At 40.0% G+C, this 60,291-nt stretch overlaps 1 protein-coding gene and 1 long non-coding RNA gene across 2 annotated transcripts in view; both read left to right on the forward strand.

The window, feature by feature from the left end:
* The window catches only part of LOC127679792 (uncharacterized), a 2,116-nt gene extending 2,061 nt beyond the window's left edge, over positions 1 to 55 (forward strand). Inside the window, exon 3 of the long non-coding RNA XR_007976905.1 lies at positions 1 to 55. This exon is cut by the window's left edge and continues 399 nt beyond it. This is a non-coding gene — a long non-coding RNA (uncharacterized LOC127679792).
* Positions 56 to 11,653: 11,598 nt separating this feature from the next.
* On the forward strand, positions 11,654 to 42,248 carry Vcpip1 (valosin containing protein interacting protein 1). Its single transcript, XM_052175975.1, has 3 exons — positions 11,654 to 14,628; positions 25,642 to 25,728; positions 37,242 to 42,248. The coding sequence occupies exons 1-3, from the start codon at positions 11,922 to 11,924 to the stop codon at positions 38,111 to 38,113; spliced, it is 3,666 nt and encodes a 1,221-aa protein (XP_052031935.1). The 5' UTR covers positions 11,654 to 11,921; the 3' UTR covers positions 38,114 to 42,248.
* The last annotated feature ends 18,043 nt before the right edge of the window (positions 42,249 to 60,291 follow it).

Consider the following 60,291-nt stretch of genomic DNA (forward strand, 5'->3'; position numbering starts at 1 on the left):
GTAGTAGACCTTATTGTTGTTAGTTTTATGACCTGTTACTGTGTTGTATAAGAAAATGCTCACATTTTTTTTAAAAAAAATGAAAGATGTTTTTAAAAAAATTATATGTATGTATGTATGTATGTATGATGTATGTATGCATGTATGTATGATGTATGTATGCATCTGTTTGTGTGTGTGTGCAGGAAAGTTGCAGGTGCACCAGGGACCAGAAGAGGGCATTGAGTCCCCTGGAGACGGAATTAAAAGTGGTTCTGCGCTGCCAGATGTAGGTTCTAGGAACCAAACTCAACTCCACTGAAAAAGCAGTAGGTGTCGTTAACTACTGAGCTACCACTAAAGCCCCAGAAAAATCTTAGAAATGAATGATTTATATGCCAAAGAACAAAATTTCATGATATTTTGAAGGTGTTCTGACATAGTTGAGCACAGGAAGAAGACAAGGACAGGCAGATGAAAACATGAGCACACTGATGTTCGTTTCAGAATCAAAACGGTTAAGACAGTTTTCTCCTTTTGAGATAGGATCTTGCTTCATAACCCAGGCTGGCTTCCTTCCCTGGCTCTCCAGGTCCTGGGATACCCCACGTGCCTCACCACACCTGACTTACAAAGGTTGTCACTTGCCAACAGCGACTTTCTAAAGTTGTCCTGAATCGCATGCCTGTTTCTATCCAGCCAAGGTCATTCTCCTTCTACCAGCTACAGCTCTACTTAAAAACGCACACCCCAAGCCGGGTGTGGTGGCGCACGACTGTAATCCCAGCACTTCGGAGGCAGAGGCAGGTGGATTTCTGAGTTCGAGGCCAGCCTGGTCTACAGAGTGAGTTCCAGGATAGCCAGGGCTACACAGAGAAACCCTGTCTCGAAAAACAAAAACAAAAACAAAAAAACAAAAACAAAAAAACAAAAACAAAAACAACCCCCCCCTACACCCCTGTAGCCGGAGGCCATGCCGGAGGCCATGCGGATGTCTGTGGTCTGTGCTCCCATCGACTGTAAAGGACAAGGAAGCTACCTTTGCAGGGTTATCGAATGCAGACTCACAGTTGAGAAAGAGACATAGAAGGCTTCTGTGACAAGCCTTAGCTGGCTTCCAGAAGTAACAGCCTAACAATTTGATAGGGGTGCTGAAGTGTAGTTCTCCCCAGTTGAAGGTTTCTGGTGGCAGGGGTGAAGGAGGGTACAGGGTCAGAAGGACTCAGTTACCTTCTTTTTCTTTTTTTCCACCTTGTGCACCTAACTGAATCCATAGTGTGGACATATCTATAAAGGTAACTTTTGCATATGTGTAGTGTAAAGGATCAAGGCCTCAGCAGATGTGGACATTGGAGTATGGGGCAGGACTAGAATCCAGAATGTGTAGCCTTTGAGAAAAGGCTTAAAAGACTGCTACAGAGGTGGTGGAGACAAGAAGGATGCAGGTGATGAGCATAGGATGCTGAAGATCAGGAAGCTGATATTTGCCAGTGAAGGCATAGGCCTGGGCTCCAATCACACCATCCAACATCGTCCTGTTCTTGACCTTCGCAGAGTAGGCATAAAAGGCAGCAGCTGTTCAAGAACAGTGAGTTGAATGGGGACCAGACTACCTGGTCTGGGGCAGAGGTCAGGAACAGAGACCTTTCTGGGCGTGTTGATCATGGTGGTTTTCACAACGGCTGAGTTGTGGGGTCCCTCCAGCTCAGTCACCCCTTGCTCCATTTTGATTGTCTCATAGCTTACAGGAAGTCTGGCACTGATGGCCGAGGGAGCTTAGGAACTGGGCTTAAGGTATTGACTCTGGAACAAAGAACTCAGTAGTCTTTAAGTGCTGGCCACTGGGGGTTTCAGCATGTTCCAGTGAGTATAGGGGCACCGCAAATTGTATTTCCTCTTTGATCAGAGTTATGATGTGAAATTCTCAAATAACTAAAAATAGTATGTTGAAAAACAAAACACAAACCTTTTGTCTTAGTCTCTGCTTAAAATCCTTCCAAGTATTCCAGTTCCTGAAATGTAACCAGAAGTTCCTGTGGGAGCTGGCTGTCTGCTACCTTCCTCCCTCAGTCTAGCCTTGCTGGCTTCTTTCAGATCTTCAGGGCCAAGGCCTGATAAGGCCCCTGACCTTCCCTGAGGTGGTCATGGGACACAATTCATTGTTTTCCCTGCTCTACATCCAGCTACTTTCATTGGCAATTTTTGTAACTTGTTCTTTTGTTTCATGCCTGTTTTTTTTCCACTTCTGAAAACTCCGTGTGTATTCTACTTACTAAAGTACAGGTAACAGCATTTCTTTTTATGGATTCACTAAGAAACATGTTTCTCTTAGCTTCAATACTGTGTCACAGACATACACTTGAAGTGTAAGCTTTAAAGTGCTAAGAAGAGGGAATTTGGTGAATGCTATTTAAAAGATGCTCAAACTTTAGAAGAAACGGGGCTGAGGAAAAATAAGAGGCATTTGAATGAAGTATCAGAGGACAGTAAGTGGAAATTAGGCTCCTAGGTGAATTGTTAGTAACAGGAACACCAGGCAGCCACAGTGGTTCTCTGTGTTCCTGAATTCATTAATTTCCAGATCTGTGATGTCCCATCTTCTCAGTCAGTGCTTGACCTGCAGCTGAGTTCTCTGGAGTGCAGGGAAGAAGCACAGCCACTCACTAATGGGCTGAGTCAGGGGACAGGAAGCTGATGAGGGGCATGGGGTGCTCCCATGCAGCCAGGAAGCCAGAGTTGAAGGAGACATGCAAAAGTCACTGCACAAATAGGGACAGCTGAACACCATGTTCTGAAAACAAGAATAGGCAAACACAAAATTCTAGTAAGAGAGTTAACAAATTGGAGTCTATAAACTTAGGTAGAATTGCATCATAATATTTATTTTCAAAACTCAATACTATATAGCATTTATGGAGAGAGCACTAGAACTCATTTAAAGAATTAGAGAGTAACATTGATTTCCAGGTTCTGCGGAACATTTGGAAAAAAACGCCACACATTGGACCACAAAGCAAGCATCAATCTCCACCAGCAAGTCAATACTGACAAGTCTAATAAAGGGAGCCCAGAGGACGGAAGCGCAGAAGAGAGCACTCCTTGACAAGGGAAAATAAATACAGGATGAGGAAGATGAGTGAGGAGGGGAGAGAAGGAGGGAGGGAAGGAGAGAGGAAAAGAGAGAGAGAGAAAGCAGAATTGAGGGACATTCCTCAGAAGTAACTGGTACTGTAAGAATGTCAGAATTGTGGTACACACACACACACACACACACTAAGCACTTGGAGAACAAGAGAATTGCCAATCCAAGGCCAACTAGAGCTACACAGTGAACCTGCCTCAGAACTACCAGCATCACAAGGTCAATAGTCAGAGAAGATAAAGGCTGAAGAGCTGACTGCTCAGAATAAAGAAGATTATAGACACTGTACTGGCTGGTTCTGTGTGTCAACTTGACACAGGCTGGAGTTACCACAGAGAAAGGAGCTTCAGTTGGGGAAGTGCCTCCATGAGATCCAACTGTGAGGCATTTTCTCAATTAGTGATCAAGGGGGAGGGCCCCTTGTGGGTGGTGCCATCCCTGGGCTGGGATTCTTGGGTTCTATGAGAGCAAGCTGAGCAAGCCAGGGGAAGCAAGCCAGTAAGAAACATTCCTCCATGGCCTCTGCATCAGCTCCTGCTTCCTGACCTGTTTGAGTTCCAGTCCTGACTTCCTTTAGTGATGAACAGCAATGCAGAAGTGTAAGCTCAATAAACTCTTTCCTCCCCAACTCGCTTCTTGGTCATGAGGTTTGTGCAGGAATAGAAGCCCTGACTAAGACAGACACGTATCAGACGGCAATGCCTGACCCAGGATTTTCTGTAGCCATGAAATATGTTATTAGAACAATTGGTGAGTTTGCAGATTAGTCTTTCATAAACATTGGTTTCCTGGATTTTAAAAATTGGTCTACGGTTATAGAGAAAATGCCCTTGTTTTAAATAAGGACTGGGGTCCTAGGGGATAGGAATCCATTATGCCTGTAAGTAAAGTAGTTCAGAAAAGATCTGTACATGTAGTACAGAGACGAAGACAAAATAAACAGGGCAAACACTAACTCCAGGGAAACCATAGTGGGCAAAAGAAGATTTTTCATTATATTCTTTTAATTTTTTTCTTTTCTTTTTTTTTTTTTAAATTCCGAGACAGGGTTTCTCTGTGTAGCCCTGGATATCCTGGAACTCACTCTGTAGGCCAGGCTGGCCTCGAACTCAGAAATCCACCTGCCTCTGCCTCCCAAGTGCTGGGACTAAAGCCTCGTGCCACCACTACCTGGCTTCAATTTTTCTTTAGAAAATTTAACAGGCTTATATGTATGTACATGTGTGTGCGTGTGCGTGTGCGTGTGCGTGTGCGTGTGTGTGTGTGTGTGTGTGTGTGTGCGTGCGTGTGCATGTGCGTGCGTGCCTGTGTATCTACCACAGCATACCTATGGAGGCCAGAGAACTACTTCCTGGAGTCTCTTGTCTCCTTCTACCTGGTTTCCTAGGCAGAGTCTGTCTCGTGGCTGCTGTCCTGGGCTTTGTATCCAGGCTAGCTGGCCTGGGGCTTTGGTCCCTCCCTCCCACCAGGTGCAGGAGAGCTAGGGTTACAGATACGCCATCTTTTTTGACAAAGATTCTGAGGACTGAACCACGTCATCAGGCTTGTTCAGAGAGAACCTATCCTCACTGAATCAGTTCTTTGGCTCTTCTTTCAACTTTTCTAAAACTTTGAAATGGATTAAAAAAATGTATGCGTCAAAAAATTTAAAGTTACTATATTCAAAGGTCTCAATTTTGGATAAGTAGGTATTTCATCATCCCCTTTATGTTTTAAATATTTTACAATTTGAAAGAAAAAATTTAATCTAGCCATTAAATCTAGCCTTTGTTCTTAAAAGGACTGCCCCGAGTCAGAATTGCTGAGCTGTTACTCACTGCCGAGAAGGTCACCTGTGCATAGGACAAAGTGCTCTCTGGGCTGCATTCCTCCGGCTTTAAGCACACAGGATGTGCTGGAAGTGACCTGTCCAGTTCAGCAGCTCAGGCCTGGCGTCTTATCTGTAAGGAGCAAGGGCTCTGTTTTTCTCTTTATGTTACAGGACACAGAGGTGATAAACGCTTTAAAAAGAAAACCCTTTAAACCTTGTTTTCTCCTTCAGCTTCTGTGCCTTTGCCAGTGCAGTCAACACTCATATATTACACTGTAACTGAAACACTGTACTGATATAGACAGGTTATCAAAATAACTAAGGGGCCCTCCAACTGGCTTAGCAGGTAAGCACACCTGCCCAGCAACCTGCCAACCTGAGTCTAACCTCCAGACCTGGGTTGGCAAGACAGAACCAGCTCTTGAAAGTTGTCCTCTGACTTTTACAAGTGCACTGTGGTATAAACTTGCCTACACCATGACACACACACACACACACACACACACACTTTACATACACACATTGAATAAACAAAGACACCGTGAGCTCTTACTCCAAATCTATAACCCAGAATAAGGGCCTGGAAAGTGGAACCCAAAACCCAAAGTGGAAGTCCAAAAGAAGTCAACCTGTTCCATATTACACACCTAGTGACCAATAACGCCCAGGCTTGCCCTCTCTGACTGGCTCCAGGCAGAATTCACACACTGGATGCCTCTGGGATGAGCAACGCTGGATCGAGGAGTAAGTGAAATGCTCTGAACTACTCAAGGTCTGAGCAGAGACCTCAAATCATCTGCGGAAGGTTCTACCCATGAGTTACTTTTTTTTGGATTTGGTTTTTTTGAGACAGGGTTTCTCTGTGTTGCCCTGGCTGTCCTGGAACTCACTCTGTAGTCCAGGCTGACCTCGAACTCAGAAATCCGCCTGCCTCTGCCTCCCAGAGTGCTGGGATTACAGGCGTGCACCACCACCGCCCGGCTGAGTTACTTTTACTTCTGGAGATTCTGGGATTAGAAGGCCAGCGTACTTGGTCTTTACAGACATAGTCTTCCTAAATCTTCTGGCAGAAGATGTCTAAAAAGCCCTTTAACCAGAATTATGACTATGTACTACTGTTTCCTATCTGATTACTATTTTGTTATCTCCTGGTCAGGAAACTTTTAGTATTTGCCATGAGTCCTAGAAAGTGATCTAATGAGTCACTCTACTCTTTGATAAGTAACCTCCCTGGTTGCAGTTTTTTTTGTCTGTATACAAAGGAATAAAAGCCTATCATTCCAGCACTAGAGACACAGAGGTAGGAAAACCTGGCCAGCCTCAGCCATATAAGGAGTTCAAGGCCATCCTGGTCTATGTGACACTTTGTCTCAAAACAACAAAAATGGTGCCTCTTTTAATCTTACCACTCAGGAGGCAGAGGCAGGCAAATATCTGAGTTTGAGGCCATCCTGGTCTTCAGAGTGCGTTCCAGGACAGCCAGTGCTACGTAGAGAAAGCCTGTCTTGAAAAACCAAACCAAGCCAGGTGGTGGTGGCACACACCTGTAATCCCAGCACTCTGGGAGGCAGAGGCAGGCGGATTTCTGAATTCGAGGCCAGCCTGGTCTGCAGAGTGAGTTCCAGGACAGCCAGGGCTACACAGAGAAACCCTGTCTCGGGGAAAAAAAATGTTTCTGTGAAAAACCAAATCCAAAAAACCCCAAAAAAAACCCAAAACAAAACAAAACAAAAAAACAACCAACCAAACAAAAAAACCTAACCGAAATTAAACCAATCACCAGAAACCTCAAATCAAGCCAATTCAAAGAGCAACAGGCACACAAATACAAACAAACAAAACCCCTAACTTACACAGATCAGTGGGGAAAGCATACAGGTTTATGGTTCACAGTGAGTGCTCAGAAGTGATTTTCTTCTCCCACCTCTGCACACATAATGATCATATGATCATATGATGATCCACTCTCAGCACATGGTGACTCTATTCTAAGCATTATCCAGGATCTCCCTAGATGCAACCTCCTCCTCATAAGGAGCACCTTTATTTTATAAGTTTATAAGTGAAGATATGGAGACACGGGCAGGACAAACACGTTTACTGGTTCAAACAGGCACGAAATGACAGAGCCACGACTCATTCTAGGCAGCTGGGCTCAGAACCAGCATTTGTAATTACCACATGTGGATCTAATTCTTCAGTCAGGCAACCCTCCACACTTGCTCTATATATCCTTCTGGTCCTTCTCCCAAAACAAGAAAATATCTGTGAAGGTAGATTCATGAAGGGGAAGGAATAGCCAAACACAGTCATTTTTATTTTATTTTTTAATTATTTATTTATTTATTTATTTATTTATTTTGATTTGTTTTTTTTTTTTTTTTTTTCAAGACAGGGTTTCTCTGTGTAGCCCTGGCTGTCCTGGAACTCAAAAATCCGCCTGCCTCTGTCTCCTAGAGTGCTGGGATTACAGACATGTGCCACCACCGCCCAGCTAAAGAGAACTTTTTAAAGGCTACAGATAAAAGCGGAACCCATGACAAGTGCGCCGTCTGTACTTGGTTTTCCAAATGTGTGCTTCTGATATCGTTCAAAGTGGTTCAATTGCTAAAGCCAGGGAAAACGCTACTTATCAATTGTGCCAAGAGATGGCTTGGGAAACCAATACCATGATTACCTCAACCTTTCATCAATCCAAGATCACCATACAATATATTCTGTAAACAATGCAAATCCAGCAGATGTATCTGTAGAACATGGTTCAGTATCTTAAGCCCAAAGCATACCTTTGTGTATTTTTCCTGGTTGGATTTGTGTGTGTGTGTGTGTGTGTGTGTAAAAGTCCATCATGAACCGGGGGCACTTGGGCTGGGGCAGTAGTGGCGCACACCTGTAATCCCAGCACTCTGGGAGGCAGAGGTAGGTGAATTTCTGAGTTCAAGGCCAGCCTGGTCTACAGAGTGAGTTCCAGGACAGCAGGAGCTACACAGAGAAACCCTGTCTCGAAAAAACAAAACAAAACAAAAAAAGTCCATCATGACAAGGGGCAGCATGGCTGTAAATGGGCAGAGCTGCAGGAGCAGGGATCTGAGAGATTACATCTTCAGCCATTAACACATAGCAGAGAGAACAAACTGTGTGTGGCAGGTAGCTATAAACTTTCAAAACCTGCCCCCAGTGACTTACTTGCGCTAGCAAGGCTGCACCACCAGCTGGGGACCCAGTGCTCCACTATCTAAACTTACTGGGGACATTTCATTCAAACCACCACACTGATGCAGTCTGACTTGAAGACAAAACCTTCCCTTCAGCCTGATGCTGCTAAGCTGCACAGGACTCATGGTGTGCATGCCGAGCACCCTTGGGTTGGAAAGCACAGTTCGCTGTGAAGGAAGTGCTGGTGTCCCTGCGTTGTAATTTTCTTGACTGAGGCTCCATTTGAAGGACTTTCTGACATGACCCATTGAGACTCAGTTCTGATGTTGTCAATACACAAATTCCACATTAACTTGCTGCTTGCCAAAATACACAAGCCCTGGAAGATTGCCTTGGATTTAATTTTTGTTATATCATCATTTTGATATATTCACATGTTAGAAAAATATAAAATGATTTACATTAGTAACAAAGAGTCCTAAAAATGTATTTTGAATTATACTCTTGCTCTTATCTATTAACATATCTCTTATGTATGGATACAAAAAAGTGTACAGTACATTTTGTTATGATTTTAATTATCACAGAATTAGAACAAGTTATACTGTTTAAGGAACAGAGCTAATGGAAGAGAAGGAAAAAGGAAGGGAAGAGGAGGGAGGAGGAGACCTCCAAGAAGGAGACCAAGACCTTCGAGAAAAATGCAAGGTTATTACTAGAATTACGCTGCAGCTGTTAAGTGACCTCGTAATCTTTATTTTCCTTCCTAACAAAAGTATTCATCATGTACTATGCAAAGGGGGAGACAGAGTGTGGGGAAGATGAAAAGAAACACACGTGCAGTCACAAGCAGCCCTGGGGCATTGGTTACTCAGACTTACTATTTAAATTAATATTAATTTAAACTGTAAAACGTTAGGCTTATGTCCATGAAGATTCAGCGTCAAGCCAGGCACGATGGTGCATGCCTTTAATCCCAGCAACTGGGAGGCAGAGGCAGACAGAGCTCATGAGTTCTGTGCCAGACTTGTCCACATAGGGAATTCCAAGTCAGTTATGATTATAGAGTGACAGCCTATCTTGGGAGGGAAGGAGATGCAACTTCAGCCATATGTTGGATCTATAATCCCAACACCTACAAGATGGTGGTAGAAAGACTGAGTTTGAGGCCAGCCTGAGCTAGAGGTCAAGAATGATAGCCTGTGCTACACAGAGAAACCCTGTCTAGCAAAACAAAATAAGACAAAAACAAAACAAAAAACCTCCTCTGTGCAGGGCGGTGGTGGCACACACCTGTAATCCCAGCACTTGGGAGGCAGAGGCAGGCAGATTTCTGAGTTTGAGGCCAGCCTGGTCTACAGAGTGAGTTCCAGGACAGCCAGGGCTATACAGAGAAACCCTGTCTTGGAAAAAAAAAAAAATCCAAAAACAAAACAAAACAAAAAACAAAAACCTCTGTGCCTATGGCTCAGGCATAGTAACTGTTAACAGACAATGTTACCTTTCTTTTAGACTTTTATTTTATTTTATTTTATTTTATTTTGATTTTTCGAGGCAGGGTTTCTCTGTGTAGCCCTGGCTGTCCTGGAACTCAGTCTGTAGACCAGGCTGGCCTCGAACTCAGAAATCCGCCTGCCTCTGCCTCCCAGAGTGCTGGGATTAAAGGCGCGCGCCACCACAGCCCTGCTAGACTTATTTTTTAAGACTTATTTTATTCGATGACAAGCAATTTCCTTAATACTTAAAAAAGAAGACAGGTTGGTGGCAAACATCTTTTGTCCCATCACTCAGGAGACAGAGGCAGACGGATCTCTGTGGATCTATTTAGTGAGTTCTACACAAACAAAAAAAGGACAAACATAATAACAGGATGCTTTTTTTAAATGTGTTCTCACAAGTTGTCCAGCAGTAATTCTCAAACTGTGACCTTCCCATCATTAACCTCACCAGCCAGACACCCTGCTCAAAATGTAAATTCCCAGGCTGCTCCCAGACTCCAGACTTCTTGCTGGAGTGCTGCCTTTGATTCTGATGGTTGCTTCAGTCTGGAATTACTGTGGACTTAACCCCTCTCACCTCTATACAGGATAAATACTACTCATCTTGCCCAAAATGCTCTACAACTCTAGTTTACTAAGTTCTCATCTACTCTTGAATATACTTTCTCCATGAAGGTTTTTTGTTTTGTTCTGACAAGTTCCTGCCCCATAGCCTAGGTTGGCCTCCTGCTGGATGTCTCTCCATGCATCAGCTTTCCAGGCCACTAACGGTCTTTTGAAAATAGCATCTAGCTAGGCTGTGGTGGTGCTCGCCTTTAACCCCAGCACTTGGGAGGCAGAGGAAGGCTGATTTCTGAGTTCGAGGCCACCCTCGTCTACAGCCAGAGATACACAGAGAAACCCTGTCTCGAAAAACCAACCAACCAAACAAACAAACAAAAAGAAAATAGCATCTGCTGTTCCAGTTACTGAATGATACAGAAAAACAAATATTTTCTTGATCTAAGAAGGTTATCTGACACAAGGTGTTTTAAAATTTTTAACTTTTTAGGGAAGTGCTTGCTGTTCACTGTTCAAACACATAGATATTAAAAAATAATAATTTAAATTTCTTCTGGCCCAACCAAAACAGCCAGATTTTGCCACTGGACACCAGCTGTTGTTCACTTCTTGTTAATTTTCTCTCAAATTATAGCAGTAGAGTACATGATTATAACTACGAATAAGGTAGAACTCAGTTACGGTACTTGCTAGCTAAATGGTAATTTTAAAGGAATGATATCGTATTTGAAAAATTACTTTAAAAAAAATGTGGCCTTGTAGAAAACTCCCTCTTTAGCAGGGCGACGGTGGCGCACGCCTTTAATCCCAGCACTTGGGAGGCAGAGGCAGGCGGATTTCTGAGTGTGAGGTCAGCCTGGTCTACAGAGTAAGTTCCAGGACATCCAGGGCTACACAGAGAAACCCTGTCTCGAAAAAAAAGAGAGAGAGAGAGAGAGAGAGAGAGAGAGAGAGAGAGAGAGAGAGAGAGAGAGAGAGAGAGAGAGAAGAGAGAAGAGAGAAGAGAGAGAAAAGAAAGGAAACTCCCGCTTCCATTTTCTTAGGACCTTTAACCCGGACTAAATAATTGGATTCCACTTCCTGGCAGTGGTGGTGGACTTTAGACCCTTTTCCACACCAATCCTTTTCACTTTGTCTTCCCAAAGCACACTCCTTTATGCGCAAGGGGAAAGTGCAGCGGGACACTACCCACAGTATCCTAAGAAATATGATTTCTCTGACTCTTTCTCCTGGGCCATAGCATGGGGGACAAACTACAAAAGAGATCCAGTTAAAAATACAACTACCGACAAGCCCCGCGAGTCATCGACTTCCTTTCTGCCCCCCCTCCCGAGTGCCTTCCTGTTCCTCCTCTCCGCGTGCGTCGAGTCGCTTTGCATCATGGTATTTGAAGTTCTTTCTGGACGGAAGCGCCTAACACTCCTTCGCGAGAGAGGAGCCGGAAGACTCCCGTTCCCAGAGGGCAGAGCGGAAGCTACGCCTGCGCAGTCTCAGTGAGGGCGTGTATGTCTGTGTCTGAGGGAGAGAGCGAGAGTGAGTGAGTGTGAGTGCGGGGTGGGGTGGTGGCCGTTACGTTCGGGGCAACGGCTAAGGCAGTGGAGAAGTGAGAAGAGAAACAACGTCCGGCGCTTCCGCCTTCGCCTAGGAGGAGGAGGAACTGGTAGGGAAAGGAAAGCCATTCGCCCCGGGCCTGGACTAGACCTCGTCGGGCCGGCGGAGGTCTGGCTATGCGCCTTTGAGGGTCGCTTGGGACGCAGAGCGAGAGCCGAGAGCGATGTCTCAGCCGCCGCCTCCTCCTCCTCTGCCGCCGCCGCCGCCTCCCCCCGAGGCCCCGCAGACTTCGTCGTCTCTGGCGGCGGCGGCCGCTCCGGGGGGCCTTTCGAGGCGAAGGGACCGGAGAATCCTTTCCGGGAGCTGCCCGGATCCCAAGTGCCAGGCGCGCCTCTTCTTCCCGGCCTCGGGTTCTGTCAGCATCGAGTGTACCGAGTGCGGGCAGCGGCACGAGCAGCAACAGCTGCTGGGAGTGGAGGAGGTGACCGACCCGGACGTCGTGCTGCACAATCTGCTGCGGAACGCGCTCCTCGGCGTCACGGGGGCTCCCAAGAAGAACACGGAACTGGTAAAGGTGATGGGCCTCTCCAACTACCACTGCAAATTATTGTCGCCCATATTGGCACGCTATGGAATGGACAAACAAACGGGCCGGGCCAAGCTCCTCCGGGACATGAACCAAGGCGAACTGTTCGATTGCGCGTTACTCGGTGACCGGGCCTTCCTCATCGAACCAGAGCACGTCAACACGGTGGGCTACGGCAAGGACCGCTCCGGAAGCCTCCTGTATTTGCATGACACCCTCGAGGATATCAAACGGGCCAATAAAAGTCAAGAATGCCTCATTCCAGTGCATGTGGATGGGGATGGACACTGCCTCGTGCACGCTGTGTCCAGGGCGCTGGTAGGCCGAGAGCTCTTCTGGCATGCCCTGAGGGAGAATCTTAAGCAGCACTTTCAGCAGCACCTAGCCCGATATCAAGCCCTGTTCCATGACTTCATTGATGCTGCCGAGTGGGAGGACATTATCAATGAATGTGACCCTCTGTTCGTGCCACCTGAAGGTGTCCCCTTAGGCCTGAGGAATATCCACATATTCGGCCTTGCCAATGTGTTACATCGTCCCATAATTCTTTTGGATTCCCTCAGCGGCATGAGAAGCTCTGGTGATTATTCAGCCACCTTTCTACCTGGGCTCATACCTGCAGAGAAATGCACTGGGAGAGATGGTCATCTGAACAAGCCAATCTGTATTGCGTGGAGTAGCTCTGGTAGAAACCATTATATCCCCTTGGTAGGCATAAAGGGGGCTGCCCTGCCCAAACTCCCCATGAATTTGCTACCTAAAGCATGGGGTGTGCCTCAGGACCTTATTAAAAAGTACATCAAGCTTGAGGAGGATGGTGGCTGTGTTATTGGAGGAGACAGAAGTTTGCAGGATAAGTACTTACTTAGGCTGGTTGCTGCTATGGAAGAAGTCTTTATGGACAAACATGGTATCCATCCAAGTTTGGTTGCTGATGTACATCAGTATTTCTACAGAAGGACTGGGGTGATAGGAGTTCAGCCTGAGGAAGTTACAGCAGCTGCTAAGAAAGCAGTAATGGATAATCGCCTTCACAAGTGTTTGCTCTGTGGTGCCCTTTCTGAACTTCATGTTCCTCCTGAGTGGTTGGCTCCAGGAGGGAAACTGTATAACCTGGCAAAAAGTACTCATGGGCAGCTGAGGCCTGACAAAAATTACAGCTTTCCCTTAAACAATTTGGTTTGTTCATATGATCCAGTGAAAGATGTTCTGCTACCGGACTATGGATTGAGTAATCTAACAGCTTGTAATTGGTGCCATGGCTCATCTGTGCGAAGAGTCAGAGGAGATGGCTCTATTGTGTATTTGGATGGAGACAGAACTAATTCTAGGTCGACTGGTGGCAAGTGTGGTTGTGGATTCAAACACTTTTGGGAAGGTAAAGAATATGACAATCTTCCAGAAGCTTTTCCTATCACTTTGGAGTGGGGAGGAAGAGTAGTCAGAGAAACAGTATATTGGTTCCAGTATGAAAGTGATCCATCTTTGAATAGTAATGTTTATGATGTTGCAATGAAACTTGTTACCAAGCACTTTCCAGGTGAATTTGGGAGTGAGATCCTAGTTCAGAAAGTTGTCCACACTATATTGCATCAGACTGCAAAAAAGAATCCTGATGATTACACTCCTGTAAATATAGATGGTGCTCATGCTCAGAGAGTTGGAGATATGCAAGGCCAAGAATTGGAGTCTCAGCTACCAACTAAAATTATTCTTACTGGACAGAAAACAAAAACTTTGCACAAGGAAGAATTAAACATGAGTAAAACTGAAAGAACTATTCAACAGAACATCACAGAACAAGCTTCTGTGATGCAGAAACGGAAAACAGAGAAATTAAAACAAGAGCAAAAGGGGCAGCCCAGAACTGTTTCTCCAAGTACTATTCGTGATGGGCCTTCATCTGCACCTGCCACCCCCACCAAGGCTCCCTACTCACCTACCACTTCTAAGGAGAAGAAGATTCGAATAACAACTAATGATGGACGGCAGTCCATGGTTACCCTTAAGCCTTCAACAACCTTTTTTGAACTTCAGGAAAGTATTGCCAGAGAGTTCAACATTCCTCCGTATTTACAGTGTATTCGATATGGCTTTCCTCCTAAAGAGCTAATGCCACCCCAGGCAGGAATGGAAAAGGAGCCAGTTCCTTTACAGCACGGTGACAGAATTACAATAGAGATCTTAAAGGGAAAAGCAGAAGGTGGTCCATCCACTGCTGCACACTCAGCCCACACTGTGAAACAAGAAGAGATTGCTGTTACTGGTAAACTGTCGTCCAAGGAACTTCAGGAGCAAGCTGACAAAGAAATGTACTCCTTGTGTCTTTTAGCAACGTTAATGGGTAAGAGCAATTGAACTCAGATGGTATATTTTAATTGTGAGTATAAAATACTGAGTTTGTTGTGGAGAGGGGGAAAAAACCTGTTGTTAACATAAATACTTAATTTTATACGTAGGAGAAAATTATATTTCTTAGTGTTTGGTAGTAGATACTAATATGATTATTGAGTGAATTAGAACAGCATGAAACTACAGAATGAAAGTAGTTACTCATCTGCTTCCAGATGATTAAATATATATTATTTCAAAATTTGTTTAAAAAAACCAAATGTATTTATAGTTAACCCCCTTTTTCTCCCTGACTGAGCTCCATCTTGATCTTTTTCATTTATTTTTAATTTCATTTTCCTGTCTGTCATGTGATTTCAGGACTTCCTGTTTGATGAATTGCAGTTTCTGGTGTTTATAGTCTCACTGCACTCCCACATACTAGCCTACCTCCTCCATTTCCTGTTCTTCCTTCATTAAGTTTTTCTTATGTGTATGCTCGGTTTTGTGTTTAATTTTATGGCTCAGTGACTCTGCCATAATTGCAATGAATGCCATAATTGCAATGAATAGCTCCGTAAGAAACAAACAAGAGAGATGGCAATGGGGTTAGGAATTTCTTTTTGATAATTTAGTATAAATTGAAGGAAAATATATTATTAGCTAAATATGGTAATTTCAGCCTTTAGATGATTTGGGATCCTGCCTAGTGGTACACTTTTTACATTATTTGCTTAACCTTTGTCATTAAGTCGGTGTTAATATGCTTTATGCAAGTTTTCAAATTTGAAGTAAAATTTAAAAGATTAGTTGTTAGATGAGACTTAATTTTGCTGAGATTAGAACTTTTAGCTAGAAAAGTGCTGGCTTTTGATTCTGTTTTCTCAGACTACTAAATAGTAGTGAATTGGGCCTTGGTCTACTATAATGATTTGTTATTACTGGCTTATTAAGTTGGGAGCCTTCTAGTTCATGGGAGATATAAAAATGGCACAAACTTTCTACTTGATATTGTCCATTTTGGTTTGGTAGGCATAAAAACTGAATTGGAGAAACCAGCCTAGGTATTTCACATATTTCTGAGACATTGTGGTTTCATAGAGACTTTGTGGAATAGAGGAATGGCTGTATGATGTTGGGAATCAGAAGACACAATTTGACTCTTGGCTCTAATACTTAGTGATTTCAGGAAAACTATTAACTCCCCAATAATTCAATTACTTCTATACAAGAGATCACTTGTAGTTGATATGAACATAGGTAAAGTATTCCCAGGACTCTGAAAATAACATCCTCACAAAATGGGCAAAATTAGGTATATACAGAAAACATTTTAAGACTGGCAGTTTCCCAAGTTAAAACAGGATGATAATGTCTGTCTTAAGAGAGGATAAATTTGAACATTTATGTGGTGAATATCTCCTATTGACTTTGTATATCCAGTAACTAGTGTCCAACGAATAGTAAGCAGTTTGAAGGGTTTTGTTTTTAATTGAATTTAACATGTCTAAAGAAAGACTGTATCTGCAGAAATGGAATGGATTGTCAGCATTCAACATTGAAGAAGAGTCTGAAAAGCAGATGCTTATACACTGTTGTAACAAAGGAGAAATATATCACCTGGGGTCCATGATAATTCTGGTAACTAGAAAGGTAATCTTTAGGGCTGGAAAGATGGCTCAGCAGTTAAGAGCACTGATTGCTCTTCCGAAGGTCCTGAGTTCCAAATCCCAGCAACCACATGGTGGCTCACAACCATCTGTAGTGAGATTTGACCTCTTCTGGTGTGTCTGAAGACAGCTACAGTGTACTTACATATAATAATAAATCTTTTGTTTTTAAGCAATTTTTGCTGAGGGCTAGGAATATTTTTTGAGTCTTGGTTTTGACCTCTCTGCAGAACACCCTCTTTACCTGATTCCGTAGAGCATTTACTTTTACCCTTCAATTAGCTACATTTGATTTAAAAGATTAGTTGTTAGACTAATGAGTGAGAGTATAGGTAAGGATTCCATTTACCCCATTGTAGATGAATACATTGACATGGGTCACCTTATATAAATCAGTAGTCTTAAGTATTTGCTTAGTATTGTAATATATTCTGTAATGAAAGTTAATAAAAAAAAAAACCAGCTTATAATTACTTTTTTTTTTTTTTTTTTTGGTTTTTCAAGACAGTTTCTATGTGTAGCCCTGGCTGTCCTGGAACTCACTCTGTAGGCCAGGCTGGCCTCGAACTCAGAAATCTACCTGCCTCTGCCTCCCAAGTGCTGGGATTAAAGGCCTGAGCCACCATTGCCCTCCTGTAATTACTTTTCAAAAAATACTGATTTAAGCTACCTGCATCTAATTCTAGGAACTAGTTTAGACTAGAATGAGTTCCCCAAGATGCCACCTTCTATTCTGATCCTTTGCCTCTTCACCTTTAATATTTACATAGCCGTCCATAAGCCATGAGCTTTTTTTATATATATTTATTACCAACACAAAATTTAAGTATAAAGGTGTATTTTGCTAATTTAAAGTAGTAGCATTTGAGAAATTTCTGCTTTAAGAAATAACACAAACCTGGTATGGTGGTGCATACACCTATGCTAGCACTCCAAACACTTGAAAACCTATGGTGTAAGGATCATGAGCTTGTCTTGAGCCTAGATTACATTAGCAACCCTCTGTCTCCAGTGATGACAGCCATCAAAAAGAAAAAGAAAAAAAGGGGGCTGGAGAGATGGCTCAGCGGGTGAGAGCACTGACTGCTCTTCCAAAGGTCATGAGTTCGAATCCCAGCATCCACATGGTGGCTCACAACCATCCATAAAGAGATCTGACACCTACAGTGTACTTACATATAATAAATAAATAAATATTAAAAAAAAAAAAGAAAGAAAGAAAAAAAATTATCAAAACCCAAAACAAGCAAAGTACTAAGACTGGCTGCTTTGGTCTCTGATGTAGAAGAGTGTATTATGTATTATGTAGAAGGTACTCTTTAAAAGTAATGCCGCTGGGGGTGGTGGCGTACGCCTTTAATCCCAGCACTTGGGAGGCAGAGGCAGGCGGATTTCTAGACCAACCTGGTCTGCAAAGTGAGTTCAGGACAGCCAGGGCTACACAGAGAAACCCTGTCTCAGGAAAAAAAAAGTAATGTGTTTGTAAAAACATTAGTTTTGAAATAGTTACATACATATGACCATATATTGTAACTTGGTGTTTAGATTGGTGATGCTAAAAAATAATAGGAGTTATTTGGAAATTTGTAAATTTCAAAATGCAGAAATTAGCTGCTTGAAAATCAAGCTTTACAATACTTATTTACCTTCTCACTTATATTTAGTTTTGAATATATCCTCTCAAGTGTGATCAACTTTTGCTTACTATTCTCAGTAGATCCTCTTTATTTTAATATCCTATTCATTTTCCTTATAGCACCCATTACAAGCTTGTTGGTTTAATTATTTATTTGCCCCTTCCCCACTAGAAGAGGGAAAATTTGAAATTTGAAATCTACAAACATAGAAAAGTTAACTTGTTTTAATGGATGCCTTATCACCTAATGTAGTCCTGTCACATTTCATGCTACCAGGCAAATGCATACTGAGTAATGAACACAAATTAGTTCATCAGAACGAATGTATGCTGTGAGCCTGAGACTTTGTCAGATGAATGGTGACATAGTTCCTGCCTTCTGTGAACTTATGTGTTAGCTATTTATCTATTGCAATGCTAAAACACTTTGACCAGGGCCACTTGTGGGTCCAGAGGAGTAAGAGAGTACATCACCATCATAGCAGGGAAATGTGGCAATATGCAGGTGTGGCATCTGTTTCAGTAAGCTGAGAGCTCACATCTTAAAAATGGCAGCAGGAAGCAAAGAGCTTACCGTGAATGGCACAGGGAGGCTTTGAAATGACAGACTGACTCCAGCAAGCCCATACCTCCTAAATCTACCCTAACATTGCCACCAACTCAAAACCAAACAATCAAATTCTGGAGACTGTGGTGGTGGTGGTGGGAGGAGCATTTCTCATTTAGATCATCACAACTTGCTTCCAAGGGTCTCTGCTGAGGAAGTCTTCTGATTTTATAGCTTTTATCAAAACACAACCAACCTTCTTTTCTTTTTCTGTCTTTTTTTTTTTTGAGACAAGGTTTCTCTGTCCTGGAACTCAGTCTGTAGACCAGGCTGGCCTCGAACTCAGAAATCCTCCTGCCTCTGCCTCCAAAGTGCTGGGATCAAAGGTGTGCGCCACCACCACCCGGCTCAACCTTCTTTTATATAGACACAAAAAATGATAGACCTCAAATATATCAGTTACAACATTTTAGAAAAATGTCTTATTTGATTACACTGATATCTCTCTCTCTCTCTCTCAAACACACACACACACACACACACACACAGAGAGAGAGAGAGAGAGAGAGAGAGAGAGAGAGAGATTGCATGCATGTCTTTGTGAAATGTGCTGATTTGTAGTGCCCAGAGATGTGTTTTTCCTTTTTTTCAGGCTGGTTTTGTTTTTTAGCTAATGGTTTCAGATGGCTTAAATTTATCATGCTGGGGAGGGTGTGATAGAGCACAGTTTATATAATGGAGGTCATGGGGTGGAGAAAAGAGCTGTTATGAGCTTTTATTTGTTTTCGTGGTACTAGGATTGATTAGGACCGTACCTTCTTTTGTTTTTAAGTACAATATTCATGAATAGATTTTGTATTATATCAACAAAATAATATATCAGTCATCTCAGTATGGGACATTCATGGAAATAGTCACAGTTGCTTTGAAACATATAATGGTAATATATTGCACATGTACTTTCAATACATTTTATCCAGACCATTGGAGTTTATTTAGTTTTTTCGGACTGCCATCTTCATTACTTATATAGTGTTTAACTCAACACCCAACTATGACTTTGCAAAATATATTAGTACAATTCCTTGTAGATCACTTATTTTGTATTTTATTATATGATAACTATGGTAGATATGATCTACCATAAGAATTTGGCTCATTTCTTTTTTTCTTACTATTTTCCTATTATCATAGCATTATTGGGAGGCAAAGATAGGTTTTGTTTTTTTGTTTGGTTGGTTTTTTTGTTTTTTTTTTTTTTGTTTTTTTTTTTGTTTTTTTTTGGATTTGGTTTTTTCGAGACAGGGTTTCTCTGTATAGCCCTGGCTGTCCTGGAACTCACTCTGTAGACCAGGCTAACCTTGAACTCAGAAATTCGCCTGCCTCTGCCTCCCAGAGTGCTGGGATTACAGGCGTGCGCCACCACCGCCCAGCTAAAGATAGGTTTTGAAAACAAAATTTGACTGTAGTTATCTTAGTTCGCTACCAACTTTTGAAAAATGGAGAAGTTTATTGGATTTTATTACACTGTTTTTCTTCCTGAAAGGACTGTGGCTTTTTACTATATACTTTTAAAATATAGGGCCTATTTGGATCAACCTCCAGCATCCAAAACTCTCATAACATTTATGATTTCTTTTGTACTTACTGGTGAAGGTGGTACTGGTGGTTGAATCTAAGATCTCATGCATGCTTAGCAAACTCGTTTCTACTTACTAAGCCCATCATAATACCTCAGGATTTTCCAAAATCACATTTGGAAGTCAGGTGTTTATTTTTTTTTCTTTTAGGTGATGTTGGATCTCTATATTTTTATTCGCTCTTTATATTTTTCTTCAAATGCTAGGTGAAAAGTTTGAAATCTAGATCATGCTTATACATTTATTTATGGTGGTATTCCTTATGTACCATTGAATGGTTTTACTTATTTATATGTGGTACATCTGTAGTGAGAATAGTCATAAAGTTGAATATGATGTTGGTAGTATATATTATAGGTAATTTATGTAATTATACTTTGGAGATTAAATTAATCACGTTCTGAAATATATGAAATATTTTACTTACTTTTATTTTCTTCCAAAGAATTTCCTTTATATATATAAAGTAACGTGGTAGCTTTTTGTTTTGTTTTTGCTTTTTTTTTCTTTCTTTCTTTTTTGTTTTTTGTTTTTGTTGTTGTTTTTTTTCCGAGACAGGGTTTCTTTGTATAATAGCCCTGGCTGTCCTGGAACTCACTCTGTATACCAGGCAGGCCTCGAACTCAGAAATCTGCCTGCCTCTGCCTCCCAGAGTGCTGGGATTACAGGCGTGTACCACCACCGCCCGGCTGCTTTTTGTTTTTTGAGACAGGGTTTCTCTGGGTAGCTCTGGCTGTCCTGGTACTCACGGACTAGCTTTGTAGACCAGGCTGACTTCAAATTCAAAGAGATCCACCTGCTTTTGTCTGGGATTAAAGGTGCACACCACCACACTCCACCTTGAAACAGAGTTTTTAATGTAAATTTAATATAAATTTACATTTAATGTAAATGTAAAATTAAAAAATCGCTTGTTTTTTTTAAAGATTTTTTATTTATTATAAATATATATGACAAGTATATTGAACCAGAAGAGGGCATCAGATCCTGTTACAGGTGGTTGTGAGCCACCATGTGGTTGCTGGGAATTGAACTCAGGACCTCTGGAAGAGTAGTCAGTGCTCTTAACTGCTGAGCCATCTCTCCAGCCCTAAAAATCGCTTCTGAAATAGGAAGAAAAACAAAACAAAACAGACAAAGTAGAAGAAAATCATCTTTAGTACTTCTGCTATGTATATCTCTGTTTAGAGGGGAGAACTGAAGGCTCTAGGAAGGATTCCAGAAGAAGACAGTGAAAAGAGATGTGGTGCATTTTCTATCTTCACACATAGTACATCAAATAGAAATGTTTTACTGTTGTACTATGAAAAACAGGTGACTATGAAGTAAAACTAGTTGAGACACTATCGTAGAATACTGTGTTGATATAATGGAGGCTTCACCATGATATTCTTCTTTTCTTAAGAGTTTGTCCTAAAGAGATGGAGCCACTTTTTGTTTTTGCAGAGTTTGATTTATTAGTCTTGAAAACAGGTGGTGCTGTTTTACAGATATTCAGTTATGTTACTTTCATTTTTTTTATTCTTTTTTTACATGCATGTTTATACCACTTGTTTGCCTAGTGCTCCCCAAAGCCAAAAGAAAGTGTCAGATCTCCTGAAACAGCTGATTGTAAGTTGCCAAGTAGGTGTTGAGAATTGAACCCAGGTCCTGTAGAAGAAAGAGAAGCAGGTGCTCTTAACTGATGTTTTTTCTCTAGCCAGAAAAAAAACTCATTTGTGGTACTCATTCTATGTACTTATTCAACTAGTATCAAGAATGCAGTTGTTCAGTGCTGTGCTAGGTCCTGGGAATAGAAAGTCTAGTGAACCACTGATCTTTCCCTGAATCTGAATTAGCCAGCAGTATAATAGCAGCCTTGGTATTTCTGTAAATATTGACATCAAAGTATTACTCAACCACTCATATGAATTGTAGAGGAACTGACACTTAAATTGAATTTTAAACTTTATTTTTATTGTACTTACTTAGTTTGTGTGTGTGTGTGTGTGTGTGTGTTTTCACATACCTGTGCACATGCTCCACAGAACATTTGTGGAAGTCAGAGGACAACTTGAGGGAGTTGGTTCTCCTCCCATCATGAAGGTCCAGGGATTGAATTTGGGTCGTCAAGCTTGGCAGTAAGCGTGTGCCTTTACCTGTTGAGCAATTATTGAATTTTATATTTATTCTTTAAACTGCCTTTTAAGGCATAGGTAACAATTACTGGCCTTAGGACACTGGAATCGTTTGTGTTGCATCATAAAAATTAAGGCTGAGGGAATGGGGCTTGGGGCTTGATTATGGTTCATGCCTATAATTCTAGCACTCAGGAGGTGGAAGAAGAGGAAGGATGATTGAGAGTTCTAAGCTAGTCTCAGCTACCTGGTGAGACCCCGTCTCACAACAGCAAAACAAAAAGTCAAGGTGTGGTGTGAGGTTGGTAGAGAAGGACTAGCTCTTGTATTATATCAAAAAGGATCTTGGACTTTTATCTATGTGCTTTCCTTCCCCCCCCCCCCTTTCTTTTTTGGACATTGTCCTGTAGCTTACACTGGCCATAGGACTCCTTGTGGAGCTGAGGATTTCTTTTGGACTGCTTTGCTTCAGTATGGGAGATTTAACTCTACATGAACAAGGGAATTGTTGGGGAAGACAAGACTCAGGGAAAACCAGTAGAGTGGGGGCAGTAGTCTAGGCAGGAGACAGATAGTAATAATACATGGAGAAGGTGCCATGGAGAGCTTTATGTGATTGTGGTGGACTTGTACAAAGATTCTGATCTCTAGTTCCCTATCTTACAAAGATAACTTTATTAGAGGTATTTATATACCAAAGGAAATAATTTCTCTTTTCTATAGCCAGTTAATATCTTGCATATTTATAAAGCAGGACTGTGAAGCCATCATGTTTGTTTTAACATGATTTGAGTTCTAGTAAATGTTTTTTTTTTTCTAGTAAATGTTTAATTTTAGGGTTATGTATAAACTTTGGATTGGTGTGAAGATTTATACCCTATCTTGCCACTTATTAGTTGTATGATCTTGAGAGAATTAAACATTGTTCTGAGCTTTGTTTGCTTGTAAATGAAATAGAGAACTTAGTTGTGACAGTAGAAGAAGCTGTTAAAGGTACCTTCTCTGCTCAAAGATAGGCGAATAATAGCAGCTTAGATGGTATACTTCCTTTAACCACAGAGTGATGATGTAGTTATTACCCTTTCTGGGGAAAAATTAGTTCTTGAGAGATAGTGAAAAAGCTTTACCCTTAATGAATAAAATTAAACACAAATACATAACGTAAACAAAATAGTATAGTAGAGTATCTGCTATTCATATTTTATGGGGAGTATGGCTGATTTGGAAAATAATGTCTGAAGACTCTTTATGGGGAGATGATGAAAGCAAAGAGATCCATGATCTGCTTAAAGAGGACATGGTCAGGAGTGTCAAGTGCTAAGAAATGTGATATTTTCTCATACTCTCACTTTGGCACCTATTCAGATTCTTACCCCCAAAAGCCAAAACAACAAAAATCCCCAAACCCTGCTATTCTTACTTTTTGATGTTTTGCAAATAAATAATATCCATGAATATTTTAGAAAAACTGTGACTATTTAGGATAAGAATGACCATAACTAAATGAAAGGTTATCACCATAGAAACAAATTTTCTAGATAAAATTTGGTCAGTGTAGCTGTTATTAGTGTAGGACTTGTTAATTTATTTGTACTTGGGGGATTTGATATTTTAAATCAAACTTTTTTCCAGGTCTTCATTTAAATATAGCCATTTTGGTAATAGAACTGTATTATTAAAAAGTGTTTGTGTAACTGAATGTTTTGGTTAAATGAAGGTTCATGTGCCAAGGCTCTTAAAATTTTATATTTTAAATTGGTTCACTAAAGATAACTTGGCGGGTGGGGGTGGGCAGTGGTGGTGCTCGCCTGTAATCCCAGCACTCTGGGAGGCAGAGGCGGGCAGATTTCTGAGTTAGAGGCCAGCCTGGTCTACAGAGTGAGTTCCAGGACAGCCAGGGCTACACAGAGCAACACTGTCTCCAAAAAACCAAATCCAGAACTTCCCCCCAGCCACCCCCCCCAAAAAAATTTGGGGGATGGGGCTGGAGAGATGACTCAGCAGTTGAGAGCACTGACTGCTCTTCCAGAGGTCCTGAGTTTGGTTCCCAGCAACCACATGGTGGCTCACAGCTATCTGTGGTGGTATCTGATGCCCTCTTCTGGTGTACCTGAGGAGAGCAATGGTGTACTCATATACATAAAATAAATAGACAAATCTTTTTTTTTTTTTTTTTTTTTTTTTGATTTGGTTTTTTTTTTTCCGAGGCTGGGTTTCTCTGTGTAGCCCTGGCTGTCCTGGAACTCACTCTGTAGACCAGGCTGGCCTTGAACTCAGAAATCCGCCTGCCTCTGTCTCCCAGAGTGCTGGGATTACAGGCGTGAGCCACCACCGCCCTGAAACAAATCTTTGAAGTAAAAGAGAAAAAAAAAGATAACTTTAGCTGAGTGTTACATAGTTTCATATTCCTCTTTATGGTATGGGAAAGGTTGCAGACATATGATTAATTAGCATCAGTATTTCCATACAAGATTTAGGTCCAGCAGTATAAATTTTCTAGTAGGAAAGACAAAAATTAGCTCATTATTGCTATGTGTTCTTATTTTCTGTAATGTAATATGATGATGAAAATAATGAAGGTATAAAGCAGCACATCAACATAGTTCTCTTCTTCCATTCTGCTGCTTTCAAATGCTTTTTTCCCTTCTGTTGGTAGGGGTTGAACTCTGAGCTTTGGGCAACAAAAGACAATATTAATTACTTATGTTTAATCTGTTTATTTTTCTCCCTGACTGTTTTTTTTCTTTTTATTCACTTTTAACACACATGTACACAATACAACTTTATATTCTCGTTAGAGTGAGTATCTTTCATAATCTTTTCTGTTCCTAACCAGTGTTTACCAGCAAGTTTCCCTTGAGGTACTTTGAAACTTAAAATGTATTTTATTTAATATGCTCAGTACTGATTTGTGCAGTTTTAAGGATATTTTTGTTAGCTCCTATATTTAAAAATTGAGAGAACTTGCTGGGCAGTGGTGGAGCATGCCTTTAATCCCAGCACTTGCGAGGCAGGGGCAGGCGGATTTCTGAGTTCGAGGCCAGCCTGGACTACAGAGTGAGTTCCAGGAGAGCCAGGGCTACACAGAGAAACTCTGTCTCAAAAAACAACAACAAAAACAAAACAAAAAAATTGAAGGAACTTATTAAAAATTTAGATTTTTATGGTGTCCTGAACATGAGCCTTCAAACATTGGGCTAGGCTCCTGTGTAACAGCAGTTGGCAGTAGCTCTCACCTTTACGTGGTCCTTGACATGGTCCATCCATTTTCTGGAATGCCACTGTATATCTCATCTGTGTCACACTCATTCTGGATCTCGGCCCTGCAATCTCTGTTTTAGGCTAACCTGTGTCAGCATAGTCAGGGATGACATTCTTGTGTTTGAGCTCACACTTTGTCTGCTTTTGTCTTTCAGGAGAAGACGTGTGGTCTTACGCAAAGGGACTTCCTCACATGTTCCAGCAGGGTGGCGTATTCTACAATATTATGAAGAAAACTATGGGTATAGTTACATTCTGCTTTTATTCTTGGATAATGTTTCCATCTAAGCTATTTTAAACTTGAGAACACTCAAATAGGGGCCCAGTGAGACGGCTCAGAGGGTAGAGGAACATGCTGACAAGCTTGATAGCCTGATCTCCATCCCTGGGACCTACATGGTGGAGGAGAAAACCAGTTTCTGCAGTTGTCCTCTGACCTCCACATGTGCACCATAGCACATGTATACCCATGCACGCACACACATACATACACACAAAATAAGTAAAATGTAATAATATTATAAAAGGACAGTCATGATATTTTATTAAAACTGCTGACAGTTGGGCATGGTGCCACATGCCTATAGTCAAAGTTGGGGTGTTGATGCTGGAGAACCTCTAGAGCCTAGGAGTCCCCACCCAGTCTGGGCAACATAATGAGATCCCACCACTACCACCTTTTTGCTTTTAAATCTAGTTTCTTTGTTATACTTTTTCCCCCATACTATCTTTATTGGTTATTTGGGAATTTTACACCATGATCACATTCCCCAGTCCTCCCAGATCTCCCCTTCCCCAACCCTTGTGGCCTTACCCCCTCAAAAGAAAGAAGGAAAAAAATCCAGTTTGTGTTGACCATGTACTTATCAAAGCATGATCAAACTCCCAGTGGCCAGCCCCTTAAAGAAAACTGAGTCCCTCCCTACCCACACTCTTGTCAGAAGCCATAGTTGTGGAGAGCTATACTTCAGCATTCTTTATCACAATTTTTAAGATTTCTCGTCAATAGTTTTCTGTCTAAGCTGTTACTTTTTGGGGGAAGTAGCGGTGGGGTGGGAGTAGTGGTTGTCATAGAAGCCTTCCATGTCCCTCTGAGTCTGCAGTCATGGATACTACTGCCTAAGTATCTTCCTTGCTCTGACTTTAAAGTCAGAAGGAGTACCAGTGATGGACTTCTACCTAGTTTCTTCTACGTAGGTTCTTGCAATAGCATGGACCATGGACATCCACATGGGATGCCCCTTTTTCTTTTTCTTTTTTTGGTTTTTGGTTTTTTTTCAAGACAGGGTTTCTCTGTGTAGCCCTGGCTGTCCTGAACTCACTTTGTAGACCAGGCTGGCCTCAAACTCAGAAATCCACCTGCCTCTGCCTCCCAAGTGCTGGGATTAAAGGTGTGAGCCACCACTGCCCGGCTGATGACCCTGTTTCTTAAAGATTTATTTTATTTTAAATTATGTGTATACATATGTGTGTACATGAGTGCAGGTGCTCCAGACACCAGAAGAAGGTGTTGGATTCTCTTGAGCTGGAAGGACTTTGAGCTGTCCAACCCTGCTAGAACTGAACTTGAGTCCTCTGCAAGAGCACTTCATGTTCTTAACCACTGAGCCATCTCCAGTCCAAAAGATTCTCTCCCCCGCCCCCCATGTTTTTTTTTTTAAAGTGTGTGCATGTTTTCTTTCCTTTTTTTTCCCCCTGCTTTAGTGTTAGGGTTTGAACCAAAGGCTTCACTCATGTTAGGCAGGTACTCTACTACTGAGTTACATCCCCAGCCTTGTGTATAAGTGTGTATGTGAGTGTGTGTGTTTGCATACGTATGTATGTACACACGTACTTACATACATATAAATGTGTATATGTGTGAAAGCCAGAACAGAGTCTCAGGTGTCATCATTCCTCATGTGCTACCCACAGGTTTTTTTGTTTGTTTATTTGTTTTTTAGGAAAGGCCTCTTTCTGGCCTGGAACTTTCCAAGTAGGCTAGGTTAGCTGGCTAGTAAGCCCCAGAGATCCACTTCATCTGTCTCTTTGGCATTGGTATATTAAGCGTATGCCACTTTTTTCCCAACATATGTTCTGGGGATTGTACTCAGGATTTCAGGCTCACAGCAAGCACTTTACTGATAGATCTATTCTCTCCCATCCTGTGTGTCTGTGTGTCTGTGTGTATTTATTTATTTATTTAAATACATTTTTTGTTGTTTACCAATCTGCCTTGTTATTATCTTGATGTGGTCAGCTATGTTTTCTGCAGTGTAATTAATACATTTTTATATTGCTTTCTTGCTTCTATTTTGGTCCTTGATGAAAGTATACAGGCTATGAAATTAGAGGCAGAACTAATTACACTGTTTATGACTCCCAGAAGCAGATTATACAGTATTTTTATTGTTTTGTTTTAGTGGTGACTTACTGCTTTTTAGGTTTTTGGAAACAGCTTGTTTTATATTTAACTTCTTTGTTTATAAAGATAAATACACTTGTATATAAGTATACAGTTATACTTATAGGATTTTAAGATCTTGGGAGAGAAGTTTGGCAGCACATATATTTGGACCTCCTGTTTTTACAGAGAAGTAATATGAGTACTTTTAGCTTCAGAGTTATCATTCTGGTTTAGCTTATTATTTCACCTACCTAGCTTTATAGACATTAAATACAAAATTTTGTTGTGTACACTTACTCTTCGAACTTTTTTCCTTCAAAACAACAAATCCCAACTAGGCTGCTGTAGAAATGTTCAGACATAGAAAGTAGCAAGGGTGTATGAGTCTATGTAGCCACACTTACCAGTGTAGTTCAACTTTCTTCTCAACTGGACTGTTCAAGCTATTCTCAGACAGACAGCTTCAGAACTAAATCCTTTTAGTGTGTATATAAAATGTGAAATACTTTAATTTCACCAAATATTGGATCAGTGTTTAAATTTCAAACAAATATTTTCTTTCAGGGAACCAAAGAATATCTTTTTTTTTTTTTAAAGGATTGTTATTTCAATGTCTTAATTTTATTGCTATTGTGGTGTGTGTGTGTGTGTGTGTGTGTGTGTGTGAGTGAGAGAGATGTTGGTTCTTTTGTGATCAGGAGTCAATTCTTTGCTTTCACATTGGGTCCTGGCATTGAGCTCTGGGTGTCAGGATTGTTTGTTAAGCACTTTTCAACACTCAGTCATCATGGCAGCCCAGAGGCAGGTTCAGACTAACTATCATATATCCAGAATATTTGGAACAAGAAACATTTTGGATTTTGGGGGACTTAGGGACACTTTGCATATACATTGTGATCTATTTTGTTGATGGAACTCAAGACAAAAATTCATTTGTGTGTCCTACCTGCCTTAAACACATCACCTGCAGATAATCTCATATAATCTCCTTAAGTAATTTTGTAGTAACATGAAATAATTTTTAAGTCACATGAAGCTAGTTTCATAGCATGGAATTTTCTACTAGTGGCATTATTTTGTGCTGAAGAAAGCTTCAGATTTCAGTTGTTGGATTAGAGGGGCTCAGAACCTGTATATTCTTTGATACACTGTATATGGATTTTGAGAAACATGCAGTCATGTATCAACCCCAGTAAAAATATAGAATATCTTTTATCAGTCCAGATTTTTAGCTAACATCCATTTCCCAGTCCCCATACTCTGGCAAGCACTGATTTGCTTACTGAGTTCATTTATTTTCCTTTTTCATATTGTTGTATTAGGGTGACTTTTTGTGCATGGTTTCTTTTGCTTAGAATAGGTGTTGGTAAATTAGCCTGAGGGACATACATGTCACATCTGTTGCTTGTGAGATTTTGGTGGCATACTACCTATTGCTGCTTTTGCAGTACAGCACTAGAATTGAATAGTATTAGAGCCCTTACTATAATCAAAGTATCATAACAGTGTCCTTTAGGGAGAAAAGCCTTTTTCTGTTTTGTTTTTAATTATATAAAGGATTTTTATTTTTGCATATGGAAGTCAAATGTCTGTGGCCTATGGTCTGGTAAATAGCCTTCTTGCTAGTTAAGACCTGAGGCAGTATAGGACATAACATGGCAAGAAGCAGGGATAATGAATGTGTCTTACTCTGTTTTAGTGTATATTGGCAGGTATTAGTAGTTGATTTCATTTTCATTGCTGAATAATATTTCATTGATTAAATGCATCACATTAAAAATTAATAGGGGCTGGAGAGATGACTCAGCTATTGATTAGGAGTGGTTTTTGCTCTTGCAGGGTCAAAGTTTAGTTTCCAGCGCTGACTTTGACAGTCCATAGTCCTATAACTCCAGCTCCAGGGAAGCTGTTGCCATTTTTTGGCCTCCATAGGCACCGTTATACATGGAGCATAAGGTCACAGACACACACACAAACACACACACACACACACACCCTTATACATGGAACATAAGGTCACAGACACACACACATACACACACACACACACACCCTTATACATGGAACATAAGGTCACAGACACACACACATACACACACACACCCTTATACATGGAACATAAGGTCACACACACACACACACACACACACACACACGTGTTTAAAAAAGATCTCAACCAAAAGACATTTGACCTGTTTGATTTTTAGCTACTATGAATCTAGCCCAGTAAACATTTATCATATATGTACAGGTTTTTGTATTCATGTAAGCTTTTCTCTTTTCCCTCCCTCCCTCCCTCCCTCCCTTCCTCCCTCCCTTCCTTATTATTATCAATATCATTGTTATTATTTTGAGATAGGGTTTCTGTAGCTGTCCTGAACTGGCACTATAGACTGGGCTGGCCTTGAACTGAGATCTGTCTGCCTCTGTCTCTCCAGTGCTGGTATTAAAGGCATGGGCCAGTACACCTGGCTTCATGTAAGTTCTTATTTGTTTGTTTGTTTGTTTGTTTGTTTGTTTATTTATTTATTTAGTTAGTTTTTCAAGACAGGGTTTCTCTGTGTAGCCCTGGCTGTCCTGGAACTCACTCTGTAGACCAGGCTGGCCTTGAACTCAGAAATCCGCCTGCCTCTGCCTCCCAAGTGCTGGGATTAAAGGCGTGTGCCACCACTACACCTGGCTTCATGTAAGTTTTTCATTTTACCTTGATAAATACTTAAATGAACATATGGTAAGTATATATCTTTCTAAGACTTATATGACTAGGAAAATGGCTTAATTGGTGTCAAGTGCTTGCCTACATAAGTGTGAGGCTCTGAGTCCAGATCCCCAGCACTCATGTATGAAGCAGGCATGGCTGCATGTGCCCGTATCCTAGCAGAGACAAAGGTAGTATTCCTGCAGCCGGCTGCTCAGCTGGTCTTACCAAATCAGTGAGCTGGGCATGAGAGGAAGATAATCAGTGCTGACCTCTTCCGCATGCACACACATATGTACACACTCAGCTTCCATGAACCGTGTACCTCTCTCTCTCTCTCTCTCTCTCTCTCTCTCTCTCTCACACACACACACACACACACACACACACACACACACACACACACACACACACGCAAATACTCTCCCTCATAGAAACTTCCATATCATTTTCCAAAGTGATTAGACCATTTTAAATTTTCTGTTTTAAATTTGTGTTGGCATTTGGTAGTGTCACTTGTATGTACAGGTACATGTGTGTGTGTTTGGGTATGTGTTTATGTATGTATGCATGTGGAGGCTAGAGGACAACTACTTCAAATGTTGTTCCTCAAGAGTTGCCCACGTTGAAATTTTTTTTTAATTTTGTTTATTTGATGTATGAGTGCATTGTGCTGTCCCCAGACACCAGTAGAGGGCAGCGGTTCCCATTACAGATGGTTGTGAACTCAGGACCTCTGAAGAGCAGCAGTCAGTGCTCTTGACCACTGAGCCATCTCTCCAGCCCCGCCCACATTGATTTTTAAGATAGGGTCTTTCACTAGCCTAGAGTTTATTGAATAGGCTAGGCTAGCTGGCCTGTGAGTCTGAAGGATCCTTCTGTCTCGGCTGCCCTAATGCTGGGATTACAAGAGCATACCACCATTCCTGCCTCTTTTACATGGGTTGGTTCTGAGGCTCAGACCAGTTTTTGTATGTATATATATATATGAGATATATTGAGATAGGGGTTTTCTATATAATAGCCCTGGCTCTTGGATTTGGCTTGTAGACCAGACTGGCCTTGAACCTCACAGAGATCCACCTACTTTTGCCTCCCGAACACTGGGATTAAAGGTGTGTGCCACAATGCCCAGCTTAATTGTAAAATTATTATTTTAAATTATGCGTATGTGTATGAGTCTGTAGATGAGTATAGATGCTTTAGATCCCCTGGAATTGGGATTATTGGCAGTAGTGAGACCACAAGGGTCTGGGAACCAAATTAATCACCATCTTCCAGCTTCATTTTTTTTTTTTTTTTTTTTTTGGTTTTGTTTTGTTGTTTTGAGACAGGGTTTCACTGTGTAACCCTAGCTGGCTTGGAACTCACAGTGATCTCTCCCTCTCTAACACTGAGATGAAGCTGTACCATTTGAGGTTTTTTTTTTTTTTCCATAAATTCTCCCCCCCCCTTCTCTCTCTTGGTCCAGGCCCCACACACTCTGGCTCCCACTTGTTCTGGCCCATAGGTTGGTTTTATATATATAATTTGTTTCTCATTTCGGATAGTTGTGAGCCACCATGTGGTTGCTGGGATTTGAACTCGAGGCCCCTGGAAGAACGGTTGGTGCTCTTAACTGCTGAGCCATCACCAGCCCTGAGTTTTTGTTAAAACAACAAACCTTTTCATAGGTTTATATCATTAGCCCACTGTGGTTTATTTGCATTTCTCCAATAAAGTGATGTCGAGTATCCTTTGATGTATTTGTTCTTTTTTTCTTTTTGCTCAGTGTTGAACTTTTATTTACTACTAAATTTTATGTTTTATGTACAATCATTGATCAAGTGAGTGTTTAGCAAATGTTTTTTTGACTATAATTTGTCTTTTCATTCTCTTGATATCTTTTGAATACGAGAGTTTTAAAATTTAAACAAATTCCAGTTTAATAATTTTTCCTTTTATAGTTCATGCCGTTTCTGTTCAACTCAAGGTTATTTTGTGTGCTCTGTTTTATTCTATAAGTTTTATAGTTTTAGGTTTTTATATTTATTTTCAGGTGTATTTTGGATATTAATTATAAAAATGTCATAAGTAAGCTTGGTGGTGGTGATGCATGCCTTTAATCCCAGCAATTGGTATGCACAGGTGGGCCTCATCTCTGTGAGAGTTTGAAGCCAGCCTAGTTGTACAGAACCAGTTCTGGAATAGCAAGGGCTATACAAAGAAACCTTTTCTAAAAACAAGAAAAGGAAAAAAGAAAAGTTGTAAGTTTAAAAGAAAAGCTAATTTTTTGATGAGTTGTAAAAGCATAAATCAAGATTTGTTTCTAATTGTGGATGTTCAGTTGGTTTTTTACTATTAAAAAGCCTGTATTTTATTCATTTTGATGTCTTAAAAATTAGTTAACAAGTTATATGTTTGAAAGTTATACCATATGCAAAATATCCCTCAGTAAATTTGCTTTAAAAGTCACTTGAAGCCAAGTGTGGTAGCATATATCTGTAATCACAGCTACTTAAGAAGCTGAGACACTCAGGAAGTTGAGGCAGGAAATTATTACAAGTTCAAGGCCTACTACTGGGAACCTAACAAGACCTTATCGCAAAATTAAAAAGGGTTGGAAATGTAGTTTAGTGGTAAAAACACTTGCATAGCATGAATATGTAAGACTATGGATCCAACTCTTTTTTTTTTTCCTATTTTTTTTTTGTTTGTTTCTTGGATTTGTTTTTGTTTTTGTTTTTTTCCTCCAAGAGAGGGTTTCTCTGTGGCCCTGGCTGTCCAGGTACTCACTCTGTAGACCAGGCTGGCCTTGAACTAGGAAATCTGCCTGCCTCTGCCTCCCAGAGTACTAGGATTACAGTACTCTGCGACACCACCGCCTGGCTGGGTTCAACTCTTAGTATTGCCAAATTACCCAAACCAAACAAAACTCAAGTAAATATATATATATATATATATGTCTAATTCCAGAGTTTCTTTTCTCTCCTTTTTGCTAATACCATGACTTGATTATTGTATTTTTATAGTGATTCTTGAAATAAATCACTGTATATTCCTTCTGCCCCCAAATGTTTTTTGGGTATTCCTGGTCCTTATTTATTCACACAAGCTTTAGGATCAGGTTGTTTATTTTCAGCAACAGAAAATCTGCTGGGATCTTTTTAAAGAAACTGTTCTTTCATTGAATGTATAGACAAATCAGAAACATTTGATAGCTTAAAAATACTGTTTTGCAATTTATGAAAATGTTTCTCAATTTACTCTCTCTTATCTAGATTTTATAGTTTTAGCATAGTTTTTTTTTTTTTTTTTTGGATTTTGGTTTTTTCAAGACAGGCTTTCTCTGTATAGCCCTGGCTGTCCTGGAACTCACTCAGTAGACCAGGCTGGCCTCAAACTCAGAAATCCACCAGCCTCTGCCTCCCAGAGTGCTGGGATTACAGGCGTGTGCCACCACCTCCCAGCTCCAGTATAGGTATTTTATTTTTGGACTTTTTAATCCTGTTAAAAAGGTGCTTCTTGCTGGGCAGTGGTGGTGCACGCCTTTAATCCCAGCACTTGAGAGGCAGAGGCAGGCAGATTTCTGAGTTCGAGGCCAGTCTGGTCTACAGAGTGAGTTCCAGGACAGCCAGGGCTACACAGAGAGACCCTGTCTTGAAAATCCAAAAGAAAAAAAAAAAGAAAGAAAGAAAAGATGCTTCTTAAAATTGCTGTTTTTAATAGTTTATTGCTAGTGACTAGAAATAAAGTTGGCTTCCTGTTTTAACATTGTACCCTGTGACCTTGCTAATAAGCTCATAAATACTAACTTTTTAGTAGCTTTCCCCCCTAGGTTGTGTAGGACAACATAGCTCTTGCTCTTTTTATTCTTTCTTACCTTATTGAAGTGGCTAGAACTTTGAGTTCAATATTGAATGGAAATGAAGAGCATGATGCTGTCTTAGAGGATGCCTTCAGTCTTGAAATTTCATGAGTATGTCTTATGTTGAGGACCGTCTCTTCCATTTCCTTATTTCCTGACAGTTCCTATTAGGAATGAATGCTGAATCATGTCAAATGATCCTTTTCATTTATGGAGATAATTTTGTCATTTTTCTCTGTTAGTTTGTTGAGAGGGTGAGTTACAACAACTGACATTTATTTATTTTGAGACATGGTCTCATTATGTAGAATTGACTGCCTGGGAACTCAGTCTGTAGACCAGGCAGGTCTCACAAACTCAGAGATCTACCTGCCTGTGTTTCCCAAGAGCTAGGATGAAAGGCACAACCAGGAATTGATTTTTTTTTTAATTACTTATTTTCAGTTTTTATTTTATGTGTATGAGTGCTTTTCCTGCATGCATGTATGTATACCATACGTTTTGGGGAGGCCATAAGAGGTCATTGGATTTCCTTCTACTGGAGTTGCAGATGACTGAAATTTGTTTTGGGTGCTGGGAACTGATTTGGGGTTTTCTGCAAGAACAGAAAGTTCTCTTAGCAGCTGAGCCCTCTAGTCCCAACAATTGACTTTTGAATGTTGAACAAATTCTGTGATATTTGATGAGTGCTTTGTGATTATTCATGATAAATAATGGTCTTTAGTTTTCTCCTAATAACTGTTTAGTCAGAGAAATTTTGACTTCCTAAAATGTATTTAAGAAATTCTTCCTTTCTGCTGGATTTTGTCATCACTTGGTAGATAGATAATGCTAGGTAAAATGTATTGATCAGCGAGGCCATTGCCTTTAGAGTTTTCTTTATTGGACAGTTTTTTTTTTTTAAATTAAAGGATTTGCTTTATTTTATATTTAAAATTTTTCTGTATATATATTTCAGTGTGTATGTATGCCATGTATGTAAGGGTGCTTTCCGAGGCTAGAAGAGACATTGGAACCCCTGGAGCTAGAATTATTGGGGGGTTTGGCCACCTGATGTGGGTGCTGGAATTGAAAGGAGAAAGCTCACAGCTGTGAAGCCTCTCTCCAGCGTCCTGTTGGCAGACTTTGACTGAGAATTTAATTTCTGGAATAGGTAGTACTTTCTTCAACATGTCTGTTCATTTCATCCAAGTTGTCAAATGTACTGGCATAAAGTTGTTTATAATACTCTCTTGTTGTCCTTCAATGCCTGTAGCTCTTTCATTTCTGATGTCGGTCATTTGTGTACCCTCCCTCCCTCCATTTTGCTTCTGGTCTGGCTATGTTTGGTTTACCACCAGTCTTATTGGTCTTTTTCAAAGAAACGATGTGTGAATTCATAGGTTTTTTTCTCTTCCCTTCTGCTTGCTTTAGACAGAGATATGAAGGAAGATATAAAGCTAATTAGTTTTTTTAGTTCTAATTCTCTTGTGGGTATTTTTGTTGTTGTTTGGCAGTAGATAAATGCATAAAATCTGATCAATATTGAGAGTATAAAATTTAATGTGAAGCTTCACAGCTGTTTTGAATGCCAGTTCTAACTTTAAGTTCATTAAGTCATGTTTTTATTTGAAAGTTTTTCTTTAATAATAAAGGTTGGTTTTAAAATTTATTTTCCTTCTAGTTCTCTTAAGTAAAAGCTTAGGTTGTAATTTATTTTTGTTTTCTAGTTATAAACATTATTTAAAATTTTGTTTTGTTTGTGTCTTTGTGTGTATACATGTGAATATGGGTGAGTCACTGTGCCTGTGTATCAGAGAACAACTTTTGGAAGTTGGTGCTCCCCTTCCATGGTGGGATCTAGGAATCAGACTCAGGCCAGACTTGTAATGCAAGTGTTTTCATTACCTGAGCAAGTGTTTTCATTACCTGAGCTATCTTGTAGGATCTGAATTTTTTTTTTTTTTAAATGTTAGGTGTAGAATTGAGACTTGAATTAAAATAATCTATTTTATAAATGGTATTGAGACAACTGGATATCCACATGAGTAAAAGCAGGGAACAGTGGTGGAATATTGAGTGTTCTGGCAGTTCATTCAGGCTGGTCTTGAACTCCTGATCCTTCTGCCTCCACCTCCTGAGTGCTGGGATTAAAGGCATGACCACTAGGCTTTGTTTTTAATAAATAAATAGCCTCTTAGATCTGACTTGATATTTTCCATTTGTGTGGTTTGGCTGGGCCTGAGGATGTGCATAGGGGCAGCTCTGGCTCCTGAGTTACAGCCCTCCCAGCTTCAGTTTGTCAGTTGCCTATGCCAAGAAACATGTTAGGAGAAATTTCTACCTAGATTTTTATTAATTCACATCTTTCCTAGTATTGAAATTAGTATTTGTTTGAAATTATAATTTAAATTTTAGTAAATAAAATTACATTTTTTAATTGGTTTACATTGTGGTTGGGTTTTATTGTTTTTGTAATTTAGATGTTTAAACTTTTCCTAATTTTGCTATAAGATGATGATTTCATATATATATATGTAGTCCTCATTCCCTGGTAGAATCACTTTAACGTGTCAGAGTTTCACTGTGTAGCCCTTGGCTGCCCTAGAACTTACTCTGTAAACAGGACTGACCTCCAGCTCAGAGGATATACCTTTGTCTGCCTCCTGTGCTAGAATTAAAGGCATGCACTAACACTGACCAGCTACAAATAATTTTTTGAAAGTTGTTCATCCATCAACTGCATTCAGAAATTTTATTATTTTGGCCATAAATGTCTTTGTTATGCTTTTGATAGTATTATAAACACGGTCTTAACATGTTAACTATCTTTCCTTTTCTTTAGGCATGGCTGATGGCAAACATTGTACTTTCCCACATCTACCTGGCAAAACCTTTGTTTATAATGCTTCTGAAGATAGACTGGAGCTGTGTGTTGATGCTGCAGGACATTTCCCTATTGGTCCTGATGTTGAAGATTTAGTTAAAGAGGCTGTAAGTCAGGTTCGAGCAGAGGCTTCTACAAGAAGTAGGGAATCAAGCCCTTCTCATGGGTTATTAAAACTAGGTAGTGGTGGAGTAGTGAAAAAGAAATCTGAGCAACTTCACAATGTAACTGCCTTTCAGGGGAAGGGCCATTCTCTAGGAACTGCATCCAGTAACCCACATATTGATCCCAGAGCTAGGGAAACTCTGACTGTAAGAAAGCATACTGCAGGGACAGATTTTAGTAATAGTTCCATTAAAACAGAGCCTCCTGTGTTCACAGCTGCTTCTAGTAATAGTGAGCTTATTCGAATAGCTCCTGGAGTAGTAACAATGAGAGACGGTAGGCAGATCGATCCTGATGTGGTTGAGGCCCAGCGAAAAAAATTGCAGGAAATGGTTTCTTCTATTCAGGCTTCAATGGACAAACACTTGCGGGATCAAAGTACAGAGCAAACACCATCTGATCTTTCTCAAAGAAAAGTAGAAGCTGTGAGTTCTTCTGTGAGGCCCGGGAATCTGCAGACTGGCTTGCCTGAATCTTTTTCTTTAACTGGTGACACTGAGAATTTGAATACTGAAACAACTGATAGTCGTGTAACAGATGTACTGGGAGCAGCATTTGCCACAAGGTCAAAAGCACAAAAAGAAAATTCCATGGAGGAACCTGAAGAGATGGATAGTCAAGATGCTGAGACAACTAACACAACTGAGCCGATGGATCACTCGTGATTTAATTTAGAGGCTAATAAAGGCAGAATGTTTATTGTGAATATGTAATATTTGTTGGCTGGGCCACATAACTTGAGTAGTCATTAAAAATCTTGTACGTATATAATTCAAAGATTATATCTTGTTATTCAGTGCATGATAGCAAGTGTGTGATTGGCAATAGCTTTTAATATACTGCTGCCCAGGCTGGCTCTGAATTCTTGTAAATTAGTTTAGATCTTTTGAAAGGGTTTCTTCCATACATGTGGTTCATTGGAAGTTCTTTGTCATTTTTAATTCCATGAAAGTCTTAATTTTCAAACATGAAAATTCTCTGGTTAAATGTTTGGTTTCTGCACAGACCAGAATTGAAGAGGAAATGACAGTTTGTACACGTTGTCATCAAGGTAGCTGTCCTACATTTCATGAGAATGTTGATTTCAAGTTTACCTGAACTAAATGTATCTTAAAATACATAAAACACTTTCTTAGACTACTTATAACATTATAGAGACAGCTATTGTTGGCAAAAATATCTTGACAGAAGAGAGTAAAGATAGAACATTTTCCTGATTTGAGCAAAGTTGGGAAGAAATATCTATCCTAGTAAGATAAAGTCAGTGTGATTCAGTTAGTTGGTCTGAGCCAGTATGGCCAGGTGTATGCTCTTGTTGATAATATGTTGCCATTATTTTTTTAATCTTGGCCTTGTCAAGTTCTACCTATTATTTTTTAAATCTTACATAAAAGAGAATGGCATTTTTGTTCTAGAATATTTAAAAATAATGGTAGCAGTAGTTAATTTCTAATTTTCAGAGTATGTCAGAGTCACAGAGAATTTATCTGTATGAATGGTTCTATAGTTTTGACACAGTGGTGTGTAAGCCTGTATATGCTAAATGTCTCTAAGCCCCTTTGAACCAAAAATGTTTTCCTTTTTTTCTTAGCATCCATAAGATTTTCTTTTTGTGGGCTTCACTTGAGTTTGGATGCATAGTTTACTCCAGCGTACCATTAGCATCTGCTTATATTGCAGTCATTAACTCTTCAGTGCCGGTTTCTTCAGAGCAGCTTTCATGCGTATGTAGTAAAAGCAGTGCATATTCTTGAGATTGGTACTATACTCTTGTATTCTGTTCTGTAGATTTGTATTAGTAAATGTATTTGTATTTCAGTCCATCATCTTCCTTTGTTTACTGAAATTAAGTTGAATTTGAATGAACGAATGACAAGTGTATGTTAATATAATCTCTGAGAGCATCCAAAGCCTGGCTGTCTCTGTTTGCACATGTAACAGATGCAGAGTGTTTGCAATTCTACAAAACTGTGTATCAGAAAATACATTATCAGGTGTTTAAAAAATCTCTTCCTGTTCATTCAAAAGGGATGTTATACTTTAACTTTTTCTAGATAAGGGAGGTTTTGTTTTTTTCTGTGACAGTATATTTAACAAACTCTACATACTGATTAATCAACCCACTTTGTTGAATGTGGTAGGGAGAATCTAGATGTTTTAAAAATGTAGCTGAGGTTAAGATAATGTACACTACTACACACACACACATGGATTAGTGTTTATCATATACTTTGAAATATTTTATGTCCACTCATTCATCTATATTAAAGAACCAGGAAAATTTATAACTTTTTATATTGCATACTAATTTTGCATGAAATAAGATAGCCAAATTTTTAACAATTAGCTGTGCTTTAAATACACCCCCCAACCCCCATCCCTTCACTAACCATTATTTTGGCTTAGTCAACCACTGAGATACTCTTCTTTAAATTTTTTTTCCCCTGGTTTAAGTACAAGAAAACTGCTCAATAAGTAGAAAATGTACTGCTTCAAATAAATTATATAATCACTCTGCTTTAACAGATGCTTTTCTGTGGCTTGGTATTTTAAGTTAATAATGGCAAGATCTCAAAGTAGGAATATCAGAAACAAATTTTGTTTTTTCCAAACACGGTCTTACTATGTAGCCTTGGCTGGCCTGGAGCTCACTCTATAGACCAGGCTGGTCTACAGATCTGCCTGCTTGTCTCCCAAATGTTGGGACTAGAAGGCATACTCTACCATGCCTGGCTAGAGACAAATTTTATCTCCCTATTAAATACTTGAATTTAGTGTAAATTATGCACATGTGAACGTTACAAGATGGACTTAAATCTCTGACACTACTTCATTGTCTCTAGTGACTGTAGTGGTATTTAGGGTTAGAAACTTAATTGGGTATAAATAACAGTTTGGGTTCTCCCTTGGTAGAAAATACAAACAACCAAACAAAAAACAGGTTTGAGAATTTGAACATATTTTAAATCAGTTGAAATTTAAGTGAGATTATTCATGGTTTGGGATAAGTTTTGAGAGGGTTTGTTTTAAGCATCATTTGCGTATTTTATGTGAGTGTAGATGCTTTTTTTACCATTGTGCTGTGCTGTGTCAATGGAGCACAATAGCTTGTGATCTCAAGTAAAAAATGTTTTTTTTTTTAGCCCTAGTTGTAACATAACTGTAATTTAAACCTATTCAGTTCTATTTGCAGTGTTCACTGAATACTGAAGTAATATTGTAAATATTTTTCTTCAGTAATCCATTTTGTGATCATACCAAGTTAGAGTTGATGACCCAAAGTCCAGGCAGTTAAAGGTAGTGTATGTTCAAAAACCTGGTAATGAACAATGGCTTAAGTTGAAGGAAACAGCACTGCCAAGTATTGTGAGTAGTATACAATTAGCTCCAAGGGAATGGCCACTCAGGAACTAAAGAGCAAGCCTAGATAGCCCATTTGTCTCCCGCCCCTTAAACTATGTGTCAGGTGTTTATTGGAAAGAATTAGGAAAGAGGCCTGAGAAATTTAGCAAATGCTAGTATTTGAAATGCTTTATACCTCCCTATAGTTTTTAGTTTGGTTTTTACAATTAAGCTTTACTACTTGCAGTTGAGATAGCATTCTGGAATGTACTTGTGAGAGTAGCCACAGGTCTTACAGTCTTTATTGCCATTATTTTAAGGATCATATTCATTGGATATTAACAATGTCTTACATAGGGTCTCTTACCTCAGGGAAAATAATTTACTAGCAAGTCCTATATTATTATTGACAGGTTTTGGAGAACTACTTTAACATATCACATGTTAGCTACCAAATGCAGCAAAAAGTATTATGTAGTTGCCCGCTGTCTGCTACTGAACATTTCTCTAGATATTTAGGACCCTATTATTAAGTAACATTTAGATATGAAATAAACTTCTAAGTTTTGTCTTAGTTATACTTCATTTTGTCACTATAGCGATACTATATTTTTTTAAATTTCAAACATTAATACAGTTTTGTCCTCATTTTTCGACTAGACTTAAATACTCAAATACTCAATACTCAAACTTAAATACTCAACAACAAACAAATCTTGAGAATTTTATTTTTCTTGTTTTTCTCCCCTCCTGGATCTCAAAGCAAGGTCTCCACCTTAAGATTCTTATAAAATCAGAACCCTTGCAAAATTGATTTAAATTCCACTCATTTTAACATAGATTCGAAGTTAGACTTTTTATAACATAAATAGATGCATATTCTAGGTTGGCTAGATGTTCTACTTTTCAAGACTGTAACAAAATTGTACATCACAGAGGCTCTTCACAATTAGATTTTTTTTTTCAAACAAGAACAACTCATGAAAATAGGCCAGGGTAGTAAAATATGTATTTAAGAAGTAAAGTAGCAAAGGGGAGATAGATCACTAATGTCACAGAGTTAATTGCAAGTTCTGCCATTCTTTGAGATGCCAAGTGTTTCAATTCATATTTAATGATACTCAAATCGTGGAAAATTTAATGTTTGTTCCAAAATAGCAGAAACTGTAAAAAAAAAAAAATTGTGAATTATTGGAGAAAATACCATTACTTGTATACCTGACGTTTAAAGTTTTTAATTATGGAGTTGACATGTTTTGTAGTATAATAATACAATGACTATTCTCTTGTAAAAGAAAAGGAGAAACTAGTAAAGAAAAAGTTTTAGTTGATGTTATTTGCTTGTATCAATTACTAGTATTTTAAAATTTAAGGTATTGCATACTTTTCTTTAGAATGCAGAAATCCCTCCTGGAGCCTTTATGCCTGTTGTAGAGCAATAAAGGACTGAAAAGCTTATCAGTATTTTCAGGTTTGTTTGACTTTTAAGTATTAGTGCTAAAAATTGGAGAGTCTCCTTTTTGGAGGGAAATACTACTTAGACTAAAATGAAGCAGCAATAGTATAAATATTTAGCCAAAAAACTAGCAAGTACTTTAACTTGGCAGTAAAGTAATATAGATGCTATGCCACCTGTAAGGCACTAGCTGTTAGACATCACTTTCTGGTTTCATGATTGTTTGTATATATTACAATTGAGAATGAATAATTGGTAACAGTATAACAGTATAGTGTTCTTGAGCACACCTCACTGTACAGTATTTGAAATTTTGTATTACTAGTAAAACTAAATTAATAATATATTTCTGATTCCCCCTCAACTTCACATTGTTTTTTAAGTAATGTTCTTTAGTTTCCTCTAATTAGACTTTAATATGAATGCATGAATAAATAGTTCAGTTTTATAATAAAATTCTTAGCATAATAAAGTTGTTTTTAAAACTTATATACATGAATTACACAGGAACTGTAATTTCTTTCCTTAATGCAGGTTTTAATATTAGATGAATCGGATCAAATTATAAAAAAAAATCAAAGTTTCTTTACAAATTTGGGTCATGTAACACTTACTAAATATTTCAAAACGAGGTATGTTCTAATAGAGAATTTGTTTTTGAAAAAATACTAGTGATGATGAGGATATGAAGAGAAAACAGCAGTAAAGTCCTTCCCATAGCTTACCACTCAACTGTCCACTTTGATTTATTTTTAAGCTTTAGTATATTTATTTAATATCTGTTGGATCACAGTAGACTATCTCAGTGGTTAGAACTGCCCTAGACTCCAGACTCTTCGGGTCCAAGTCAAGTATGCAACCTACTGTGTAACCTCTGTATCACTCCCAAGAAGGATGATAATGGCATTTATCCCTAGAGCTGTGAGGATTGATGAGTTATTACCTGAACATTAGAGCCATGCCTGGTACAGTGTACATACTTGTAACTAGTATACTTTTAAGTTGTGATAAGAGTTCAGCTGCCACTAAAGTGCAGTACAGCCTTACGTGTAGAGGTAGAGCATGTGTGTGTTTCTCTCTTAGAACTAAAATTTGCTGAATTTGTAGTATGTTACCAAAGAGTAGAAACTGGATGTTTTTTACATCCAAATATTTGTATGAGGGCTTAATCTCATGAACTATCAGCAACCTGGAGGGTTGGCTTTCTGTGCTTTGTGACAGATGAGCTATGGAGCCTTTAAAGTCCCCACATCTACTGCAGCCCTGAGGTTTTACAGTTGTACCTCTGTTCTGTTGATCATAGGTGTGCATGCTGAGAGGAGTGCGACAGGCTGTGAACTCATAATTTGAGACTACAGTCACAAACTTGAGCTTGAGGTCTTCTGTACATGCCATTGGTCACATACCATCAAGATAGAGCTCTTAAAACTTCAGTCAATAAAGAAGATAAACATTCCACTTAAGATAGTTCATTACTGGTTTTAGTTTTATTGACTGGCTGTCATACCCTAGAAAGTAAAATAAAACTGAATAATTTATCATTTATAAAAACCAAAAATGTACAGAGAAAAACTGAAGTAAGTCCATTGATTTTTCTACACTATAGCACATGAAAAGTGAAAAAATGGTCTTCAAATTTGTGCTTTTTGGAACTAAAACAGCCTTTGGTCCACTTAACATTTGTGTGTGTTTGTGTGTGTGTGAGAGAGATTATTTCTATCTTGGTTTTATGTATAGAAACAGATGAGATGTAGTCTGTAAAGTTACTAATTTTTACATTTGACTTAGAGAACTAGAATATTGTATAGTCATTCAGTAATCATTCAAAACAAGTATTTGTAAAAAGCCACACTTTCTAGGAACCAGTGGAACAGTTGTGAACAACAAATTTCATGTGCTCTTGAGTGCCTACAGTCAAGTAAATGGTGCAATCAAGTAAAGACCACACTTATAACTCATTATAGTGATAAGTCACTATAACTATTAAAGTGATTCTTTTCCATGTATTTAGACAATAGTTTAAACACTTAGCATGACGATTAACCTAGATGTTTGTACTTGGCTGAAAGCTTATACAGATTAGGTAGTTTACCCAAGAGTATAGTAGAACTGTTTCTCTGAACATGACATGGTCATCATGGTCTTGAATACTAGCTCCCTCAGAAATTGGTTGGGTCTCAAGAGTTCTTGAGATAGTGTGCTGAAGGAAACAAGGTCCCTCCCTTCTTGGGGCTATGTAAGCATTTGGTATAGTGGCTCATGCTCCAGTAATCAGCTTCTCACCCATGTTCTTGTAAGTAGACCTGATTATCTTTTTATCAAACTAGACTTGGGTGGAATCCTTTCTTAGGTTTGTTGGTGGTGCCCTGTTTGGAGTGAATAGGCTTTTTTTTTTTTTCCACATCTCCTAGAAGTCACAAAACACCAATGTCTTGTAGTTAAGTGGCAGAATTTAGTAACAACTGAAATACACCCAAATGTTTTATGACAACACAGCCTATGCTCTGAACCTCAGTGCTACATTTGTAATTAAAAGGGTGGTCCTAGGTCTTTTGAATACCATTTAAATCTAAATTTTATGTTCACCAATCTGTGTTGAACTCATTTCAAAGTATAGTACATGGCTTTAATATTTCTCGATGTTTGAGCCCAATTACTTACCCAAGTTCCTACTTTGGGCTTATATTCGTGCCTCCAAATATACAGGCCTTACCGAAAAAGAAGTTTCATATTTTCCTCAGTGATTAATCTGGGTAAATTTGAAAATCAGTGGTGAGATAAATGTCCAACAACTTTACTTCAAAGTCCTAGAATACTGATTTGCTAGATAGGTTTCTTGATTTTGCAGGAGGGCTCTCCAAAGGTCATGTTTCTCAAAGTGTAGTTTGTGTACTATATGCACTTCTAGAATTCCTGTGGAATCATGTGTCAGGTACTTTGCATTAGAAATAGGTGTGAGGCTTATCTAGCATGCACAGAGCACTGGGTTTCAACTCTAGTGGTAACACTAGATTGGGCATGGTGATGCACACCTGTAATCTCAATACTTGGGAGATGGAGTTAAGAGGATCAGAAGTGCAAGCTCTTCAGCTACATTGTGTACTAAGCCAACTTGGGCTACATGAGGATGGAGCAGGGGTCTCAACCTTTCTAATGCTGTGATCTTTAGTACAGTTCTACATGTTGTGGTGACCCCAAACCATAACATTTTCATTGCTGCTTCATAGCTGTAACTTTGCTGTTACGAAACATAAATACTTTTGGAGATAGAGGTTAGCAAACGGTTACAGCCCACAGGTTGAAAAACGCTGGTCCGGAAAAAAAGCGACAATAATACACTTGTATGAGCAATATACACTCCCCGTTTTCATTATACTCACATTTCTAGTCAAGGAAAGAGGCATTAAAACAAGTTAATAGACACAGAGGAGAGAGGAGGTACTTTGGTATTATACTACAGGAAGAACTAAGCTGACCTGCTAATGATTAGGGAATGCTAATCTGAGAGATGAATGATCTGTTAGTTGAGGCAGAATTATTAAGGTACTTAAAAATCAGTGTCAAGATTGGACGCTTCCACAAAAATTCTTTACAAGGCCAGTCCAGCAAGCAAAATTAAGTGTAATCAGGTAGAGAGCTATCTCAGAGAGAAGTAGGTATTGTTCTTGAAGAATAATAGAGTTTCATTCCCAGCACCTACACTGGGTGGCTTATGGCTATCTTCTGGTCTCCTCAGGTACTAAACTTGGGTACTTCCTCCCCCCCCAATTAAAATCTTTTAAAAATTAAGTGAGACGCTAATGTTCACCACAGTGTAGGTCCTAGTACTTCCTATGAGGAGGTAGTGATAATGGAGAAGGATTAGAGTTTTGAAAGGCTTGTCTCTAGGGCCCAGCATGATAACTCTGGGAGCTGTGCTTATTGTTAGGCCTGATTACTTGAATTCAATCTCAGGACACCACATGGCAGGTGAGAACGGACTCTCACTAGTTGTCTTCTGAACTTGGCACATGGACCATACCATCTGTGAATACATACATACACACACACACACACACACACACACACACACACACACGAATAAATAAACGTCTAATAAAAAGATGGTTGCTAGGAAAAGAGAAAACTAGCAGATAAGAGTTTATACTGAGTGTATGAAAACTCAGATACATGTGTTTTGGGATCAAAAGTTGTTACTAAATATATTCAATATATTTAAAGTACACACATGCACACAACAAAAATGTAAGCAAAGATATAAGGCAAGAATCAAATTAGGGATTGGAACCCAACGCTCAGTGTTGTTGGTTTTGTTTGTTTTTGTTTTTGTTTTTTATGGTTTTTCCAGACAGGGTTTCTCCATATAATCCTGGCTGTCCTGGAACTCACTCTGTAGATCAGGCTGGCCTCAAACTCAGAAATCTGCCTGCCTCTGCCTCCTGAGTGCTGGGATTAAAGGCATGCGCCACCATTGCCTGGCCTCAGTGTTGTTTTTTAAACGGGATATCATAGTTTAGGGTCTATGATCTTGAACTCCTAATCTTCCTGCCTCTGCCACCTATATAGCAGGGTTACAGGCATGTGTCTGTTTTTAATGTTAGGCTGGAGAACTGAATCTAGTAGGGCTTCATGCTAGGCACACATTCTACCAGCCAAGCTGCATCCCACTCCAAAAACTCATCTCTTCTGATTTCTTCCATCAGATTCTAGAAGGATTCTAGAGACTCACCTATGGCCCTGTACCAGTCCTCTAACCTTTTCTTGCTTCTCTTAAGCAGTGAATAGTAAGTGTCTGAATTAAGTTTCATTATGGAAATTCTTTTTCAATTTAATACTATCATATGATATTTCTTATGAACTGTTGAAATGTTCTTTGGCTCTTTAGTAAATGTTACATTGTTATCACAGTTACTTCTGGTTCCGTGAGGTGATATAAAGATCAAGCATACCCTGAGCATGGTGGAGCATGCCTCTATTATCCAGCCAAAAGGAAGCCAACCTGGACTATATAATAAGACTCTAGGTGAGGCCGGGCAGTGGTGGCGCACGCCTGTAATCCCAGCACTTGGGAGGCAGGCGGATTTCTGAGTTCAAGGCCAGCCTGGACTACAGTGTGAGTTCCAGGACAGCTGAGCTATACAGAGAAACCCTGTCTCAAAAAAACCAAAAAAAAAAAAAAAGACTCTATATGAAATATAAGTAAATAAAATTTAAAGGGCCTAGGGAGATGGCTTAATGGGTAAGAGAGCTTGCTCTGCTAGCATTAGGATATAGATTTCAGTTCCCACCATCCACATAAAAAACTGGGTATGGCTATGTCTACTTATATCCCTACCAGTAGTAGGCAGAGACAGGCAGATATTAAAGCTTGCTAGCCAACCAGCCTAGTCAAAAAGCCAGGCTTCTAGATCATAAGAAGCCATGTCTCAGGTTAATAAGATGACACTAGTAGAGGAAGATACCCACAGTTCTGCTCTGGCCCTTACTTCTGCATACTCACATGTATTGACTGTACATACATACACTACACAGACACACAGACAAATACACACAGTCCCCCCAAATGGAAAATATCGGAAGCAACATAAAAGTTCTTATTTAAATATAGGTCTTAGCCTTTTCCAATTTAAAGGTATCTCTATCTATCTATCTATCTATCTATCTATCTATCTATCTATCTATCTATCACAGTGGTTCTTAACTTGTGGGGTGAGAACCCTGTGCCAGGGGGTAGGGACTTGGGGGGGTGGATGACCCATTCGTAGAAATACAGAAAATTAGCATTTCTATGTAAATAGCCATTTCCAATTTATTTTCTAGCTTTATATTACTTATCAAGATTTGTGATATCAAAATGATGATCTTGGAGCCATAATTGCTTTGAATAATAATTATCACTATTTGTATTTTGTGTATATGGGTATTCTATCTGCATATATGTCTGTGCACCATATATGTGTCTACAGACACCAGAAGAGGGCATCAGTTCTCTTAGAACTGGAGTTAGAGATGGTTATGAGCTGCCATGTAGGTCTGGGAATTGAACCCTGGTGTGGTGGTTTAAATATGCTTAGTCCATGGGAAGTGGCACTGTTAGGAGGTGTGGCCTTGTTGGCTGAAGTGTCCCCCGGTGGGGTGGGCACTGAAGCTCCACCCAGCGAGGAAGAGTCAGACCAAGATTTGGAACTCTCAGCTCCTGCACCATGCCTGTCTGGCCGCTGCCACGCTCACCGCCTTGATGGTGATGGACTGAATTTCGGAACGTGTAAGCCAGCCCCAATCAAATGTTGTCCTTATAAGAGTTGCCTTGGTCATGGTGTCTCTTCACAGCAATGGCAACCCTAAGACACCTGGTCCTCTGGAATAGTAGCATCCCTTTTTCTTAACCACTGAGTCATGTCTCCAGATTCCTCCATAATTACTTTTTATTTGCCAGTCTGTAGTTGGACTAAGCTGACAAATAGCTGAAGGTGATCTTAAATATTAAAATGAAAAGGATCCCCACCACCATATATATCTACTAGAAGTTGGCGCTTTCCCAAGGCAGATACCTGCTTTTTGCTTCAATGAACTAATAGTTACTCCAGAACACTGGACTCTGTTATGGGGGAGATTAGCATAGCTGTCCCACAGACAATTCAGCTTTTGTGTTTTAATGTCCTACTACCACTCTTTAGACCTTCACTTCTCAATCTGGACCCTTAAAAGATCCCATTGGGAAATTCAGCTCCTATTTTGCTGCTGTCTTCTGTATAGCATCTGAACTGTGAAAAAGTATATATTGCCCAGGGCTTGACTGCTACGTGCAGTCCTGCTGAGCTATGTCGACTTACATCAGTGTTTCCCATTTCTTGTCTTCTAGAAACACCTTAGTAAGAATATGTCCCTCCTGCTTCTCTTAGATATTTTAGCCCTAGTTCCTTTATCTCCTTTCTATAATAACATGAATTTGAGATAGAACATCAACTATAATAATGTAACAGCCAAGATTTTAAATTTATAATGAAATTGTAGGTATAATTCCAGGGTTTTGTTTTGTTTTATTTATTTATTTATTTTGGTTTTTTTCGAGACAGGGTTTCTCTGTGTAGCCCTGGCTGTCCTGGAACTCACTCTGTAGACCAGGCTGGCCTCGAACTCAGAAATCTGCCTGCTTCTGCCTCCCAAGTGCTTGGATTAAAGGTATGCTCCACCATTGCCTGGCTGTTTTCTTGTTTTTAAAAATGTCACCATTTTGTAAACCAGAAACATTTTGATCTCAGAGAAAGGAAGAAATATTAAAAACAAAAATTACGTCGGGCGGTGGTGGCGCATGTCTGTAATCCCAGCACTCTAGGAGGCAGAGGCAGGCGGATTTTTGAGTTTGAGGCCAGCCTGATCTACAGAGTGAGTTCCAGGACAGCCAGAGCTATACAGAGAAACCTTGTCTTGAAAAACCAAAAAAACAAAAATTACTCTCTAGCTGCTTTTTTTGTTTGTTTGATTGTTTGTTTTGCTTTTTTGAGACGGGTTTCTCTGTGTACCCGTCTGTCCTGGAACTCATTCTGTAGACTATGTTGGCCTTGAACTCGGAGATCTGCCTGTCTCTGCCTCCCAAGTGTTGGGATTACAGGTGTGTGCCACCACTCACTGCCCAGCTACTCTTTAGCTTTTATTTATTCTTTTAATATGTAAATCACATACATGTACACACACACACACACACACCAGAGAGCACACTAGAGAGCGAGAGAGCATGTTTTTACTGCTGTTCAGTTTTTCTCCATCCCACATTCTGTTTCATATCAGATCACAATTTACAGTTTCAGCTGTGCGATACAGTTCTTTGCATGGCTACTGTGAGAAAAACAGCTCTCTATAGCCTTCTTGCACTCCTACACAAATCTGACTGGCCAAATTTGGTAGGCCCTGGCTAATACTTTACCCGGATTGTTTCTAGGTGTGGCTTTGCAACTGGTGATTTTGAAGTAACATGTTACCCCAAACAAAAAGCAAGTTCATGTACTGCAAAAGCTGAAAGATGAGAGAACTGGATTAAAAGTTTGAAAGCAATGGATTCCTCTAAAGTGTTGTATTTCTCCACTGAAGCACAAACTCCCTGTGTTCACAATGCTCATCTAGGCCCATTCACTTACAAGTATGCTGGTGATTATGGTGTCTGCTGTTCTATAATAATATAGTAACCCTTCATTGCTGACCTAAGAATGGTCATTTGGAAGCAAATATGAGTCAGGCACAGGCTCTCTTAGGCTGTAAATAATGTAAAATTAAATCATAGACCTGATTGCTACTGGATTAAAGTATCATAAATAAAGGGGGACTCCTACATTATAGATCCTGTAATTCTTTTTATTAGAAAATTTCTGTAACATTTATTTTAGTTTTCAAAAGTTTCTGAATTTCTATATGTACATGTATCTGTAAAAAAAAGCTCATGAATTCCTGAGTTCAACTCTGATTGTGTAAAAAGAGTGTAGTTCAGTAGTAAGGTAACTTTGCAGCATGAGCAAAACCCTGGGGTCAATTCCAGGATTAAGAGTCATATGTATGTGGTTAGAGAGAACCACAGACGGTATTGGTTGGATGTGGAATTACAGGGACATTGAAAGTGTTCACACCACGTTGATCCTTTCTAAAGATTTCCAAGTGTTTCCCTTTTATATTATTGGGTAAAAATCTTTGAAGCTGAAAATCTGAACGCTGATTTTTGTTTTAGAACTATTATTCGGTGTATGGAGAGACAGCTCATTTGGAAGAATCAGGTAAAAGAAGGTTAAATTGGGCTACTGAGATGCCTCAATGAGAAGAGGTGCTTGTGCACAGAATCTGACTTCAACATGTGTGCCGTGACATGACCACATGCATGCACATACAAAATAAATATGTTTTTAAAAAGGTTAAGTTATGCAGTTCTTATGTGAGAGGCTGTTTGGCAATGCTGTTGATTTAGGATAACACATGTAAGTAACTACAGTTGGTGGACTCTAAGTGAGTTCTACTCTGGACATGGCAAACATGTGTGTTTAGTGCTTCCAGAAGGAGAAATTTGAAGTTCAAGCGTGAGTTTGGGACTGAAAGAAAACATTTGCTTATCATAGAATATATCTGAAATCATGAGTGTGGATGAGACTTTAATAAGAAAGTGTAGGTTAAGAAGAGCTAAAAATAAAATGCTGACTGCTGAGAAGCCAGCAGAATAGGCTTTACAAAGGAGCCAGAGGGGTGCAAACTATAGACATGACACCACAGAAATCAAGGGGTAAGCGAGACTGAATGCTGGAGGTGGTGGTCCCAATGAGCTGGGCCCATGTGAAGTGGCACTGCCAGGACCTGTGGCCTTGTCGAAGAGGTGTGGCCTTGTTGGAGGAAGTGTGCCACTTTGGGTGTGGACTTTAGACTCCTCCTAGCTGCCTGGAAGACAGTTCCCTCCTTTCTGCCTTTGGATTAAGGTGTAGAACTCTCAGCTCCTTCTCCAGCACCATGTCTGCCTGGATGCTGCCATGCTTGTTGCCTTAATGATAATGGACCACTCTAAACCGGTAAGCCAGCCCCAATTGAATGTTATAAGAGTTGCCTGGGTCATGGTGTCTCTTCATAGCTATGGAAACTCTAATTAAGACACCATACAAGCCGGGCAGTGGTGGCGCAGGCCTTTAATACCAGCACTCTGGAAGGCAGAGGCAGGTGGATTTCTGAGTTTGAGGCCAGCCTGGTCTACAAAATGAGTTCCAGGACAGCCAGGGCTACACAGAGAAACCCTGTCTTGAAAAAACCAAACCAAACCAAACAAACAAACAAACAAAAAAGACACTATACAAACTTCATTTTCTACAAACATCCAGATTGATAGGATTTTGGCTACAGAAGCAACAGTATGGGGGCGTTAGTGCTAGAGGCTGTATGATAGGGACTGAGGTCAAGATGCTCTGTAGGGAAGGACGGAGGTGTCAAAGACAGGGCCGACGGAAGATGCAATTCATAGGCTACTTACACCCTTTTTTTCCCCCTGTTTTTCCAAAAAAGATTTATTTATTAATTTATTTTATGCATATGAGTGCACTGTAGCTGTACTGATGACTGCGAACCATCATGTGGTTGCTGGGAATGAAGGTGGTTCGCTTGGGTCATCTCTACTAGGCCTGCTTGCTCCGTGGTCAGCCCAGCTCACTCCAGCCTAGAGATTTATTTATTATTATACTTAAGTACACTGTAGCTGTCTTCAGACACACCAGAAGAGGGCGTCAGATCTCTTTACAATGGTGTGAGCCACCATGTTATTGCTGGGATTTGAACTCAGGACCTTCGGAAGAGCAGTCAGTGCTCTTAACTGCTGAGCCATCTCTCCAGCCCTACTTACAGCTTTTTAAGAGCACTTTATTTCTTGTCTTATTTTGGATATGCTTGGTATATCCCTCAAAGTTTCATTCATGGAGGTTTGTCCTTAGAGTAGATGTGCGGGAAGATGAGGTCTTGTGGACATCTTCACGAGTATTTCTGGGACTCTTGTCTTCTGGCTCTCTGCTTTTGATGTGATGTTGTCCAGCTTCTATGCTTGGCATCTTGATCCTTCCTCTACAGTTAGGTTAATATTGTGGGACAAATTGAAGAGAGTTGGGACTTTTTAGAATCTATAGTTGAGGCAGCAAGCAGATTTAGAGCCCGGGCATGCCGGACAAGCTTGAAGCAAGGTTGCGGTTGAGTCATTCTATAAACAGACCGGCCATAAAAGATAAGGGGCATACCTGGGCAATCTCCTATGGGTCATACACCATTTGGACTGGAGTCTTCTGTCTCCTGTCCCTTGGATGTAATCTACTAATGTCAAAGCGACCTTCCTGCTAACAAAAATAAACCACCCTCTTATATTGCTAAAGGCCCGATCTGCATGTATGCCAAAAAAACCCCACCCTGCGTGCCAGAATCCTCCGCCAATGTTTGAATCAGCAAATCATGTGTAATCGCACCACCCTCCCCCCACAACCCCCCTCACTTCTCCTATATAAACTCCTAACTTTTGAGCCTCGGGGTCGACTCCTCTGTCTCCTGTGTGAGATACATGTCGGCCCGGAGCTCTGATAATAAACTACCTCATGCGGTTGCATCAAGTCGGTCTCTTGCATTTCCTTGGGTGTACGCTATCCCGAGAATGGAGTGGGGGTCTCCCCAAAAGGAGGTCCTACAAAATCAATGCTGTACTCTCCAGCATGATCTTGGATTCTGAAGTTCCAGAACTTTGAGCCAAATAAACTCTAGGCATTTTGTCACAGTTACAGAAGATGGGACTAACACAGACTTCGGCTGACACTGCAGCAAGAAATAGAAGGTCTCTCGTTGAATTTGGAACTCATCATCTACACTGGCTGGCTACTAAGCCCCAAGTATCCTTTGTCTCCACATCTCCAGCATGGCAACTACAGGATTATAGATCTGCACTGTCATGTTTGGCATTTCACTTGAGTGCTGGGATCCAAACTCAGGTTCTGAGGCAGTTCCTAGCCCCTTCAATATTAAAAACCAAAACCCAAATACCACATTTACTTATTTTTCTGTTTGTGTGTGCATATGCACCTGAGTATGCTCTGCTCATACATGTGTGGAAGTCAGAGGATAACTTGTAGGAGTTGGTTCTCTCTTCCCATGGAGTCCAGAATCAAACTTACATCATCAAGGTGGAGGCAAGCACCCTTAGCTTGTGAGTTATCTGGCTAGTATGTTCCAATGTATTTTTAGGCAGTGTAAAAACCAGTCATGAACTTGTATTCATGTGTGAAAAGAAGTTACACCTTGGCTTGAAGAATTAATGTGCTAACACCACATCATTACTTCAAAGCAAGGTTCCCAACATGGGAACCATGTTGTCCGCCATCACATGAGCATATATATGTGCTGCTTCTGTTCCATCCCTACCCTGAATGTTGTCGCCTTCCATTTTATCAGAGGCAATATTTCTTATTCTTTTTCAGCTTTGTTGTCTCTACAGATTACATGTCTAGGTGTTTCTACAGGGAACACTGAATTTTAGAAATTCACTGGTTGACAAGTTATTTTTGCTTCAAATGTTGAGATCGGCTCTCCTGGCCTGGAGTTCCCATCCTCCATTTTTGAATCTGGGTAGTAGGATTACTTGTAAATATGGGCCAAACTGTGAACACTGTGAAAGAACAATTTTTTAAGATTTGAAAGCATGATTTTCATTACTACAGATCAAAATGTTGAAAATGAGTTAATTTTCTATTGGTGCAATGAGCAGTAACCACAAATGTCTAACTCAAAACAATACAAATCTCTTATCCTGTGGCTCTGAAGGCCAGAAGTGAGAAAAGGATCCCTCCCACCGAGTTAAAGGCGAGGTGCTAGGTGAGAGAGCTATATTCCTTTAAGTTCTGGGAGAAAGTTTGTTTTCTTACCTTTTCTGGCTTCTAGACATTGCCTGAATTCCTTGCTTCACGAGCCTTTCCTGTACTTTTATAGCCAGTGGTGTAATATCTTGTAATCTCTCTCTGTTTCACTGTTTTACTCTTCAGGTACCTTATGATTAGTGCCTTGGCGCTAACAGTCAATAGTATTTCCACTCAACATCTTCTTTGGAATCATTTCTGCAAAATCAATTTTACCATGAAACATAATATGTTCACAATTCTAGGGATCAGGATATGAATAGATTGGGTGAATTGTATCTACCCCCAAAATACAGAGTGAAGAGACATGGGTTGAAACAAGGATACTTAAAACATTTCTCTCTTGCAACTTTTTCTTGCAGTTCAGCCACTTTTATTTTTAAACTTAAAAGCTGAACTCAAAAAAATTTTATAGTTGCTTGTGTTAGACGGTGTGACATTTATTGATAAACTCCATCAAATTTTAAATGGTACTCTCAGGCCGGGCAGTGGTGGCGCACGCCTGTAATCCCAGCACTTGGGAGGCAGAGGCAGGCGGATTTCTGAGTTCAAGGCCAGCCTGGTCTACAGAGTGAGTTCCAGGACAGCCAGAGCTATACAGACAAACCCTGTCCCGAAAAAAACAAATCCAAAAATCCAAAAAACAAAAAAACAAAAAAACAAAACAAAACAAATAAATGGTACTCTAAATATGGGGATCAGTAAAAATATTGGTAGTTGGGGAATCAGACTAGAGCAAACATTTCTGTATCCAAGATTCAGTTCTCAGCTAGAATTTTGTTATCAGATGAAATATGTAATGCTTAATAATGCATGTGTAATAGATATGTTTCATCTTGCTGCTGGAGACATTTTTTCCTAGCATTATTGATGCAGGAGCAGGTGTAGAGATCTTATCACCTTTTGGCTGAAGTAATGAGATACCCTGGAGGACTTAACATTTTGGGTGTTCCAGTCCATGGGTTGGCCTTGTTTTGGGGGTTGATGAAGAAGCACATCACAGCAGGAGAGCATGGTAGGGAAACTGGTTAAATCAGAAACTAGGACCAAAGGAGAGAAAAGGAAGGGGTCAGAGTCCCATAGTTTCCTGAGGTATACACACCCAATAATCACCTCTCAATGGTTCTACCGTCTATTAACAGTGTTGCTTTGAGAACAAACTTTTCACACATGGGCCCTTGGGGACATTCAAGATCTGTAGAGTATATATCACACTTGTGCTGCTTCTAGGGTTTTCAGTTATTTTTAACATTTGACACCATCTTAAAAAAATAAAAACATAAGCCGGGCGGTGGTGGCTGTAATCCCAGCACTCTGGGAGGCAGAGGCAGAGGCAGGCGGATTTCTGAGTTCAAGGCCAGCCTGGTCTACAGAGTGAGTTCCAGGACAGTCAGGGCTATACGGCGAAACCCTGTCTCGAAAAAACCAAATCCAAAAAACAAAAAACAAAACAAAAAATAAAAACATAAATTAACGTTTTCTTTTTTTCTTTTTTTTTTTCTTTTTCTTTTTCTTTTCTAGACAGGGTTTCTCTGTGTAGCCCTGGCTGTCCTGGAACTCACTCTGTAGACCAGGCTGGCCTTGAACTCAGAAATCCACCTGTCTCTGCCTTCTAAGTGCTGGGATTAAAGGAATGTGCCCGGCAAATTAATGTTTTCTGAGAGTAAATTAATACAAGTAAAAAATGTAAAGCCTCTTTCATTTGACTTTTTTCTTCACAGTCAAATACTATTAATAGTTTATGTAGTCCATGGGCTGTTTTCTAGTGTGATAGACATGTGCTCATTATATCACGCATGTTTATCATAACTGGTATCATACTTATTTAAGTGCTGTAGCTGTCTCTGCACTGCGCTGTCTGTATACAGGCATCCCTCACATGCGCTGCATTCATAGCTGAGCACCTGCAGTCACTACAGGATTAGGATGCAAGCTTGGCCCTCAGTCTAGTCTGCCACCGTATGCCCTTGGACAGACTAACCTGTGGGTGTCCAGCTTTCCAGATTTATAAAATAGGTGAAAATAATACCTATACTTCTTACGGTTGTTATGATTAAAGAAACTGTGACTATTATCTAAGACAAGTATGTGTGCAAAGCCTTAGAAGAGAAAGAGCCATTTACTGGGATCTTAAATTGTATACAATTTTTATTAGCCAAAGAACCAGTAAAGCTGGTTCTACACAGACTTAAAGCCATCTAAGTGTGCTTCTTACTTGGGGTTATGATGAAATATACTACTATAAATATTCAGACACATTTTTTTCCTCAACTGATTTATGTCCTTAAGTTAAAATATCTGTCAAAGGCTGTGTATGTATTTATGGATTTTGGTCATTACTGCTTTCTAAAAGAATTATATGAGTTTTCAGTACTAGGATTCAGGAACTGCTTAGACGCTCTTCTCAGAACTTTTGGGAAATTTGCTGCAGCAGCTGTAACATGATATTTCAAATATACTTTTTTTTTTTTTCTCTCGAGACAGGGTTTCTCTGTGTAGCCCTGGCTGTCCTGGAACTCACTCTGTAGACCAGGCTGGCTTCGAACTCAGAAATCCGCCTGCCTCTGCTTCCCAGAGTGCTGGGATTACAGGCGTGTACCACCACCACCTGGCTTCAAATATACTTTAATGTACATTTTTTATTACACTCTTGTGTGCATACATATTGAAATGCCTGGCTGTCTCTTGCTTGTCTTCATCTATTCCACAGAAATTTCATTTGTTGATAGCTGGGTATGCCTCTGTCTTAAAGACCAGGATGGTAGCAGTAAATAAACAGATTAAAAAAATTCTCCTCATGGAAATGGCTGTGCACACAGTTCTATTAATATAGTTTCATAGATACTACATGAACCGAAGCTTTTCAAACTAGCAAGTCTTGGGTAAACTTGGATTTTCATCATAGAGGATGGGAAGAAGGTGCATCTCCCTATGGAGGAATTTACTTAATAATCTCAAGAAAGGGAATTAGTAAAGCGTGTATCTGTGTGTGTGTGTGTGTGTGTGTGTGTGTGAACAAAGGAACAAAGTTTCTCACATATTATAAGCAGCTGCTTGTAGGTAAACTATGAGCCCTGGTAAAGCATGCAAACATTATTTTTATAATAAAAATGTCTTCCAGGTATGGAAAAACATGTCAGCCATCCCAGGACTGGGAAGGCTGAGGCAATAGGAGACCAGCCAAAAGGCCAGCATGACAACAACAACCACACATTCTAGAGATATGAATAACAAAATAAATTGATCATGGAATACGAATATAGAGAGAGCTTGAAGAAATTTTCATTGTGAAAGCTTGATAGAAGCATTAACTGTCCACATCATTCTCAGCTCTTGAGGAACAAAAAGAAGGCTCTCCTTTCCTAGGTTTACGTTTGTTTGCCTATTTTTTTTTCAGACAGAATCTCATACTGTAGCTCAGGCCTCTTTGGAGTTCATTATGTAACTTAGGCTGGCCTTGAACTCACAGTAATCCCCTGGGATCAGAAACCTGTGCCACCATGCCTGGCTTATGTTCAGTTTACGATAGACATACCCCCAGTTTTGCCTGTAGTGTAGTATCAGTGTAAGCCAGAAGAGGGCATCAGATCGTCTGCAACTGGAGTTGCAATCTCCTGTGAGCTGCTATGCGGGCTGGGAATTGAAACCTGGAAAAAGCTCTTAACCACTGAGTCATCTCTCCAGCCCCAGCTTTTTAAAATGAAAAATGAGGCAAATTATAAAGGCTTTCCAAAGTGCTTAACCCATCTTATGAGCAAGCAGGGAAATTCGATTTGCTTCAGCATTTTTATCTTTAGTTCTTTCTTTTTTAAAGGGATAGTAGTACTTAGTACTAAATATGCATTTTTATCATATATTGTTAGATAAGTTCTCATTGTATAACTCAGGAGACTCAGAACTCATAAGGCCTTTTGCCTCAGCCTTTTTAGTTTGGGGGTTGCATTTCTTGTTTCTCTGTGGTTAGAAATCTGCATAAGTGAGAAACTGTTACATGTGCTTCCTGCTTTTCTTTCTTGTCCCCTTCCCGCGCGCCCCCCCCCCCCCCCATTCTTTTTTGAGACAGAGTTTTTTAGCTTAGGCTGGACTGGACTTGACCTCCTAACTGCTGGATTACAAGTGTAAACCACCACATTCAGCTCACTTCTCTATCTTTTTTTTTTGCAATATGATTTAGTCATCTTTTGTAGATTTTAACTGTTTTTATTCCTCTCATTGAATTTTGAGAGGTAACAGTGTAAAGCCTCTGAATGTTATGTTGTGTGTATGTGAGTGCATGTGAGCATGTGTATGTGCCACATTTCAACTGCGGAGGCCAGAGGAGAACAACACTGGGTGCTGGCCCTTGCCTGCCACTGTGACAGTGCTGTGGCAGTGTAAAAGCACCGGGCTTTTCTGTGCTTGCTCTTGTTCTGAAATAATGACACGGGGAGCTGGTATATTTATTATTAAGTTTCAAGTACTATAGCTGAGTAGATATCCATCAATTCTAATCGACTATGCAGCCTACAACACAGCCACATGACCCATCACTTGTGGTCTGAGGCTCGCCCTGGCTGCTCCTCTCCATCTGTCCACAAGGTCATTCTTTTGTTGCAGTCTCCACCTGGGACCCCCTCCCTGGGATCGGAAGTCTTACTTTAACTCTCCTCCCAACTACAGGCCGACCAGCTCTTTATTAATCAATCAGAGGTGGTGGGGAACAATACACAGGAAATGCTTCAATAAGAATGACAATGCTAACTAAGGGGTCTGCAGCTGGATCTCTGGGTACAGTACTCAGCATCTGAATACACAGCATACAGAACCATCCCCCAACAACAGAGTCTAGTCTGCACGACATAAAGCAGCCCTGTGGCCAGAGAACTTCCAAGTGTTCTCCTTTATCTGCTTTCATCTTGTTATAGGAGCTCTGGAGCTCTGGTCAGCCTTGAGTACATTACAACACCTTGTCTCAAAAATATATTTTTTTGTTTTGTTTTTTTGGATTTGTTTTTTTTCCCGAGACAGGGTTTTTCTCTGTATATCCCTGGCTGTCCTGGAACTCACTCGGTAGACCAGGCTGGCCTCGAACTCAGAAATCCGCCTGCCTCTGCCTCCCAGAGTTCTGGGATTATAGGCGTGCGCCACCACCGCCCGGCTAAAATATATTAATTTCTAAATTAGTCTCCATCTTTAGAAGTTACCAAGTAACCGGGAAAAGAATAATTTAAAAGTGCTTTTTGATTCGAGAAAAAGGAAGTTGTTTTAAAAAGAATGACTGTTTTTAAAGGCGTGTGCCACCACTGCCCGGCAAGAATGACTGTTTTTAAGACATGGAGAGATCATGCATGCTCCTCGATCTTGCCTTACACAGGTCCTGGAGATCCGAACTCAGGTCCTCACTCACACTTGCATGGCAACAGCTTTACCCACTGAGCCATCTCTCTAGTCCTAAATGTTTTATTTTGTTTACTTATTTTTTTGGTATTTGTTTTTTGAGACAAGGTTTCTCTGTCTCTGGCTGTCCTGGAACTCACTCTGTAGACCAGGCTGGCCTCGAACTCAGAAATCCACCTGCCTCTGCCTCCCAAGTGCTGGGATTAAAGGTGTGCACCACCACCGCCTGGCCCTAAATGTTTTAGTATTAAAGAAAACTTTCAAATCTGTT

The sequence above is a fragment of the Apodemus sylvaticus genome, chromosome 3 (genome assembly GCF_947179515.1).
Source record: "Apodemus sylvaticus chromosome 3, mApoSyl1.1, whole genome shotgun sequence".
NCBI classification, from domain to species: Eukaryota; Metazoa; Chordata; class Mammalia; order Rodentia; family Muridae; genus Apodemus; species Apodemus sylvaticus.

Excerpts from the sequence above, each read along its gene's own strand:
- Vcpip1 (XM_052175975.1), top strand. The coding sequence starts at position 11,922 with ATGTCTCAGCCGCCGCCTCCTCCTCCTCTGCCGCCGCCGCCGCCTCCC. Across the intron at positions 14,629-25,641 it reads TCTTTTAGCAACGTTAATGG|GAGAAGACGTGTGGTCTTAC; the intron begins GTAAGAGCAATT and ends TTTGTCTTTCAG. Across the intron at positions 25,729-37,241 it reads TATTATGAAGAAAACTATGG|GCATGGCTGATGGCAAACAT; the intron begins GTATAGTTACAT and ends CCTTTTCTTTAG.